This window comes from Opisthorchis viverrini, assembly GCF_000715545.1.
Source record: "Opisthorchis viverrini unplaced genomic scaffold opera_v5_227, whole genome shotgun sequence".
NCBI classification, from domain to species: Eukaryota; Metazoa; Platyhelminthes; class Trematoda; order Opisthorchiida; family Opisthorchiidae; genus Opisthorchis; species Opisthorchis viverrini.
Window position 1 is genome coordinate 1 of NW_008751884.1, and position 64,233 is coordinate 64,233.

Genomic DNA, 64,233 nt, shown 5'->3' on the forward strand with positions numbered 1-64,233 from the left:
ACAGTTTTTATGTTCCATATTGTTTCGCAAGAGAATTCTCATCTATAGACTTAATACACTACCCATAATGTTGCTGAAAACTCCTCGCTTTGCTGGAGTTATGGTCTATCAAGCAATAATCAAAGGATGAGAAGACATTATCGTCTCGAAATTCCTATAGAAACCGGATGCATTCCCCCTGCTTACTGTTGCTTGTTGCACGGTGTATCGTCCGTAGCTCAAACGACGCGCCAAGCCGTCATTCAGGCATATCTTCCGGCGCCAGCTCTGGGTTGCAGAACGTGTTTGTGAACTGTGAATAAAAGCCGAACCCACAATTGCAGCGTTTAATGTTTACTCTCTTAAGCTAAAGGTAGCATTTTAGCTTCGTCTCTCATGCAGTTTATTAGTATCCTTGCTTTTATCTACTTTTGGGTGTCCGTGAAAGATTATTCTGCCATTATTCATCCATGCTGCGTTCATTCCCTCGACATCCGTCGTTCGTCACTAAAGTCAGGTTCGTTCGGTCACAGACGACGTGATTTTGTGCACGTTTTCTGGACAGTAAGGGTATTGGATTTTCGTCTGTGCAGCAGAATTTAGTCTGCCGCCACCCGTTCACCTTCGTCATGGATTTACTCAAACCACTTGTGCGTCCGCGGAGCACTTGTAAACGAATCAGCGGATTATAGTTACTCAGTTTGTGCTTGCTGGAATGTGTACCTTGACCTCCAATGAATTTACTAGCGTGTGCATGTGGCATAGACGGAACGGACCGTCACACTATTGCCAATGTAAGAATGCTTTTGGATATGCGGTAGATCATCTGAGTTCACTGCCACTAGTCTTTACTTCACTTGACCCCCCTCGTGCCTCAAGTTTTTTTCACAGAAGGGTGAGGTGTAAGTAGAAATTGTTTATCTTCAACTGTTCTACGGCGATGCTAGCTACTCATTCAAATGCGCACTAAGAGGATGTTTTCTTTTGGATTAAATTCCTCACCTGTCCAGGATTTGCAGAGAATCGCGCATTTTCTCTGATATATGTGCAAAATCTCTAATGGAGCCTGCTGTTTTTCTCTGTTTTGCTTGAGGTTCAGATACTGGAATTGCTGGTATAGTAGTAATCCACTGAAAGTGTTATGGACCAGTGACGAGTTGATCCAATATGTGTATCTGCGTTCATCTTCCCTTAGCACTGCGTGTGTGAAAAACCTGGTGTCGGTGACTGCCTGGTCACCGGACGTTTTGTCACAGGCTGACGTAAAACGGTCATCCCTCCAGTTGGTGTATTTCTGCCCGACTCGTTGTATCGTTGAACATTGTGATTCGTTGCACTGCAACTGAACACGATGTCTGAATTTTTGGATCAAAGAAACTATGCCATTTCCGAAACTGAGCAAAACCAAATGCTGCCGTAAAATTGCTGACCTATGAGATGATGGCTGTGAATCGTAAATGCCGTATTCTATAGAAGACCATAAGGGGACCCTCATTTGTTTCTTTCGTCAAACGAAATCGGTCTTTGTCAGCGGTCGACATCACCGTGGTGCCACTATCGCATACTTTCATGCTTTTTCGAAAAATGGAGGAAGCCGTTATAACAAACGTAAATTGTACTCCAGTCAATCTATGACCACCATAAGATGACGTCTTGCATCGGAACTAAGGGTTGATTTTTCAAATCATTCACTTGCTTTGTGGATTTATTTGGGAAACGTCAATAATAAGTGAAAAGACTCGAATTCATCCGTCTGATCAAGGTACAGTATTGTAATTCTTTTCCGTGACTGTCCGAAATCGACTGATTTCCGAATGCGTGAAAATGAATTCAGAATGGTGCTGGCAACCACCTGTCAGCTTTACTCGAGCCATCAAATTCACACTTGCTGAAAAGCCCTGACCTGCTACGCTGATTACTGATTTTGGCTAGTTAGACTTTAACTCACTTTTGTTCGTCCTGTGTGCATTTGAGCTAGACAAAGAGATATAGAAAGGGTTGTCTTCTCTCAGAGGATGTTGTTCTGAGCTCAGACAACACCAGAAACTAGTGGACTACCAGCACAGATTTATGGTCCATTCATGCACCTAGTCGACAAACTTCCTAAAAGGACTGAGTTGACTTCTTAGAACTTTGACGGCCTTGGTGGATTGGGGAAAGCAGATCCCTCGATAAGAAATGACCATCGTTTTGTGGGTGAAAAAGTCGGCTTCACAAGCAATTGTAAGTATGGATGAGAAGATGGTAAGGGAACATTTATCAACACCGTACTTCTGTTTTTTTTTCTCATTTCACGCAGTCACTCCGCTCCGACCCGAGACTATGCTTACGTCTATCACAGTTGCTGGGCGCTCCCGAGCAGCGATTATGTCAGGCTTGATGGAAGACGTTGATGTAGATGATCCGAACTCCTTGAAGATGGTGCATCCTAGGGAACCGAGATGTTTTGTGCGTTCCCTTGCAGCCCGATTATGACGAGCACATCTAGCATCATACATGATCCGGCAGGATGCACCAACTTCTCTGGTTGTCCGCAGTTTCCATGACAGAGGATCGTCTGGTCACCATGACAACCCCGAGCGCTTCTAACTCTCCACTAAACTCTCTCCTAAACGGAACTGGATATCGCGGATAAATACCCGAGGAAATACTCATTCTGGAAAAATAAGCCATCGATTCAACAGAGGCGAAAAGGTTAACTCTCGTAAACTGTGACCGCCTACACTGTTGTGCAGACAGTCGCCGAAAGCAGCCACCAGCTCTTACTTGGTGTTTACGCATGCACTATGGACTCGGATGGGAAATCTGAGATCCCGAACAATCTTGTCAAATACGGAATACTTGCCTACATTGCGTAGTACTCGACACTGGGTAGACAGAAGCTTTTGTATACGTACTCTCTGCTGCATCGGGATGGTTGCACTCAGACTTGGGGTAGCAAGTCCTCCATGTTGCTTACCGGTGTGGACGTAACTGATCGGGGTGTGCTTCGGTAGGCGTAGCCAGCCACAAACAGATTGCCTAATGTAAGTGTCCAAGCTTGTGAGCCTGTTTCGATAGACTTGACCGAGCACAAGCGAAAATGTCAGCCTTGGTATCAGGTAGTTCCTCGTGATATCCATTCTTTGATGCGGCCCCAACGGGGCACGCATCAACTCATCGAGCAGTTTGAGCAGCTGCCGTCGGTTGTTGAAGACTTCCTTTTCCGTGAAAGTGAAGGGGGCGCTCAACTATAGCATGGTGTCTGTCGTACCCAGCGAAGTAATGAGTTCCTCGGCGAAGCGCAATGGTTTGACTGATACTGCTGTTGCTCGATATTTCTTGTGCCCACAAATCATCATTGCTTTCGTCCTCTGGGCGTTGATCTTCATATCATCCCTTCCAACTCGATTGAAGCAGCTTCAAGAATTTCTTTAAGGCAAGCATGACTTTCTGCACACCCGACCCAGTCGTCAGCGAAGGCAGAACCACCCACTAAGATGTCATGGAACTGGTACCCTATTTGCGGCATCATCCACTGCCACGATGAACAACAATGGACCCTCCTCACTCTCTGTTGTAGTGAACCTCAGAACTGGGATAACCTTTACAGGATTCTCATAGGACTACGGGATATGTCGAATTAGAATCGGCGGTTCACCGAACGCCTCGTCAGATCTGACAGTTGTGTCATGCGAAACCGGCTGAAGCGCTTTCGATATATCAACAAAAGCCAACATGAGATTCGAAGCTGTCGCTGAAGATGAATGAAGCAGAGCATGTAACAGGTTTCAGAGAACCGTCTCAATGTAAAAATACAAACTGGAGTGTGAGAAGTGTCAATCTAAGGCTCCAGCAATCAATAATTACCTTATGAAAGCATCGGACAAAGGTGGTGGACATGGATGTCGGTCTCCGTCGGTCCGGTGAAGTCAGATTTGGGAGCTTCGGAGAGCACCTGTTTACAACACTGCTCAGCGTCCAGAGGTAGGCCACAGTTAACTTTGCATAGATCCTTCCGCGACCTCTCGAGCATAGAAGACGCTACATCTTTTCGTTTTTGGTGGTCTGGACGGTGGCGTAGTTGGCTGTGCGGATCTGCTTTCGGTTGACCGGCACCCGATGGGCTAGCTGACAAGGACGTCGCGAGAGAGGATTCCTCATGTATGGAAATGACTTGGAGGCATGGAGGTCCAGAGGCGATAGGACCTTCTCTGGCCTCATCATTCCAAACTACAAACTGAAATGTCAGAAGGTCAAAACTAGCTAACGAACTGTCAGCATGGGATTCCAAGAGTGACACAGCGTAATAAATGGTTTGTTTAAACCAGACGCTATAGTCCTCAGCTTCTGATGACTGTGCCATAGGTTGACCGATGGCTTAGTCAGGGCGACCAGCTAATGATTCGTCATGTTGTAGTTGCCAGTTAAGCACCCGTACATTTTGTTTTGATACGGGTAGTCGGTCGATCAGGAAAATACTGCTTCCATCTCGTGAACAATGCGTTTTTCGTGTCACAAGATGGATATAAATTATTGGTCAGTCGCACGAATAATTGTGACCCTTGTTGGGACCAGCGGTCACCGGAATTTTTCACTCGACCAAGCTAAGGCTGAGGTGTGCGTGTCGACGATGTTGACTCAGGCCAACTGGGCCACCGCGTTCGTTGCAACATCTTCATGGACGTGAACTCGACAATGGGATACTAAGCCAGCTTTCGATTGCAACACTCGCCACATTCCTCACAAATGAGCTCCACGAGCCTCCCCTGTGGACTGGTTAGAACTGGTGCGGAGGCGCCAGGTGATTCGTATTGCACACTGTCAAAAGTAACCAGCACACTGAATCCAAACAGTGTGGTTAGCTTTCTCTGGAGTTGTCTATCCAGACTGTCGTCCGGGCTACCCAGGTGGCACTACGGGCAGATGATTCAGTGGGCCAACTATATACACGAGACTGTAGTACAGCTTCTGCTGGTATGCAGCCCGTAACGGCCAGGTACGTTCAAGAACTTGTGGAGGGAAACGAACAGCTTGACGGAGGAAACAACGCGAAAAAGATTAACGAGGCCATGAACTCCCAACGACGATTTTTTCGTGTACGAATTCCTTCAGTGATCGGAATGGGCTTCCAAAAAAGCATACAAAGAATCACTGATACGTGTGACACCTTGAAGCACATAGTATGCAAGCCAAAGTTTCTGGCATGGTAGAATGCATGTTCATTAATCGCAGTGGCATACCTGAGAGAAGCGATGCATTTAGTGTTCAAACCGGAGAGGCGTTTCTTTCCCAGTTAATGAAGAGGTTGATTTTAACATGAATGGCGACCTCGGCAAAATGTTGTGTTAGGACATATACAGCCCACCCATTTGTTGGCCAAGGTCCTTCTACCCACGAACTGCTAACTCAGATAATCTATCTTCTCATTTTTGATGCCCTCATTTCGCAATCAACCGCATTCACTCGTGAATTCTTGAGAATGTGCACGAATTGAATCATTATCGAAGCAGCTTGCAATGTTGATGAAATGCGGGCTGTCGTTCCTCGTAATACGCACACGATTCAGTCTTCTGATTGTACACAACAGGTTTCCTCGCGATAGATACACCGTAAAATTCCAAGCTAGTAGTGAATTTCCAATGCATTTCTGATGCTGTATTATAGAGCATTATACACGGTGGTGATCGGATGATTTGCCGCGCAAGTCCTTTCTTTCAGTTTATTGTAAAACCTACATCGTGTCCAAGATAAACCTTATCGGAATGCAGGTCCTGTTTTCTGGTATAATTCAGTTGGCTTGAAGGCAGAGCAAAATAGCATGCTTTCAAATTGGATCGATATAATCGTAGAACTTTCTCCTACTAATGAGACTGCTAAATCAGTGCTTTCTTCTAGCTGCTTTTCACACAGATTATAAGCCATGGGTGATGCCTTATTGTGCCACCCTGAATAATTAGGTGAAGGACCAATTAATCAGGGTGCAACGCTTTAGACTATTGAATTTGTCAGTACTTTTTATTACATCTTACTAGTACGAGTCGGTGCAGGTCAACATGTCCACGCGTTGCTGGTCGTTTCATATTGATTGCATCACCTACGACTCCGTATCTTGTGAAGAACAGTCACAGTAGAATAGACTATCATCGGCGCGTTCAGTTCGTATGGCGTATTTAAAGGATATATTTTGAACACATCAGTTAAGACGTTTTTTCCAACTGTGGAGAAAAATATTTACGTAAGTTGTCCTATTACCATGAGGAGTCTACTGAAAGGCCTCCCAAAACTTTAAGTCGTGATATTGGTCTCTTAAAACGTTTGACTGTTGATAATAGTGCATTTGAACGAACTGACCTGATTGGTTTGCTGCTGACTGGTCTGTGGTTACAAGCCAGTCGTAAAACTTGATTTCATCCTAAAAACTTAGGTTATATCATACTTATTGAGGTTTGTCAGCAGTGCAAACCTCGCAAGTCGCACCCGTCTGGTTGGTTCTCAATATATATCAGGTTTGCTTTCAGTCCGGAACTAAAATCTGAAGTTATAAGTTACGTAACTTCTGGTAAACAGGTATTCCAGCTTAGAAAGTACTGTGTTGTGTTCTATCTTGAAAACGTTCCACTTGAAGTGGTTAAATCATCTTTTAGGGTCTCTAACTTTTGTCGTTAACAAGTTTATTGAAATCGTGGAACAGCATGAGGATTGAATACATGCAACATCAAGCATCTACGGATTCAGGATAAGCTTAAGAAAAAATACTGGTCAATAAATTTCACAAACGCCACTCAAGACTCACAGTCCAACAGGCTAGCAACTCAACGTCTACCTCCCAATGCGCTTTCTACACAGATACCCAGAGGTTTCTCAGGAGAACGCAAAAAAGTTAACATTCATTTCAGCTGTATTCAACAACCTTATAAACTTGTTACCGTGGGCAGAATACATCAGGTGACAGATTAATCCAAACGACGTTTTGAGGACTGCCCAAAAGTTTGAATTTGTAGCGAAAGGAATTCTTCTTTCGGCCCTCTACCCAATACATGCATGCAACCAAGCGATCCAGCATTTCGCACATATAGGCTTGTATTCCACAGCGTAAAATCACCACTCAACAACACAACACAGAAAACTAAACCGCTGGTGCTGCCAGGACGTAAATCGCAAGTTCGACATTACTGATCTACTGACCGAATGACCTATCAAGTAGACGAAGCTGTCTCGACAGCTTAGCTGCTTGAAAAAGTAGCTGCTTTGTTTGCTGTTTGCGAGTTCATAAACCTTATGGGTGGTGCTCCTTCAAGGAAGAGCAATGCCATCATCCTCATAAAACCTCCGAAAGAGTTCACCACAGATCGTTATGTGTAGACGTTATGCGTCATAGTTCGTGGCTTTCGGCTGGTAGCAACTTGAAATATAAAGCATTGTTGTTCCGCGTAAACGCAAACTTCCAAAAGGCCGGTCATCTATAAGTGCGAAAGTTCACAGATTCCCCTTTGAGAAACACTTGGCATTTTTCCACGGGGGGAGGTTTCCAAGAGAGCGAGGGTTCCACAGATATTTGGATCTCATTCCCCAAAGTCATTGGTTTACATCGTTAGGATAAAACGAAGTGATAAGCAACCGTAACGGCAACAATCGAAAACAACAGTAACATTAGTAGACACGGAAACCAGCTTCAGGTTTTTCATCTATTTCACGGGAAAGAAGTATGGATACATAACTGAAAATTCAGACAAACAACTGCGGATAGAAATAGTTCATTTACACTGAAACAAGTAGAATGCTGGTTCATTTCCCAGTTTGATGTACGCGCTCAGCGACTCAAGTTGCTTATCCTCCTCTAGCTCATCGTTTGGGTACGCTATGTGAAGCCATACTTTTTCACACACCCAGGAAAAATCGATCACTATGCCTGTCCTAGTTTCAGTTGGGTCCAACGCGGGATTGTAAAATACTCCAAAGACTGGCTGAAATCCTTCTGCTTTTCGTTGTACAATTTCAATCCTGTTGGTATGTGCCTGAAATGAAAAGAATATCTTTTGTTAAAAGAAAATTAATCAGCGCTTTTGATGATGCTTAGGGTCATGTGTTTTTCCAAATAATATGAGTAGAACTGGGGATTCTGTTTGCTTATTTGATTCCGTGAACGCAGTCACGGGACTCAGACTATTTTTTTAGTCACACCTCTATTCTGGAGATATGCACCGAAGTGTAATGTGTAATGTAAAGTGTAATGCAGTATGCTGTTGGCTTAAGTTTGATCAGGGGATTCTGAACTACCTCCATTATTTTGAGGAACACGCAATTTGAGACTGCCTAGGGTACACGTCTGTGCTAGTGAATATTGGTCTGTTCGTACCCTGAATTCCGACAAAATGATGGGATAATTGTCAAAAAATTCTAAAATCAGTGGATGCTTTATTGTCCTCGCTTGTGTAGTCTTGCTTAGTGGTTATTAAGGAGATAAGGCAACGCTCTGAGTCCAGAATATGCATGAACAGACCTTTACGTCCGTATCCTTATAGAAAATTATACTTGAGAATTTCGGATGTGGGGATTCCAGAGGAAACTAAAAGTACGTCTTCCTGTACTGACTGAGAGACCAGTCGATTGTTAGATTAGTGGTCTCATTTATCGAGTCGTCAGAATAGCTAAGAAGCCTTTATCGGCTGTGGGTCAGGTGGTCATTGATCCGTTCACCGATCTTGGAAACTGGTCTGCACATTCTTCGTCACAAATTGAGAAGACACTAGTACGTAGCCAGGTGACTTACTGTCTGCTAAGCTTTCGCTGACTTGTCGTTCACTGACTGAAAACCTCTGAGTCCAGAAAGAAAACCCTAATCTTCTAAAAAATACACTGACCAAAAGATTTATCCCTAAGTATTCAGTGGAGTGACACTGTTGATCAACAAGAACACATCGTCAGGAAAGCTGTCGACAGCCTATCCCAAGCAGTAAAACAGCCAACAAAGTTATCTCATAATGAAATATTGGGAGGCATTAGACAGCGTTTATATGACCCTGCCTTTCATACTTACTTCTGTATCCTTCTCATGCAAAATGAACGATCCCCATTTCAGTGACTCGATTTCCGAACGCAGATGAACCAGTTTTTGTATCAATGTCCAAAGAGTTCGACCTCGGCCGTCGGCATTTAGTGACTGCGAAATTCGAGAACAGGAAACAGCTAGTCATAATTGATGAAACGACAGCATTCTACATCATGCAATAGAATAAAAGTGTTTTTGTAAGGTCAGACTGAAATGAGTCCCATGAAGGTCCGGGTGTGCTTGTCGCGCTACAAACAACAGACTCTCCTATAATGGCCACCCCGAGGAAAGTGCTAATGTCTTTATGACAGAAGAGTTTGATTTTCCTGGTGGTTTGTTTCAGCGATTGATTTCCTCTACCAAACACCAATACGCCATGCCGAAAATGATCTCCATAACATGAGTTATGTTGTTGCAAAAACTCGAACATTATGGTATTACGGGAAAGCTGCTGGCTTGGCTTGAAAACTATTTGGCTGACCAAGACGCGCGTGTATGTGTTGAAAGCGCTCTGTCCAAGCCAATTGCAGCTACAAGTGGAGTACCCCAAGGCTCCGTTCTTGGGCCTACTTTATTTTTATTATACGTAAACGATATACCTGAGCTCGTGAGCAGTAAAATCACTTTATTCGCGGACGATATCAAGATATGGTCAAGCGTACGCACCGTTGAAGACAGTCACCGATTACAAAAAGATCTCGATACACTTTATGATTGGTCACTGAAAAACAGACTACCGTTTAACCTCCAAAAATGTAAAATGCTCCATGTATGGAAGCCCTTTGCATATAACTATACGTTGGGTCCACAACCACTTTCTTGGACTAGTGAAGAAAAAGATCTTGGCGTGTGGGTCAGCAGCTGTTTAAAAAACTCCTTGCAATGCACAGCCGTCTACAAGAGGACCTCACAAGTCCTGTCGCTCCTAAAACGGATTTTTGGTCGTTTCACTCGACTGGCACTGCCCCGAGTAATCAATACCTACATCCGACCAACCATGGAGTACGCTATACAAGCTTGGTCACCATGACTTCAAAAAGACATAATTCTTCGACAGCGAATATATCATCGAGCCACGAAGCTGGTAATTGGACTGCAAAATAAACCATACGAAGACAGGATTGCCAGTCTCAACCTATTTGACTTCTACTATCGGCGCATCAGGCGAGACCTAATTCTAACATATAATATACTGAAGACACCTAATCATACGCTGAAAAATCTATTGGTCCGACGTCCACCACGAACGGGCAGGAGGCGTGACTTTTCGCTCGCGGTACCTCACTCGAGGGTGAACTGTCGACGGAACTTTTTTGCGGTCCGAGTATGTTTCATTTGGAACTCCCTACCTCCCAATGTTGTACATTCGCCGATTTTAACCATTTTCAAGAACAATTTAGATGCATATCTTATGTCCAAACCGAATCTGGAACTGTTTAACTCCATGTGATACTCAGCAAACATTACGTATATTTTTGTGTCCCTTTGTATATATACGTTCACCCTATGGTCGCTGTAAAGTTAACTGCTTTTTAGACCATTAAACCTTGAATTACCTTGAAAAAATTACCTTTCGTATAGTGGAGGGATGAATCACAATGCCTTTGTCTAGTAGGTAAGCTGAAATGAGGCTTCAGGATGGACTGATTAACTGACGTGGATCAGATTTATAAATCACAATCCGAAAAGAGTCGAGATTTTACTCATGCTTTCAAATTTTGTGTACTAACTAATTGTGACCACCGATTAGATCTCGAAATTTATTTTGAAAGTCTGTTGAATCAAAATCAAGGACTAATATTTGATTCTCATTACAACAACAACAGCGTCAGCATTAACACTATACCCTCAATCCATTAACTAAACAAGAAGTCGTCAGGTCGAATAATATTCGATAGAAAAAGGAAAACGATTATCTTATCTTGATAATATTGATGTGACTAGGAACTAACGGAACTGTGTGGGAAATATGTGTGCACTCTTGGTAAGTGAAGGAAAGTCTATTACTGAAGCCAATGGGTAGGGCAAAACAGTATTCAGAGAGCAGCAAAGCTCTTTCCATTCACGCTGCTTACACGATAATAAAATTATAAATCCAACCGTATTAACTGCCGGTTATACTATTACTTGTCCATTTGTCTCTCAAAAGTGAGGAATGACGGTTTGCGTATTCATATATACTATTTAAAATACGCTGCACCAACAGGTAGCTTTAATCCAGCGGTGATCTTTACGAGAGGGCTGTATCAATGGGTAATATTTAAGGAAATAGGAAACTGATTGATATAAAACTGGGACAGAATCCCAAAGTGAGTTTCTTTGGGTAAACTCCATGAAAAAAATGAATAGCAATAAAACTCAACCAAAGTTTGCTTCTTTCTGAGACAACTTTTAATGAGGTTGACCGAGCATAAACCATTTTCTAATTTTTTTCTATCTTTACGTTTGAACGGAGTAGGCTTTTCTGTTACCAAGCCTTCCTTATGTTTCGTCCAAGTACACGAACCCACGTCTTATAATCCTTTCCGTGTTGCTCAGGATTCGTTAATCGCATGAGTGCCATTCAAATGTGAAACACATGCAGGAACAACGCCTTTCATGGCAGACAAGGATTCATGTAACTGTAGTACATCTGTGTAAAATTCGCACGCTTTCGTGGACTCTTCTCTGTTTTAACTAAAATTGTAGTGCTGCTATTCTGCGTGAAACGTTATCCCTGAATTTTTTATGCCATTTTAGAAACGCATGTGTTCACCGAAATCAGAAGCGAGTTTCTTTGTAATCGTGTCCTAGAAACTGTTCTCCTTCTCCTCCAAAACGGTCACCATAGATGCCCGTACATCTAGGAAACTTCCACATAGCCCATCATTTTAAGTAGCCCCAAGATGTGTCAGAGGTTCTGAATTGCCGTCATATGCCGGAACTGAAGTTTCTTCTTGAGTAAATTTTGGTGAACTTTGGTGGATCGAGGTGCACATACTGGGGAACGACATCTATGAGGATTCAGGTACATGGGTTCAATAAGTTTGCATTCTTTTAAATGCGACAGCGTTCAACTTTGAGTAGGTTTTACTGAACTCGGTCAATGCATGTGAGAACTTTGCCCGCGCTAAAGTGGTTCAATCATGGATTCACACATATCGGTACAGTTAACAGTAAGACGAACTAAATCTTCGTGAGGCCTTGCCTGTCATAAAAAATTTGTTTGACACCTTAAGCCACCTAAATAAAGGAAGTAACCTTCCGGGCAAATAATCAAGATCGGGTCCTGCCTAAGCAGAACTGAGACTTACCTCAACCGTATCACTTATCTGAAATTGATCAAGGTACGGACCGAAATACTGCGAAACATTACTGTTAGCCGAAAAATCTTTGCCAGCTCGATCCCAAGGCATCGGCAAATGACAACTAAGCACGTTTGATATGCCATCATCGTACACGGTAGGTAGTTTCCCAGCAGGGTAGAGATTTTTCGGTGGGTCGTTTGATTTATACCATTCCACACCCAGTTCCGAACCGTAGTAGATCACCGGTGTACCTTTAGTAAAAAAAAAAACGACGGGCATGTTTGGGGCTGAAGTGTATCGCAAAGTCGTTTCAACGTATTATTAGAAAACGTTTGCCAGAGCTTTGAAGTTCTGCTGTTTTGGCGAATGAGAACAGTGAGTATTTTTTAAATGAGCAAAAGATAAAATAATAGTTACTTGGTTTCAATAACCTTTCGGTGTTTAGCTAAAATGCTGCCCGAAGGCAGCACAAGGGTTGAACCACTGCCAGATTGCCCAAGCCCAGAGAGAATCGGGCCTGATGCTGAGGTTAGTTTCGAACCACGGACCTTTCGGCCAGTAAGTTCGGGCCTTCATTACTAAGCCTCCTCGAGGTCTTTTTGAGTAAATATAGATCAGAAGCAACTTACCAGGAAATAGGATCGAGGCTACTGTGGGTAACAGCGCTGAATGTCTTCGGTACACATCAGAAGCAGTAAACAATGCCAACGACTCTTTATCAGTCCCCGCACTTCCATTATATGCACTCACAGAAAACTCAGTTGTAGGTGAACTCGAGGGAAACTTCCTACAACGAAATACATATACTTTTAAAATTAGTCCATACCATCCACGTTTCTCAGTGAATTCCGGATGCATTACTAGGTGTGCAGCGGGTTCGCTTGCTGAACCTAGAAACATTAGGCCTGGAGCTTTCTTCAGTGGAAGTCCGTAACCCGTGTCGCCTGGGTCTGCGATCAGAACGCTAGGTAACGTTAATGGATGGTGGATGACTGAATTCGATTTACTTACTACTTCTTTCCGCGCGCTGCGCTAAAGTCGTCAATATGCTTTCTGACTCGTCTAACGACGTCCACGCTTTGATCTTGAAACACTTGTTGAGCTGGATAATTTGTAGACCATTTTCCAGACGACTGCTATGAATACACAGTAAAATAATATGATATTGCTGTAGACTTACTGATGTCCTACTAGGTTCGTCGTTCTCTACGTAGAAAGCACAGTTTTTCAACAATATCCCATCAACATCTTCATCCAACCAGTACTGGACCACCCGCTGAAACATTGATATTTAGAAGGCAGCTAAAAGCTACTCACTAAAATTTCTTGCACAACAGCTTCGTTAGTTAGGTCAAGGTCAATAAGTTTATTGTCCACTGAATAATATTCTTGGCGATTATTTGTTATGCTTGGCTGCACGTCGTATCTGGAAGACTTTGAATATGCCAATTTTCATCCGCTACGTGACACTTACCCATCCTTTCTGGCTGTCGAAGAGTTTCAGGAAAGAAACATCTTTCATCCAGACGTGGTTATCAGCAATGCCATTGAAATCCAAGGAGATGACCAAATGCATTCCAGTTTTGTGCAGCCTCTTAAGAAGCTGTCGAAAATCAGATACTGTTCCAAGCGCTGGGTCAATTTGTGTATGATCATTCACAAGCCCCAGCAAAGACTTGCTATTAGTGAAGTAACCCAAACCGATGGGCGCTAGAATGATAAACTTTGCACCAACGGTTTCTTTGATATACGGTATAGCTTCCAGAAGACCTAAAGAGTGGATAAGTTACCGGTCGTAAGGAACTTACCTCCAATGTCTCCAACACCATCTCCTCCAGAATCCTTGAAGGCAAATAGGTCAACATAATAGGCAACACCAGATTGCCAAAATGCTAACTCAGGACGGGGCGGACACTTCGTGGACAAAACTACTATCAATATGACCGCAATGACCAGCGCAAGCCATACTACGCCAAAGACTATTAGTAGAGCAATTCTAAATCGGCGCCACTTTGGCTCGTCCTGGTCTAGTGCCTCAAGGTCTTCTTTCGATAAATACTGCGGTTCTGATTCGTATTTCGTCTGCCTTGGGGAAGCATCGTCTCCCGAACTGGATAAGCTTGGCGCTGGTTGGTCGCCTTTATTCCGAGAGCAGATAACACCGTCTGTCGCACCTTCATGCTCCATCCCGTTCTGTCGCTCGTGCCGTCAATGCAGAGGTAATTTATACACTATGCTGTAATGACCACCGCACATCCATTAGTCACTGTGCGTTTTGAGTCCCATTAGGTCTGAAAAGTGACAGACACAACGCTCAGAGCAAGCCTCCACAGCGGTGCGACCAATCAACGAACAGATTGCTCTCAACCAACCGGACTGTTGGATGCAGGTTAGCGCATACTATACTTGTGCGAGCATGAAACGAGAACACCGTAGGGAATAATGGTAAGATATTTGAGATGAGTTCGTAACAAATTTTGAAGTGGCGGGTCGCCCAAAATATTTTCAGCTGAGCTGATGTCTCAAAATAAATGTATCTCTATCACTTTTATGCCATATCAGAATTCATGGGTGTCATTCAATAAAAAGCCTCACAATTGAATAAGATACACACTGGAAAATCCACTTATTGAAAGGTCGTGATTGCCAGTGTGATGTAAGTGTTCACGAGTTAGCGGAGTCTGTCGACAGGCATCTACATGCTTCGAAACAAGCCTAAGAAAAACAGTTCTGGGGAATCATTTTCCTCTGAAAACACTACTGCTGCTTGTAGAGACAGGAAGCTACCAGCTACAAGTACATTTCTCAGCACAACCACTACTCGGTTTTTCAAATACAACTTCCACCATTTGGAAACCCAGAAGAATTGAGCTCCGTGGAAAACTGAACAATAAAGCTGGCAGCTACGTTCCGAAGTTCGACTGTTACAAACCTTTTCGGAGCCACACAATCAGCGGGTCTACATTAGTATCTTTGACCACAGATTACTTTTAAATACCAAAGTAATATCAGTTCGATTTGGACTGCCAAAGACTATCAACCTTGGCAGAAACCTTGTTTTCCTTCCTTGGTATAGAAATCAATCTGTACCGTAATATTAGGTCAACGCTTTAGCTTTCTACAGAGTAAATTTCAGCACACGCTAACTTGAAACCTGGTTTAGAACTTCAACGGTGATCTTAGGAAGATGCCAAATCGTTCTAATCTGAAGGTGAATACTTTGAAGAAACCTCAAGTCCTTTATGCTGGAAAACTTTTCTATTTCTCTCTGACTGAACATTTTCTAAAAGGAAACTTTTCGACAAAACTAAAGGGGTAATATCGCGGTATCCAGAGCCTTTACAACAGTAGTCTCCTGAATATCGGGTATATTGATAAGAGGCAACATGATTCACTGGTTCAAAATTTCAACGTATGTCAATCATCTTTTTGCTGCCTTCTATTTCCCCTTAAAGATTTACACCCGTGTACAATGATCGATCACGCGCGGTCCGACTGATGGCAGATACACGCAATTTCAATAACTCGAGTAAATGTAACACTAATGTTCATGTCAGCTTATATACTTAGATGGTTTCAGGAGGCTCATTTTTCAGGGATATTTGGATGTAGTCGAACTATGATCCAATAGGCTCCATACCCCAGGAAGTGACACTTTCAGTTTCATGCAATTTATTCACGCACTACCGTACTATTCCTCTGCATCCACCTGTCACATTATCATCCCATATCAGGATTGTGACCTATTGGTGCATGTATCAGATTTGCGCTGGATAGAGCATCATGTACTAGAAACGGTAATCCAACTTAGTGTGACGTGTTACACTAATTTCACGATGGTGTCAACAGTATTGGTCCTTAGGCAATAGAGGACCATAAGTACGTGAAAGGACGGAGACCAAAAACCTGAAAACGTTATACTCTTATCGTGGTACTTGTTGCTTTTCATCGTCAGAGTGTGTTGGCAGGATTATCAACACAAATGCATACAGAATGGTGGATTACTTAATGCACAACAATAACAATTTGTGAATTCAGTGCCTGCTTTTTCACATTCTATTTCTGGGTATGAATATGCTACCATACAGACATTCTTCATTCAGTTTACCGACTTTTGCTTTCGGACGCATTTGTTTCTTCTTGAAAGAATTCATCGGCAGATCAATTCGTCACGCCCCAACTCTCTCAGACCTCCCGCTTTTCCAATAAAGGAAAGAACGTCGAATTTTGAGGTGTTATGATATAACAACAACTACTGCTCTCCCCAAACATCCTCAACAGTAGCCTTTTAGCGCGTGATCCCACGGGAGACGAACTTCTGAAGATGCAATCAGATGGGTCTTGCAGTTGATGCACTCCAGGTCACGCAATGAGAACGTTCGTGCTGAAAGTTCTCACTGACCAGAAACAGTTCACGATCAGCTGGAAGAGTTGCTCTCATTTGTCTGTGTGACGAGAATCGATTGTCAAAATATGATTCCAAGGACCTCAACCAGCCAACTTCGGCATTTATATCGCTTGCAAGGATCACAGTGTCAATGCCTCTTGCTCGAGGAATGAGATCGAATAACCTTCGACAGAGGCATCCTTCTCATTATCAGAACAGTAGTCTGTTGGGCTAAAAGTCGACACTACAAACATGCACTTTCTATGTCGGTAGGCAGTGTGCTTGATTGAGATGGATATCCGAACGGTGTTCACTAAGATCCGATCCAGCAAACAGCGTTCAGCTCTAGGGTCGAGTGCAACTCCCACGCCATATATTCGACAAGTCATCGCCTAAGGATGACCGGACTAAGAGGAAAATATGGGAAAGATCTGAGTTCGTTAAAGACGTTCTGAGATGCACATCCACCCTTGGGCTTTGCATGAGTGTTACGAAGACACAGTACCCATCGATTTCAACGGAATATAAGAGCTTTCAGGGAGCATTTTCTCTAAGCCACTGTGATATAGAATACGGACGTTAAAAGATCCTATATAGGAAGGATCTCGTGGATTAAGCAAGGTATTTTTTTGTTTATAATTGATAAGCAGCGGAGTGCATAAGGCCAATCGGTCAGATAACTGACAGCCAGACAACCTAGCAACGTTTGCTTGGATGGTGGGAAGGCATCTCCGTGGAAGGAAGAAAAGTGCGAGCAAATGATACTTCCCGTTGCCCAAGCTGAAGAAGGGGGTTTGGTTGATGTACTTCACCTTGACCCTTTAACTTAAAAGTCTGACCCACAAGGCGTAGGAGGATATAGGATTTTGTTTGGGCACATCCAATAACTTCTGCATTTGTTTAGGTCGTTTAAATAGGTTCTTAAAAACCCTCAAATGAATCCTTGATGTTAAAGGGTCTTTTTAAGTCCAGCTGACACTCAGCGACCTTCCAGCGTCCAAACTCTCTTGGTTTTGCTACTACTAGGAAGGGGCAATTATCTGCAGGCCATTTTCAAGACAGTGGCAGCGGGAACCTACCCCAGTAAAACTGGTTGACAGAAAACAGGTTTCGATATGCTAACATTTGTTTCGCCTTCTACAATTGCAGATGTTAGAATGCATTTAGAAGAAGTAAGAAAAAACATTGTTGGACCGACATCAGTTTATCCGCTCTGGTCGTTTGGTCAGCAAGAGAAGCAACTTATTCCGAGTCGACATCTTTAGGGTACGCGGGATTGGTAAATCTTGACCAATTGCTGAAGCTTTATTGCTTGTAGTACACGAGGTTCAAAAAGAGTTCATAAGTTCAACCTCGTGGCCTGTTTGCATCAGTTTCTGACTACTGACAATGCAGAATCGCCGCTTAAAAACCAAGTTCTAGACTACTGTCCTGACTGCATTCGGAGAGTATACACTGAGCAGTCAGCCATCACGTCTTGCTAGAGGTCTCCTTACTACCAAAATAAGTGTAGTCGCAGTTACAAAACCTGTAAAAATGAGACAGTGAGGATCGTCCATTTTTTGCGTTCATGTGAGCAAGTCCTCTGGTGATCAGTGACGTTTCTAGCGACACAGGGACCGTTGACTTAATTTAATAGCGATCGGTTTGGCCGTTACGTGGAACTGAGTGGAATTCGATAAATTTAGTTGTACGATTCGGCTGGTTGATCCCGTTTGTCACGCCCTTGATTTTTAGAGACTCATCGCATAATGACAAATGCTCAGGAATTCTCCGAGACAGTTGCCGGGTCTTGCGACCAACATAGCTTATGCCATATTGGCAAAAGAATACATAAAAAAGTCATGGAACGCTAGCATTTTTGGTTCTTCGTTTTCAGAAAAAACGGTTCCTATTAAATTGAATCCTAGGCTGTGAGACACGTCCTATTTACAGAGAGCTTCGGTTTTCGTTTGACGATCTATCCCCTTGTTATGGGATGCTCTCTGCGTTTTCGTCCACGTCTTTTTCGGTTACTATGCCTTTGTAACACATGTTTACTCCCCCTCGGCTTAATAAAAAACTGTTTCCTGTTCTGATAATACCGATAACCTGTGCACCACTGAATCTGGTCACCCAGCTTTTGTTACGCTACGGTGACACTGTGGAGTAGGCTGTACATGGCTGGAAGATTTGATCAAGTGTTTGAAATGGGGAATACAAAGAGCCTCTCAGTTCAAGTTACATTACACATGTGTCACTTTTATACCATCGTATGGCCAGTCTATTCAGAATACAGAGTCCTAGGAGGGGTGACTAAAACGTGATGGAAATAATGACAAAGGGTTATTACTTTAGGAAGGCAATATCGTAAGTGAAATTTCGAAGCCTCATTTGTGGATTAAATCCCATGTTGAAACCTCGATAAACCCTAAATAGCTGTTTCAAGCCCTCTTGGAATATATGTATCACTTCAAGCAGTTACTAGCCCGTGACCTCCAGGATGGGACTTCAGCGCTTGACGGTTGGGTGATTGATTGACCGTGATTAACTCACACTTAGAGGAAATTAAGTGAAACTCATCTCTCAGCAAAAGAGATGGAATTGTGCAGTTTGGAAGTGACTGCAAACACTGACTCGTTCATCTGCAATATTTAGTTTCCCTCAGCACACACGAAACAGACCTGATGGTGAGCAATAAATGGAACAAAAATGAGCTCTCGAACATGCTAGTTTGGATTCTTAGCAAGGTAGGCAATTGGGTTTGCTGTACTAAACCGATTAAAATTAACCTCTACCACATCATTCCGCTCCGTCTCTAGGTCCTCAAATCCAGTCTCTTTCGTGTGGTTTGTAGCTACAGCTACTATAAATTGCCACAACATGCGAGGCGCAATTCCCAGGATTTTCACCTTCAACATATTAAGTTCCGACGTTGTAAGTGATGAGGCAACACTCACAACACGGAACTTTTCTCAAAACGAAAGAACTAGTAGATGCACGGAGGCATGTGCTGTTGAGGCAAACTCGATGGATTCAACAAAATCTCAACTTATATTTGCGGTGAAACAGCAGAAGACAGCGGATGAATTCTTTTCCTCCGCACAACCATGCGCGACAGACACGGTAGCAAAATGAGTCGCAATCCTCATAATACACAGCTGTTATCCTGAGCGTTAAATACAAAAGTCGATATCATTCTTCTAAACTGCTGGGGTTCTTGGCATGTTGCCTTCGAATCTCAAGAAACTCCATGATCCTCATATGGTATTAGTTAAACCCCGTGGCCTGGCGAAATGTGAAGCTGTTCCGTAAGGTTATCAAATCCTACGGCAACCTGTTCATTTCTCCTTTGTTCATAGTCATCAAGGTAGTGTGTGTCAGAGCCGGAAGAGTGGTTCTGAATGAGACCCACATCATGGTCTGCGGTCCGGAGAGGCTCATTAGGCATGGCTTGACTACCAGAGATCTCAACTGCGCTAGCTGCAGATACTGATGCAGCAGTTTGACTACGTAATTATCTCGGTAGCTAAGCGCACATAACGAAGGCGCAATAGCCTACTGTTGCGATATGGTAGTACATATTCTGGTAAAGTTTAAGTACATGGCTGACTTGAAAGCAGAAAACAGAACCGAACTTCACTGGAAAGTCGTTGGGTTAATCAGTTCGACGGTGGAATCACTGTACCCTCATACATCCTAATCCTAACGGCGACAGCTGTTATGAAAGAGTGATCGAGAACAGACGACGCACGAGGATGCTGGATTGTCTTTGAAAGGTGGAACAGGACAATGGACAAAAGTTCATTTTTAAAGAAAGAATATTCACAACAAGACAAGTGTCGCAGTACTAAACGAATGACGAAGTTGTGAATCTGTTTACAAAAATAAGGTCTTCCGAGTGAGAATGAATTCATCAGTGAAGGGCTGAGAATACGCTCACCGATCGTGGTCGCTTTAACTTTGGAGGGTTGTGTGAGCCCACAGAAGTCCTTTTCTCGACTTCGGCTGGGCGCGAGGACTGCAAAATGAACACGGTAAAGCAAACATGAATAGATGACACCATATCGTATCATATCATATCATACCATATACTGTCATAACAAACCATGCTGTACAACGGGCACGAGAACGAAATTCAGAATAATCGTTGACAGTATAGAAAAATCCAGGGAGTGAATGACAAGGGGATTGATTAAACCACGAGGGCATCGTGTTTTGGCTAAATAACAACTTTAAAACCATGCAACTCAGCACAACTCTGAGGAAAAATGAGACACACGAGGTTCAATCACTTACAAAAAAACAGGCGTAACAACGTTCCACGGGATTGTTAAAAGGAGTACTCTATGACTGATGGTTTGTTGCAACAGACTTTTTTAAAACTAAGTATTACGTGAAATTTTCATCAATATGATGGAAAGTATAGATGGGTGGAAAAGAACATTAACCATTAGTTCCCTATCTTCAAGATCGAAACAACGATAGTAAGAAAGTTCATACATCAGGAAGCTTCACTCATTTAGTGTCATTAACAAGTTAAAGAAGAAATTTTTGAAACTCGAACTAGTCTACTCATCAGCCGGGGACTATTTTTACTACTATTTTTGCTACTAAAAATTACATAAATGAGAATGGAAAACAGTCAGAATCCAAGCAAAACAAACAAGATGAAAAGTTGATTATGATGACAATAGGGCTTCATTACAAGATTGTGCACTACGTTGTTTTCTTCACTTTTTGTACAAAGACCGAAACCGAACCCGGGATTTTATGGAGGTGAACCAAAAAAAGCGCTACATGTCGACCGTGGTTCCTCTCCCCCACACGGCAGAGCACGATCTGTCTATAAATTAAACTATTGATGAACGGGATAAGCCGTCGCGCAGTCCAAGGGAGAATACCGTATCAAGATCAAACATCATGCAGACAGCATCTAAAGAATCAAAACAATTATCGGGGTGATAATGATCCGCTAAGCAATCAGCTGTTTGGATCAGATCTGATCGGTTGAGTACATTAGGATATTCGGCCTCTGAATGGCATTTCAATGATAAGCATACATTAGTTAGTTACAATAAGGCTGTTCATCGAAGGGATCCATGAATGGCAATATTAATCGCTGTCGTTATCAATGGCCAACGAGTTGAACCCGGTCACCCACTTAGACTTACCGACAAATAATACACAAAACCTTGGATAAGTCATATTTTGTGATTATGCATGCATGAATCCACAAGTGATGGAGCGACCCGTAAAATGCGAAGGCCTACAAACTAGATGATGTAGGGAGAACTTACAGATGTCGCTTGTGACCTCTTTAGTCCGCTCTCTTGCGAAGACGAATCGGTTGCATTTGTCCCGGTTTGGCTGAGCACGTTGAAGCAAGAAAGACCAATCTTATTTCGGAGTCCAAGAAAATGGGCCTGACTACGATGGAGATTTGGTTGGCTGGAGAAATTGGCCGAACAGGATGAGGAATTGTCGTTGAGTTTTACGATCAATTCTGATTGTGAATCTTCCGATACAAAGCGTCCGATATCCGAACGAGGAACGGTGAAAACACGACTCAACAGAGAGCCCCGCTGTAGAACCGAGAAAAAACAAAGATGCTGTAAACTGAGGGTGTGGTTGAAAACGGTGCACATCAGAGAGGAGACCAGAGTCTTAGGCGATTTTGAGTACCCTGTCCAAAGAATTCAACTATGATAAGAGTTATATCCCGTATATCCGAATATCTGAATGTTGTGCTCATCGAAACGTTAAAACATACGCAAAACCCGAGTCAAAAGAAAATTACCATTAAGATCTACCTACTCCACCTTCTTTCTGTTCAATCCGTTAAGTTAATGGAAGGAATGACGTGATATTCTGCAAAAACCATAGTACTTGTTATGTTAGTGCATCAATCACGTGTGACGAAGAGAATGTCGGTTATCACAGACCGCAACAAACTGCTCACAAAAAGCAACAGTGTGGAAGGTTAGGTGTTCCGAAAATACAGAACAAGGACCCGGAACCCATCGTATCAGTGAATTCCGGTAAAAGAGAGCACTCACCTTTCGAAGCTTGCTGCTACTCCCAGAATACAATTCTCCGTTCACAGGGTCAGAAGTAGTGTTCGAACGGGGCGCGATAGCAGAAGGCGAGTTGTGATACTGAGGTGCACGGGATTCGGGTGGTTTCTTTACTTGAAAAGCATTGATGAGGGTAGACTGGGAGTTTACAACGCACTTAGACTTGACTGAAACACCTGAGGAAATAAGCGGAAATGTCACGTGAACAGTACCCGCTTTCACAGGACAAAACAAACAGTAAACTACTACTGTTAAGGTTAACTCACCGGTTGTAGAAAAAACAGGAGGTCTCGTGTTGGTTGGGGCAAGAAGAGTTTGTTTACGTGATTTCGCTTTTATTAAAGCCTGGCGTCCAAGAGACTGAAGCTGGAGATGAGAAAATAGTACAATCATAAATAATAGCGGCGTAACGGATAAAGGCAGGTGCATCTAGTAAGACCAGGTTTAGTACGGTCAGTCGAACGGAAACATAGCTATGCCATTTACACACAAAATGCAAAATGTGTGCACATGTACGATGAAATAAATACCAGTCATAGTGTTCTGCGCATATTGAAAAAAGTATACAGAATGAAATCCGGATTTGCGACAAAGATGTTCAGCGTGGCCACTTGATTTTCGGAACTCACTGGTAACCTGAATCTTAGTAGTTAGCTTAAGTAAATCCAATGGCTCCAAAAAGTTCATAATCCCATCATACATTCGTGGGAACTTCAGCACAAAACATTCCGATTATTCACCAGTAGTCAGACCGCTGTCTGAATGAGCAAACGGCTGGTTAAACAGAATCACACCTTGGGGAAAGCCCGCGTTCTCTTGAAGTATCATTCAGCATTACAACCTACACCAGCACCTTCATTGTGTCAAAACGGGCTAAATGCGACACGAGTGCATGCTTAACTTCCAAATATGGCTGACGAATCCGTAGTCAGTGTGATAACAGACTTTACATGCTGTCTCGGGGCTTGCCTCTTCACAACTTGCACAAATCAGGGTAAAAAGTACCTTACATGCTCAACGCCAACAGACAAAGAATTCAAATGACTCAAAAGTTGATTGATCGGAGACGTAGAGTTCACCGTAGTAAACACAGACTATGCGTTAACAGTGTGGTATTCTCACCAAATTCTGCGCAAAAGTTTAGTAAAAACCACGGTTTCTTTTGGGAAAGTGTAAAATGGGAGTACTCAACGAGATGTCGAACATGAACCTATTCCAAACTCTGCTGCCGTACTTCCAGCGAATACTAAATCGTGTGATGGGGGAGCATGTCCGCCGAAATTTGTGCAGCGAAGCGTTCTACGCAACATCAAAACGACGCACTGCTGCGACTTCTATCCCAGTTTTCACATTGATAAGAACAACCACCAGCAAGAGAAAAATAAGAGCACAGATTCAGGTTACCGGGAATGCCGGCTCACCTGGGATTCGGACCGCGTCGGTGTTATCGATGGATCGTCGTTCTCATCATGAGAAGCCGCATCATCAGCATCACTTGAACGTTGTTCAGCTTGCTGCTTGGTCGGAGAAATGGAATCCAGATCCACTTTATCCGTGCTGACGGGTTTACGGTGCAATCCTCCTGCAAGCCAACGATCCATTGGCCCAAAAGGAGGTCTGTCTTGGTCTTCGTCTTCATCAGAGTAATCAGCAGCCTCGGTATCGAGCTGGTCTATCAATGGGTCCTGAGCATCTAGATCGATGGAGAAAAAATATATAAGTAGAAATATGAACCGTCGATTGGTGTCTTAGTACACGCGATTACCCGATATTGGTCCGGGTTTACCAAAAGAGAATATAGAACTGAGATCAATCACTTGGTAGAGTACGGAACTTCAGGTGCGGAGAACCATAGAATGTCGAGAAGACCGAGAGGACAAACTAGGTCGGGCAAGAATACTAAGATCAAAAAGGCCTCTGAAACACAACAGAATGTTCTGCCAACCAGTAGCTTACCGTGTCAACGCAGCGGTACTAGCTTCAGTGACAAACGCCACGGTGACGCTTATTATGGGAAAGAACACATTACAATGCTTTTTCGTCACTTAGAAACGATCACCAAAACAACACTGCGTACAATGGTTCAGGAATTTTCGACCTCTACGGCTGCATGAAAGACATTTGACTGAGTGCCATGTCAGAGGTGGTGATGCCAAATCCGGGAACCATGAAGCGATTCTGCATCCACACGGCATATAAGACTCGGAGTCGCCTGTGTGGGTTGCGATTTCAAGGTAATCCAAAAGCAGTGTTAATTTTCTATTTTCTACTTGGGCTATTGATTTAGAGAGCGGCGGAACGGTATGCCATGTCCATTCGTACCGTTTACATATATACCAAGTGAGTGTAGTTCACACGGCCTCCAGAATGAATTATCGTCGCTTACGCAACTTACTTCGTAAGATTCCCAGGTCAGACGCTATCGTTCCATCCCGGAGATCTTGCCAACGTTGATTAACTAATAACAACATAAGGCGAAAGTGAGCGATTCAACTGACCTGGGAAGTTCCGGTTAAGACAACACTGGTGTTCCTCACAAACACAAGCTCTAGGTAACCCAGGAGTCACTCAGTCTCTGTTATTGGGACGTCAGTCTCCTTAACCATCACGCCACGGACGAAACCAAAAGTTGTTCGTTCAACGGAAAAATTTCTTGCTGAAGAGAACAGAAACTCGTCTGATGATTGGATTTCAGTTCAACCAATCTACTATTCACCTCGTCCTACTGGAAGAAATCTGGGGCTTACGGACGGAAGGTTTAAAATAATTTGACGAGTTTGGCCAATTCTACTAAGAAATCAAGCTTGAGACAACATGGCGCGATTGGCTTCACAACGCTATTCCGGAATAACGCAACTACCTATGTACTTCCAACAATACGGACCCGAGTGATTCGGGCATTCCTTTTCCGGAAAACATAAGACAAGTTATTGAAGAAGGTTCTTCTTTTATCCCCCCACACGGGTTGGAGCTGCCACCGGAGGGTCTGCTGACAAGGGGCCTTGCCACTATCAAGTGTTGAGGGTTTCGGACTTCACATAATTTGTAGTGTTCGTTGCTGGAAATGACACTGAACCGAAGTATGAGCATAACTTGTCGTCGATCGCCATGTGTAGGGAGCTCTAGCCGGCGACGTACATAGAGTCGACTCATCCTATCACATAAACTAGGCGTAATAAAACGAAATATTGAGCGAGCTTAAAAACACTAAATAAGATGTTAAGAATAGATGCGGCTAAATCAAAGCCACCGGCGAGTTCACGGTGAAAAATAGCTCATCAGCGGTAAGAGATAAAACCTCAAGTAGAGAGTAAACCGTATTGTCCGGTAAATCCACCCATACGGGATCTTACGCGTCACCGCCAATGGACAGTGATTTTTATCGCATCTGTGAAGGACGATCGATTGCTCCTTACAGTAGATATGCATCTTTCTCGCCCTGTTGTCTATGTAGTGGATCGGCCTGAAGAGCTGCGACAAGACAAGGAGTATATATGTGAATATCTCGAGCAAACGCTCGACAAGCGCATTGGGCAAAGTGAAGATTAGTCACGACCGACAGTGAAGGCAACAAATGAACAGTCTGCTGCACACAAGATACGACCGTAAACTGTGGGCTTCCAGTCGGCCGTGATAGCTCAGCAGGGAGAGCGTTAGACTGAAGATCTAAATGTCCCCGGTTCGATCCCGGGTCGCGGCAGTCATTTTCATACTTGACATTAGCGTAGACTGTTCTCGCCATACATAACATCCTTTTAGCTTAAACACTAGAATTTTGCTAATCACACGAATATTGGAGAGCGGCTACTGTGCTGTTACGTTCCAGAAATAAGCAGAGGGCGCTCATTACCATTCCATTACCGTTTGGTCGATCGGTCATTCTCAAGGGGGAACCCCTTATTGCCTTGCAACACTTTCGATTGTCTGGAATAGCTAGGCCGATAAAAAGGATTCGGAAAGAGGGCGTAGTGCCTAAAGTCCAGGCGATCACTATCACATTTGGCAACACTGGTGACTCCACAGACTATCATCGTGGAAAGCAACGCCAGGTGCTTCACTGCCCAACAAACATATCAGTTTATTTCAACACAGCCTTATAATGGAAAAAAAGAAATGAGGATCTAGGGCTGGCCTACTATATGCATCCGAGATGCTTGTACCTCCGACAGTCAGACAATCTCGATAGAAAATGACAGCATGAACGCCACTGGCAACGGTCTGTCGATACGTCGTTCAGTGTTCCCAGTCAAGCAAACGGAAGGTCATGTAATCCCATCCTGAAAGAAGAACAGAAACAACAGTACCCGAAAACTCCGTAACGTCCTACATTAAGTCCTGCCGTAACAAATTCTATCCATCTCTAAGTTTCCCCATACCGAATGAGGCTGAGAAAACAGCACTCATCTCGGTAGGCGGTAACTCGGTATGAGTAACACATGGTGCAGCTATTTTAGCTTGCATTCCTTGGATGACGTACGGTCTGCTTCACCCAAAACCCGTCTCCTGATCACCTCATTGCAAATTTGTTGGTTTCAGCCGATATTCCAACTACAGTTATGAGAAATCCGTGGTCGAAAACCTGGAGACGTCTCACATCCCCCCGCACAGGGGAGATGCAGCCGTACAACAGTAAAACCTACCCTGTGGTCTGATATACGCTATATGCCTTTCTGGTGCGATAAATGGCGCAAATTAGCAAGCACAGCTACGGTTACGGTTGTAGAGAAACTCAAATATTCGTCTGATCACCTTAGCAATTAAGTAATTTAACAAAAGTGCAGAGAGTGGACATTCTTGCCGGCCACCACTATTTGTAGGAAAGCGGTCGAGCAGCTCCCATACACTCTCACGTCACCACAAGTATGTGAATACAAACAGCGCATGATATTCAGCAACTCCCGAGGCGTATCCTGTTACCTCAAGCTCCTTTCCCGCGGGAATCCTCATTGCTCATCTCGGGTCTCGTCTACACATGCTCTCGCACAAAGACGCAAGATGAGCGACGCAAAGAATATGTTTACAACGGGGGAACGTGACGCTGTGGTTGCCACACGCATTGTGAGTATTCTTTTCGAAAATGGGCACCACTATCGTATAGCGGTGGTTGGTTTGCACGGTATTTCTCCCAGACAGAGGCAGATAACTTAGACAAGAACCAAGTTTCATCTCTATCTATAAAAACAGGATGTGGGAGTGCATCGGGACTAGTAAGTCGATTGCCTTTGAGGAATAAAATTGGTCTGCTCATTCGGCCTGGAGTTCCAAGTTCACTGTCAGGGCTGCGTACCAGGTCGAAAATCTGGCTGAGCAACTGCAGGTGATCAGTTGAATTGTACTTGGAGGTGTTTACGACAATGATTCACACGCTCTTGCTTTCTACAGATAGGCAGGCCGTTTCTGTCGATTGGTGGTTCGCACATCAATGGCCTTTTGGGGCCTGTTGCGAGACAGTTTACACATTCCGAGTTTCTCGGATACTCTGTCTCTTTAGCTTTCTCGCTGTAACTGTAGGCCAGCAGAGTCGTTTAAGAAAGCCACATCAACGACAACCGTTAGACAGAGGCTGAGTTGAATGGGGTTCACAAGGAATCCTTGTTTCATGGTAGCGAGATAGTCAGCAGCCGAAGGCCTTCGTGAGTTATGTGAATTCTGTGGCGACTAGCGATATTCGCAGGATTTTGTTCGAAGCTGTCGTGAAGAAAATATCAGGTTCATCGTGTTGCGACGAGCACGGAACCTACACTGTTCTACGGGAGTGTGTGCTTCGATCAATTCAACTTTCAAACGGAGTTCCAGTCGCGCCAGCAGCTCGCTGGTGCAGCCCAGCACACCAATGCCTACGTGAAGTTTTGGCGTGATCACGGCATTGCTGCTTCTAGTGGGACCTCCTCTTCCTGCCAGACAACGTTGGCCAGAACATACTTGAACAGTTCTGCTGCCCGTCTTCTCCAGCTGTCTGGTCACTCCATAATTGCATGTTAGCTTGACACATCTCTTGGATAGCAGGAGGCAGACCCAGAAAGAGTTTTATCTCCAGTTGAGGCAGTCTACCTACTGCGGTCAAGTAGACGCTCATCGGCCGAATCAATAGTTTATTGAAGTGCCTGCGCAGGTAACGTCTACCTCAGTCTCATGACAGTATCCTGGACAGTTTGATGTTCAGTCCATAGATAGCATCCAAATGATCGCAAAACTCCGCGTCGCTATCGTGCAGCGAATTCATATGTGAGCACAGCTTTCTGTACTATTTATCCTTGACGCGGCTGAGTTGCCGAGGCAGGTCACATCAAGAATCATTAAGCTCGTTTCTTGACCTCGCTGTCCGCGTGGGTAAGACATTGGGCGAGTGCTTCTTTCTTTGCAATCATTGGATGTTTTATATGGTGGCTGCCATCAAACTTAGAAATCAAAGCCTAAGAACGCACTACAACTCTCAAAATCCAAAGAGTCACGGTGAATTGCAATCCTGCATTGGGATAAATGGTAAAATGGCGGGTATGAACTATTTAACTCTTCCAAAAATTATTAAAGTTACGTACACACAAAGTGTACCAAAGTATACAGAACGTATAGACTTTTCAGTAGGTCTGTGATTACGCATTCATCGGGTTTCATCTAATAACGCGCAGCCGTTCAATAACAATTACTTTTCGAACATTTAGGATTAAAGGCTGGTATATTTCTTACCACCAAATTACTCATCGACTCGTCAGTTCACTGGATCCCATAAGACTAACTAGTCAATCAAAAGGTTAGCCGGTCATAAAACCTTAGCACTATTTCACCGACAGATTAACTAAGACGTTTTTCGGTCATTGAGAGAGCACTTCAGACGCTAATCACACTCACCCAATCCACGCCACCGGAAGCGTCGCTGCCTGACCTGGCCGGTTTCAGCATACAGATCGCCATCTTCGAAGTACAATTCCTAAGTAGAAAGAACCAATTGCAGGACAGAGTGAAGCAAACAATTAAGCGGATAGGAACTAAAGTTGTAGTCGGAATTGAAAAAGCGCGGTTGTTGTTCAGTTGTTCAGTTGTTCAGTCCGATTTTAGCATGCTCATCAGTGCCCCGGAGAGTCCAATCCATAGTGCGTGAACAGCAATCTCTGGATATGAGAGCAGTAGACCCACGGTATACCCGACTTTCAGTCACACAGAACACAGGTCTGTTCCTTTGCAAAAACTATTCAATGAAGGACTCTGGAAGACGGTTTTGGCTAGCTGTACCAGTAGGAAGACATCACAGACAGTCTGATGAAGCTTCACTGAATCGCCCATCCTTGCTAAACAGATAACTAACAGTCTTCTTGAATAGGAAGGTATTTAAATCTTACAAATGAGAGATGGTCATGCAAACCCGCCTTTGTGGTGAAAGGACGGAAAGATATATAATAATTATTGGATAGATGTTCACAAGTGAACCGCGGAAATCGAGGGCAGGTTATCGGCGTTTGAATTATAACAGTGAAGTAGCTGTGCAGTACTGTAATACGAGGTACAAGATGATTTGCACCGCATAAGGAAGCAGGACTTCGAAATCTCTGGGCCTTCTATTATTCCAAAACATTTTCGTAAACGTTAGGCCTGTGCCTTCTTACCATGTTTATATTTCAAAACATATACATGGTATTTCTGCTATCGATTACCTTATCAAAGGTTAACTACAAAATTTTGTGGATACGGTGGCACATCAGGGAAGTCTGAGAACAATCGTACTTAACTCTCTAGTTAACTCATTACGAATTCGTTGATGCCATCCGACACGAACAACTTACAGATGATTGACAGTAGCTGTCCGAAGAGAACATGCTTTGCAACCATACAGCAACACGGTCCTTACTGTAGCATGGTACGTTCGACCCTTGAGATCAAGTGATATGCCGTTTTGAACCCACAAGTGACGCAAAGTAGCAAACGTGATTTGTAGCCTCTGAGATTCGCGCACCGACTTCATCAGATACACAGTCATCAGATCTAATAAAACTACTGAGATACGTAAAATCCTTCTTGAATTGTAAGGATAATATTCAGGAATTGGACGTTCTGAAGCACGAATTTCAACTATGAAGGTAAAAATCGGATGCGGAAAGATGGAATGACGGTGGTCAGTCTATTCAAAAGGGTTTATGCTTCACCTTGGTTTTTAAAGACGAGGGCGATGTCGTCTGCGAACTCCAGATCGACAAGATTCTCACCAGCATTAACTAAAGCACCGCGGTTCTGAAAACCTTCAAGAATTCATCCCATTGTTCATCAGTTGCGAGGTTGAATGAGAATGAAGAGAATGGACATCATGCCGGACACTACTTTTTGTGTGGAAACGCATTGACACCTCTGTGACAACCACATTCATTGTGAGTACTCCTTTTGGACACGATGATCGACTTAATTAAGTTGTCTGGGATGGCCTCACTCTCCCAGATAGATAAGTACTGGCTAAGGAACACAGGCAGTAGAAAGTCGTCAGCATCAAGAGCGAGATGGCTCTTGAATAGAGAATTGCAGTTGGACAGTTCTGAGGTAGCTTGCTGACGTTCCCAGCATTTTCCGCATCTTCAATTTCTTTGGCCCTTTAAGCTCACCAAGCTCATCGGTTTGTACGGACATTCAGTTTTACCGCGGATGGTTGCAGGCAGCAGAAATCTGTCGCCGGGTCTCTAGCAAAGACACGGTCATATAAGAGATTCAGTGTTTGGATTTTACCGCAAACGCAATTTCCAGGATCGAGTGGCGTCTTGGATATCTGTCCCCAGTGGCAAATAACATCCGATATCAGGCCATCCGGCAGGTGTTCGAGGAGGCGGTTACGATAGTTTTGTTTGACTTCTGGGTCCAATAACTTCTCAACGGATGAGCGAGGTGTGCGTTTTGCGTAGACCTCAGAAGCGTAATGAAAAGTAGCGGCGCACAAATTCATGATCGAAGTCAACGCTTGTATATCACAAGGAGCAGGAGGTGAATGACACTCGCACTCCTAACTGATGGTTTGTGGTCTGTTTGGACTCGGGGCTGGTTCATTGTTAGTTACCTCGTAGTGAAGTGATCCGTAAATTAGCACTGCAAAAGAACAGTCTGCAGTCGTCACACATCTGGAGCAGGTGCCCTCCATCGTCCGTGCGTCTCCTATCCTATCCAACATGACCACCCAATTGGGCCTCAGCAGCGTTCAGTTTACATACCTGATTGTCCATGTCACCAGCAACCACAGCGATGTCTGTCTTTGGCGACAGTGTGAGGGGATCAGTGTTAACACTTTTACGTTTACTCGTCTTGGATTATGAAGTAAATGAAGCGACCCTGTTGATGGTGCCACGCAACGACGGGTGTAGTGTTAATGGGAATTTCATAATAGTACTCATACCTTGACAATAATATAAGAGATAGTCATTCAGCGGTGCCCAGCTACCATGCCACCCGGAAGAAGCATCAGGATTGCGATACTGCCAGGTTGCTCAAGCCTAGACAAAAGTCGAGATGCAGAGGTCGAGTTCGAACCACGGGCCTTCCGGTCAGTGAACCTGCGCTCTAACCACTGAGGCCTCTCGACCCCCTTTTTAAAAGAACAAATTGCCACCTACGTTCCAAACCCCAACCTGGAAGGCCAGGGGACCGTGTTGGTCATAGCTCTAACCAGTGACCAACCTGATATGAGAACGTTCACGGATACCCTACTAGTATAGCTCAATGGATCATGGAGGCACACAAATCGTCACACCACGATAAATGTCAGTCTCTTGGTGACGTTACTGATGGAACAATCAGATGAGGAAAGTCAGTATCGCAAATTCATCATAAGCTACTTGATGAATTCGATAATCTCGATCTCTCCTGAGAATCAGATGTTTATGAACATTAGAACTTTACTTCTTCAATCAGGTGCACTTTATTAACTCATGACTTCGCTCACTGTACGGTATCGAATGAATCTAGATTGCTTTTCTTCTGTTTGCGATCATGGGCAATGTACGCGAATGCTATAGTTTGGTACGCTGTAGGACCTGGATACTAACAGTACGAGAGGTGGGTGGAATAGAGGATAAGATCAATAAGGAGACGAGGATATGTATCAATGGATGCATGCTATCCTCAAATACGCGAGTAACTCAAAACGCTGATAAGGTGAGACTCCGATATCTAGTCTCGCGCCCAGCGGGGAAAGCACAGGTAGTTATTAAGGCTCCATTGTCCGTTCTCTCGAACAGAGAGACTACCTGGCACGAGCAATAGACGAAATTCAGGGAGTGTACTACAGAGAAACGGAAAATAAACATCCAAGCATTAATTGGCGTTCCACACTACTCGCAGTTAAAAATGTCACTTATCAGTACTATTACTAGGCCAACCGAATGTAAGTTACAGTTACCCGTGAAACTTATTTGGATAGTTGTGCTCTTGCTGGACCCCAAGATAGCTCAGTAGTTAAAGCGCGAACTTACTGACCGAAAGGCCAGGGGTTCGGACCCAGCCTGTGTCTCAGTTGCTTCTGTCAAGGCTTGAGCAACCCAGCAGTATCTAAGCCCTCATGCTTCCTTCGGGTAGCATGGCAGCTAGGCACCAAGAGTAGCAGTATTATTATTATTACTTATACTGAACGGATCGTTTGGCAGCAAGAAGAGGCTTACTTTGGCGATTTCATGGGGACGCACGCAACTTACCTTAAGAAAGCGCAATTCTCGCTGGTCCTGGTCGGCCTGTAGTCGCTGATGAACTCGTTCTACCTGTCGGCGTAGACGACCGGCAGATGGCAAATTCGCATCATCTTCAAACTCCATCTCATCCGAACCGCCTTCAACATCATCGTCATCTTCATCATCCATGTAATATGCACGTTCATTTTCATCTCCGGACAACTCAGCTTCTTCGTCAAGAAAAGTATCCACTCGGAACCTGGGAAGAATGTAAGCTGAAAGTAAGCCTGAACACGTCGTGTAACCACTTCCCACCTCAGAACACTGACAGGCTTGATACACCTTGGGACATTTTAAAGATTCAACTGAATTGTTATAGAACGCAATGGAACAAAATTAACCACCCATGTTTATGACATGTGTAGACAGAGAATGTCAAGAGACTGGATTACCAAGGAAACTGTAAACAGTGAAGCACAAGGAGTTATCGTACCTTTTCTTTCTCTGTGGAAGTGGAGAGCCACTTTTCAGCTGTTTGACTAGGGCCTCTTCCTCGTCCGAAACATATTCATTCCCATCATCTGAGAGTTCCTTCGCTTCCTCACTGTCGATTGACTCGGTTTCGTCATCCAAGGTCCCCTTCTCATCCGAATCACTGTCCGATTCACCTCTATCTATTTTCTTGTCCTCTTGGTTCATCGCTCGTGATGTTGATTTCGGCCCTGGGGAAGCATCTTCAGAGCTTTTATTCGATTTTATGGAACACACAGAGCTATACTCCTCTTCCTCATCATCTTGGATGAATAGTCTATGTCTGCGTACTGGTTTTGTATCTTCTTTCTGTTAATAATGAGACAAAAATAAACGAAACAAGACAACACACTCACGTGTTCACGTGATTACCAACCACATCTAGTGTAGTGAGCACTGAATTCACAAAACAGGGAGGACTGAGAAGAAAACAGAGGATAGACGAACTTGCTTGCCAGGGTCATCAGCTTATCTTACGAGTGCTTCTTCGTCGCTCGGAGTCACAGTGATGGCAGAATTTGTCACGGCAACCAAATACTACAAACGTTGCATTTGAAGCACGTCTAAAGCACACCTAGAGCAAGGTAAAACTTGGGGCGAGATCCAGATTGTGAAGCCAAATGCGAGAGTCGGGACATGATTGCCCGTTTGCATGCTGAACCAAGCTCAATAACACGGCTGTCTTTCAACGCCATATTGTAAAACGTCACCTGCAAGCAGCGTGGTTAAGAGTTCGAAGCACACAGTGTCCTCTAGGTATGCTATTCACCATCCGGGTTGCTAAACAGTCACAAGAAAACCCAGGTAACTACGACATAGTAGAAGATGAAGCACAAACGAGTGGGACAACGAACCTCGGCTAATTTCTTCTTAAATGGTGAATCTTCCGTATTACCCGCGATAACCTCAGGTGGGCCCGTAGAGAGGTCTGGGAAGAACAAGAACAACAAAGGTAAGGTATTAGACTTTTCAGTGTGATTCACAAAGAAAATGGATGAAAAATGTATACATGAAGCCTCCGTGATGGAAACATCTACTCCAGACTAAGCAACAGACTGGTTGGCTTTAGGAGCATGAAATAAACTGGTGGGTTTTATCAACGAGTATTGTACTCGTAACTTTTTTCTAGCTATTGGGTTTACTTTGCATTCCGGGGCTTAGACGATTGGTAGTAAGTAAGCTGAATAAAATGGTCAGAAGACCAGTGTTAAAGGAGATTAACTGCCTGAAACTGAACTAAAAGGTGATTTGCCCGACCCTTTTACGTCCAGCTGATGAGTGCCCATAAGCATAAAGGCACAAATTTGGTCCAGTTTTCAGTGATCTGACCATCACAGTACTGGAAACACAATTTCCCTTTTAAAGAGCAAGTCAGTGTTGCCATCCGAAAGATACAACGTTCACCCGAAGCAACGAGGTATTGTGTAACGGACGATCTGAAAGACACTTTAGTACCTTACCACACAACCGAAGAACTTAAGTGGCAATGGTATTTGAAAAATTTAATAAACAGTAAATCGAGAACAGTTGAAATGGAACAAAATCAACGAGTCTACAAACTGACCATCTTCGGCAAATTCTTGAGATCCGACCACCTGCTCGGTATCGTCAACAGCAGCTGAGTGATCAACCACAAATGAGCCTGCGAATAGCTTAAATCGGGCATCGTGGTCCCGCTGGGAATCTGGAGATCAAACAGGTAAACACAGGTAAACTCTGGCGGAAAAAAAGATGTGACATACTCCATGTCCTTTATATTACGATTATGGAGGTTATATTAAATGCAGGAAGAAAAAACTAGGATTATCGTATTGGGAAACCGAAAGCTTATCCACTGGATCACTGAAGCCACATCACGATGTAATCCCTCCAGCTCATCTCACTGTTGTTTGCCCAAAAATATCACAGACTAAAAGAGAACACAAAGGCACAAAAGCCGCTCCGCAAAAAGGTTCATTCCAAAAATACTGAAATTTTTAACACACTTGCATGTGAATCCTGGGCGAGCGGCCAGTCAAAATTCCTCCGCTGTCATCGATTATGAGCACGGTTTAGTCACTCCTGCTGGCAACTCAATAATAAAAAGAAGGCGGGTGCAGTGCCTGAGTCGATTCACATACTGTGGAACTCAGTATTAACATGCTTCAAAGAATGAACAAACCCATTTACTGCTTGTGCGGGTAGATAAACCCAATTGTGGTGAAAGGTAACCTATGTGCGAATCACTTCAACTTAGATACACGTGGTCGAATTTTCTGTTGGTTTTGGCAATTTGACTACAAACGTTTTATCGGTGATCGATTTGTGTATGCAGTAAACCTCAGCAAAAAATTCGACCACCAACTGATGGAAATGAGCAATCAACGTTCAGTTCTTTGCCGGACTACGAACAGGCAGTACCATGTGGACCAATAGTGTGGTCACTTCAAGTAACGAGCAGTAAATGTCACGCATTGGGACACAGAGTAATCTATCGCGGAGAACACTGAGCGACAGTTGACCAACTGAAAAAGTGTGGCTGGTGGCCACGTGTCTTACAGATTAAGCCGAAATGTCATGGAGCCGATCCTTTTGGACCCATAGGACCAATGCCAACAAGAGCACGGTCTGTTTGGTTAGTCTTTTCATCAATCTATCACAACTTTAATATAAATGCTGAAACGAACACAATAGTAGTTTCCTTCTTCTGTTATCTGTCGTGTTAGGCACAAAAAATTCACTTGGGGAGGGCTCTCGTTCAAATGCATGGTCGTGTGGAGGACATCGTGTACAATGAGAATAGTGCAACCTATATCACACTAGTTTTTTCTCAAAACCTCTGTAAGATAGTGAAGTTGGCCTCACTAATGATCTACAACTATACAAGTTCAAACAGATGACACAGTACTTCGTTATAAAAGGTGCAAAAGAGAAACGGCCTGAGCACCAGTCCAACAAGAGGCTCCTTCATGTTATCTACTCATTGAGGTTTCCTACATGATATCCGACGTTCACCAACTAAGTCCCATAACCTATAAAACACACGCACATCTCACCGTCAATATTCGTAACTCTGATGGGTTAACAAGCAACCTACAAGACGTCAAAAGCCGACTGAAGGGTACAACGACAATCACAGTCTTCTGCGGACATAATCAAAAGGCTTGGAAAACAATCCCACTAGTGACTGAACACATGCTGAGCTTCAAAATTAAGACGATGTGGAAGTCTCAGGTATGAATTCCAATGGGTGACTGCATGACAATCAGCAGACTAATAACTAAGAAAGATTGCAACGGAACAAAGTGAAACTGACTGATTGACGAGCTTATGGAAACTGACCAGTCTTAGGGATCTCCAGAGATATAGCCTCTTCGATGCCTTCAACGGGAGCTGAGCCATCCACGGCAAAAGAACCTGCAAATAACTCAAAGCGGGCATCATGTTCCTTTTGGGACTCTAGAGAGACAAAAACAGAGGTGAAATCATGATAGGATCAAACAAAGGTGAGCTTACACGAGTAAGAAACAGAAACATAGAATGGGGAACGGGTGCAAGTTCGTGGTAGCCAGGTCTTAAGCGGAAACACAAAAGTATCGGAGTTGCTTACCTTGCTCAGGAGCGCAGGAAAGGATCACAGTGACAGCCTCGCACGGCTCAACGCCATCTGCATCTGAACGGGACCTTTGGACAAAACTCTCCGGAGTCATTTGGTTTTCCGAATGATGTTCTTGTGGATCTGTCAGAAAAGAAATACGGTGCTACACATGAAAAGGGGACGGATTCGAATTGGGGAAAACACACACTCATCAAACTGGTTACCCCCAGGATGTTGGTCTACCGCTGGTAAAGCGTTCAGCTGTAGCACCCTTCCGGTGCCTAGCTCTCATGCCACCCAAAGGAAGCACGAGGGCTGGGATACTGCCAGGTTGCCCAAGCCTAGACAGGGGAAGTCGAGTGGCGGAGGTCGGATTCGAACCACGGACCTTCCGGTCAGTAAATTCGCGCTCTAACCACTTGGGCCCTCTCGCCCCCCGTTGGTGGATAGGGCAATAAGTCCTAAGAAGGGATCGCGTTCTTTTCAGACGGAGTGGTATAGATTGACCAGTAAGTAAACGAATGGATGACGGGAAGTACGTTTACATGAAGAACGGTATGGTATCAGAACAGACGCAATTCACGAATGTACTGAGATGCACGGACCTTCGGTCAGTAAATTCGCGCTCTAACCACTTGGGCCCTCTCGCCCCCCGTTGGTGGATAGGGCAATAAGTCCTAAGAAGGGATCGCGTTCTTTTCAGACGGAGTGGTATAGATTGACCAGTAAGTAAACGAATGGATGACGGGAAGTACGTTTACATGAAGAACGGTATGGTATCAGAACAGACGCAATTCACGAATGTACTGAGATGGCTGGTGGCATTACTAGTAGCTGCTTCTGTTCTGCTTCGAATCTAATCGTTTGTAACTGATAACAGATATGCCCTTATAGTTCAATGAATTAATCTTTATCTTTCAGCGACAATACTTAGAATGGTTAATTTGCATCCTAACGTGAAAACAGCTCAGTGTTTTTAGTGTGACCACTGGTGTATCGATCCAAAATCATAACAGCCTGTGAATCGTCTCTTCAGTTTCTTGGCTGAATGGACTAATAACTTGGTGTTATGAACGATACTGAAAAGTAGCAGTGGGAAGTAGTATCCTGGAGAAGTCTCATCACATCATGGTTGGTGGCGGACTAAAACCCAGAAAAGGTAACTCTCAAAGGATGAAAGTAGGGAACTTTGAACTGATCTGTAGGATCGGGGTAGCTAAGGATCTCACAGGACGCTGGGGCTACCGGACTACACGCACTTCGTATCTACCAGGCAATATGAACAGGCGGACGAGGGAAATAGATGATGTACTGAGAAATGTCAAGAAATGGTTCTGTGGGTAAACGGGTTAATGAACATCGCGAATTGAGCAGAACGTACAAACAATAATAGCACAATCGGTATGAGCAGCAAGGCGTCAGTTAGTGTAAATTAGCCGTATAGAGCGATAACGGTGCAGAAAACAATCAGTATGTTTGGAAGAACCGCACTTTAACCCACACCCCCCAAAGAACGAATGCCTAGAAAATGTTACCTCAGTAGTGTTTACTATTGAGCGGAAACACCAGCAAAATCACTATACAGGGGGAGACATGAGCCCCCGAAATGAGTGAAATGTGAGCGCAAAGTGGTAGGTTGCTACTTTGGTTAAGTGGAAGGTTCTCCTACAGTTGCCAGCCAAACGATTTGATACCTCAGATATGTACAACTGGCCCTGACTGTTTTCAAACGTGTCATCTCAGGCGAGGTGTGTGCACCGTCCAATATCGCATCACTATGTGAACGTACTGACACCACAGCATAAGACTACCAGCTGGTCAATAAATCCAAAAAATTGAAAATGTATAACAACACCTAACAAACAGCAAAACTAATGACAATTATTAGAAGTATAATTATACTCGTTCGGAAAGGAACAAACGCTTTCTTCCCCGGAACAAAATGGGGCATTGGATACAACTATTATAGGGGATTAACTGTACAAATGCAGACTCACGTGGGTCGGTAGACTGGGATTCAGACACAAGCGCCTTCCTTTGCGAGCTGCTACCATCTGTTGGGGCACAAAAGGAGTCTGCGGAAAGTCGCATGTGAATATCATGCTCGTTTTGAGATCCTGCATCGACAAAGTGGAAGTCAGCGCAGCCGAAAATTAACGGTTGGCAGTTAAAATGATGGTGACACGTTAAAATCTATACTTATAAGTTGGCGCCCTCATCACGAGAAAACCCAAGGTCATTGGTAGGTTTAGAATCGTTCTTTTTTCGCGAGAGCAATGTATGCATCAATCAGAAGCCATATACTAACCTTAGTCCATGTATTCATATCAAAAACCCCTACCACTAACCCACCGCTACGCATTATTACGCTTCCAAATAAGGCACTGATGTCACCTCGATTGGTGATGAAACGTTTGCAATCAAATTGCCCAGCTCGGCGAACAAACCAACGACCGCATCCAACACCATCACGTGTAAGACACGTGGATCGAGGTTCTCCAATCGATGACAAGTGATGGTACCCGGAAAGAACTTAGTTCTTAGGCAATACGATGAAATTATTTGGGAAATCGGACTAGTTGCGAGCATTCAAGTAGAATTTTAATCTTTCTCGACCCATATGGAGGATCTGATACATACTACACCCGCTATACAATGTCGGTTGCTTGTCCATTTAGCTAACCGTCTTCACTGCTTACTGCAACACTACGCGACTGCTAATATAACTGCGCTCACAGCGAATAAAGATAGGAGTGATATATTACTCATGGAATTGTTGAAAAATTTCGACAGCCCACAACCGGTTTCGCCCTTCTTGGGGCTAATTAGGTAGGTGCAGTCCGCGGATTTCCGTCAAACGTATGCTCCATTTGAACCAAGAGGCAGCTGGGTGAATCAAAACCAAATTGGCATTCAAATGAGTGCACTTCGCTAATTTCGTGCAATTTGAGTGCAAGTAGAGCATGGTTGACGGAAACTCGCGAAGTGCGCCTACCCAATGAACCCCAAGAAGGGCGAAACCGATCGACGACTGTGGGAGAGTTTTCGACAACTTTATTAGTTGTGTACCACGTCTATACACGCATCTGGGAATCACGAATGTCGTACCAACTGAAACTTGGGGCGGCCTGGAGCAGCATATTCAGCCGCTTAAAATATCATAAACGAGAGATTCAGTTGGGTTCCAGATGAGTCTCCGTCAAAACCAAATTGATGTGCAAGTTAGCGTAATTAGCTACCACTAGAGGTGATTCCAGGGTTTCAACCGTTCGTTTAACATTGTCAGGAAATTTGACTACTTGGGAGTAGTGAAGTAATATTCCCGCTGCATGATTCTCGAGGACGATTTGGTGAACATACAGTCGATTTGGATTTGAAGACGTCAGACATCACAAAGAGAAATGTTAAGCGAAATAGACTCAGATGCTCCCGCAGAAACTTGGGTTCCAATGAGTCTCCGTCAAAACCAAATTGATGTGCAAGTTAGCGTAATTAGCTACCACTAGAGGTGATTCCAGGGTTTCAACCGTTCGTTTAACATTGTCAGGAAATTTGACTACTTGGGAGTAGTGAAGTAATATTCCCGCTGCATGATTCTCGAGGACGATTTGGTGAACATACAGTCGATTTGGATTTGAAGACGTCAGACATCACAAAGAGAAATGTTAAGCGAAATAGACTCAGATGCTCCCGCAGAAACTCCGGAGAAAACGGAAAACAAGGTAGTCTACACCTTGTTATCTGAAGTCTCCCTAATCGCATTTCGTGGGTCTCACAAAAAATGCCGTAAATAGTAAGAACTCATATTCTCAGTTGAACGGATAGAGCAGAAACTTTGTTAGCGGTGTTTCAATGCCGGTACTCAGTTAGGAAACTAGCACAGTAAATTAGAATTATTATCGTATCAAATAGCTAACTTCGGTCAACACAACAACCGACGATATTTTTGATCAAATATATCCAGCAACACGGTTAGTTTCCAATAAGAAACGCAAAAATCAAAGTAATCACGGCGTTCCCTCTTGAGGTGTTTCTGTTTCGGCTACCGATATTTCCTGTTAGCTTTTATTTGCGAGCGCACTTAGTTTGGCAACCATAAGGATAAACCGATTTCTGGGTCCGATGATCCTGGCCCCACAGACCAGCAGTTAATTGATAGGCAATATTCCTGTTTGTTCTCCTTATTGGTGAAACTGGACACGCAAATCGCTAGTGTGTCCTTTTCGAGAAACAAATCACCAACGAATTCGCTAATTGTGGACTGTCCTTTTTACGCACTGAACAGTATAATAAGCTGTTATAGCGCACACTTATATCACCGAGAAAAAAAAACAGGTTTGCTCCTGGTGCTATGCTGTTTCTCTTTACTAGCTGCGCTAGCAATGGCCCGCTAACCCCCACTCAGTCGCGCATGTATCATCAATTCTGATATCTAACCCTGTGACCAAAGACCTCAGTGCTCCATATTCAATCAAGGCGCAATGACCCATTCACATTCCAGACTACCGCATTGATAGACAGAAATGGAACGCCCATAACTTCCTAATTCGAAGAATCATCTGGACGCACTGTCAAGATTTTTTGGCACGCTGTATCATTATCTAATACCCTGCAATCGACGGCACGTGATCCCTGATCAAAGCATCGATTACATGCCACCACGAACGACGCCCGCGTTGGTTCACCGCCTACAGCAAACGTTGAGAACCTACAATAGTCTGTGTCGCTCCCACTATTCCAACAACACTGACGTGCTCGCGATTAAACTATTATTGTAAGAGGTCCGTCCTATGTTGGAGTCGTGCTCTATCAAGGGGTGTGACACCGGAAAAACTAAGGAGTAAATAATATTTTGTTGTGAAAAGACGATATTTTTACGGAGCGTTAGGAGACCCACATTTAAACAAATTCGTTCAAAGGAGCATCAGGAAAAATACTAGATGCAACCGAAATCGTGAAGACAATCAACTAAAAACTCAAGGGCCTCATAGAATCCGAGTGCATAAGGGTGTAGTAACCATACAATTGGCATTTTCAGCGTGAAATGGTCGCCAGGCGTGTAGCACCAAGACAAGCGACGTGAAACTAACCATCAAAAACGTCAGGCTAACGATACCTCTCCTTTTAACTGAGGTACTCCAATTGGGAAAAATGCGTCGAGCGAGAAATACACTAACCATTCTGGAGCGAGGATCGAACCAGTGATTCCGTAGAAGACTGGTTTTCCAACTCGAACGATCCTGCAAAAAGCTGGAGGCGAGCGGCATGGTCCTTTTGGGACTCTAGTAAAACAAAATGGAATATTTTCGGCAGTTACCGGATTTCTGAAGGATCATTAACAGAAAAATTCTTCATCGAACCAAATGGTGGATAAAAAGCATGCTTGTGCGAAACGGTTAGCAATGTCTATCAAGCCATGAGGATTCAAACCTTTACGGGACTGTGTGCGACGCTCGTCCAGATATGCACTAAACTTTGGGGCACAGGCCGCCGTCAAAAATTAGCGGTAGGGAGAGTCAACACGTCTATTTGACCCAACCAACTGAACTGAAATGGTGAAGATTGAACGTAAGCATGATAATGAAGAAAAGAGAAATTAGGAAGGCAGTCACCAAAAAGACACTGAATTATATCAATCCTTGAAGGATGATGGGGGAATGGAGACCGTATTCACCACCGGATTCAGCGTGACTACTGTTTGTGCTGAGTTGAAGGTCACGTAGTCCAGGATTAACCTCTATATTTGAAGAGACCGGTTCGGAAAAGACCAAATGGCGTGCAGCGCAAGCTTCTTCCGATGCTGGTGAAACAAAATCGTATTGTAATATTGTAAACAAAACGGTCCCTTTTTCAAATGCAACCTAAATCCCATCTATAGACAATGTTGCTTAAGCAAGTGCTGGAAGGAACGGGAGCGGAGCCAGTTATGATGAAATAACACGAGACTTCAAACTAATGATGGTACCAGTGAGAGGATCGGCGCATTGACTTCATACCTTGGGAAGCTTCACAAGACCGCAAGCAAACCGGTTCAGGCGCAACCCATGGTTGAGACGGATCGCTGAACAGAGTACGTCGGTTCGCATGTTCAGTCTGAGAATCTGAAAGTATGAAGGATAGGCCGGGAACAAGGAAAGAAAAAACTCACGATGGAATTCATCCATATTGCTTAAGGTAAGGGTAATCAAGACGAAATAGCACAGACAGTGCCTTTTGAAAATAACAAGGAGAAAATGGTGAGTGTTGATGATGGCCAATGGTGGTCACTCTGATATATTCGAGTTACACGTAACAACAGAAACATAGAACGAATGTTGGAATTTACCAGTGAAGAAAAACACTAGTCTAAAATTTACGTTTTATTCATTGAAACCTAGATAAACCCTGAAAATAATAAATTGGGAGAGAGCACAGTTGTCCCAGTCTGGACGGACAACCTTAGGCGACCGATCTATCTTGTGGGATGGTGTTCTCATGGACGGAATGTACGGTCGAATCAGCATCATCATCGACAGCATGACATCAGTGTTCAACACCGATGCTTCACTGCCGTACAACCATGACTTATTTGAAAGCCTTATTGTAAAGAAAAGAATAAAGATGGACGGGGAAGGGACTTAGTGCTAGCTTAACACAATCATTCCGAGGTGCTTACACCTCCAGACATTCACTCAGGCAATCTGGATAGAAACTGACAACAAGAACGCCACTGACATCGGTTGGCAGCCATATCTTGTAGTGTCCCCAACCAGGCACAGTGAGGATCACGCGGTCCTCATCCTGGAAGGTGAGTAGCACCGACAGCACCCAAGCGTTTCGCGATCTTCTTCATACTCCTCTGCCAAGTCAAGGGTTGGTCACCTCTCTGTTTACGCCACTGCGAATTGGGCATGGAAAACAGTACTCTCTTCGGCAAACGATGGTTCGGCATACGTAACACATGTCCCAACCAACGCAGCTTCTGGTGCTGGACACATTCTTCTATGGAAGTACCCGTTACACAACCGAAAACACGCTTTCTAACTGCCTGATTACGGATTCGCCGACACCAACTCACACGAGCTATGGTTCTGAGACAACGATTGTCGAACACCTGAAGACGTCTCAGGTCCGTTGCTCGAATAGGCCAAGCCTCACAACCATACAACAAAACAGCCCGTACTGTAGCTTGGTACACAGGTCCCCTCAGATTCAGGAAAAACCATTCTGACGCCATAGGTGTCTCAAGTTAGCAAACGTGGCCCGAGCCTTGCAGATTCGTGCATTCACCTCATCTGTCACACTACAGGGGATAAATTTACTTGCATTCACCAGGTATCGCGTACCTTGTGTACTGTTGACTACATTAGATGACTCTTGCGTCCTCGGCTCAGCTTCGGCGTTCCATGACACTTGAGATAAAATGACGGTATCCTGAGAGGCCGGGTTTCTTGCGGATTCTGGGGGGAAATGCAGAGGAATATAAATTAGGATAAGGTTTCGAAGAAATGTTTTGCACCATGAGTTTTCACAACTGTGTGGTAATTTTATTACCGTTTTCATGAGCTGTACGCGATTCGCAAGCAAGAACACATTGTGATTTTTTTAGCTACTAACCCAAAGGCAGTAGTTAGGTCTGTGGCCCTCAAAACAACAAATGTACCGAAGAAACGCCGAAGCATCCAGGGTAGTTAGCTCCATTATTACATCATTTCTAGACTTTGTTGACCGATGTTCTGATATCCTGATGGTCTCCGAAATTCTTGTTCCACCAAAACAAAATCCATACGAACATTTGCACCTAATGAACGACATCAATTGCCACAGCGATCGTGAACTTCCGGTGGGTCTGGACAGCAATAAATTTGGACATTTCTAGTACAGTTTCAGATTAACATGAATCTAAGTCAGAAAAGGCGGCAACGCATCAGTTATGTGTTCGATGATAAAATAAAAGTGTATCGATGCAACGCTGAAAGTTATTCAGGATCAAAAAAAACTTATCTGTATGCTAAATTAAGCTAACTCAAAGTGTTCCAAGCCTCTGTAAGTGCAGTCCTGCGTGTTCCCTGTACGCCGTTTTCAAGTTTCAATCTGTGAAAACGGTTTGTAACCAATATGTATAATGGATGTACGAGAAATTCGCACAAGAAGCTCGTGATACGAGACTACAATAGTCAGTGAAAAATAATATGAGGACCGACGCCTTGGCCCGGTCGACCAGAGCAGGTCGCGTGAGTTCCCTGCAGAACTCACGACATCCTAACGTTAAGGAAAGCGAAATGAAAAACAACACAGTAAAAGAATGGGCATTTTAGCAACAAGGCGTACGAGACAAGACGGGAATATAAACAATGCACTGTAAGCGCCTGGAGTGGCTAACCTATCCTGTTCAGTAGGACCACGATGCAAGGTGTACACAACGCTGTCTCGTTGCACTTCGTGAAGTATGTAAGGAAGTTATCAGATATATCACCAGTACTTTGTTCGATTTCATCTCATAATGACCTAGAAAGCTGGCCAAAAATCAACGCAGTGTTTAGTCTCAGTGACTAACGAGGTGACTTTTGCTGCGGTTAAAGCTGAAGAGGACTCCCAGTTGTGTATTATTAAAAGAAGGTATAAAAGTAAGTGATATTTCGTTTACGTTCCAAGTCTTGTACCAGTTCCAGTAATCTAAGGCTTCACCGCAATCACATTTAACTTGGTAAGTGCAACATCTGGTAGATGGACCTGCTTTGAGAAATGTCAAAGTTTTGTAGGTATCTTCTGATATTTATTTCAAGCGATCTACAAATGATGGACCTGAGTGTACCTGAATGCTAATAGAATTCTTAAAACTGATGTAATTATGACTGGAAAAAGCCGGTTAGATGCTTTTTTATAACTAGAGACGAAGAAACTTGGATGTGTCATCGATTATTCAACAATAGTCATATTCATCTTTAGAGGTAAATGGGGGTACTTTACTATCCTATTTTATATTCGATTTGATATTTGAAAGGTCTTACGAATTTTATCTGGAGAATCCAACATGAGGAATGTACTAAAAGTTGCACCTTTTTGCTAGTTCACTACCGACTTACAGTCAATTTTCCCACAACATAATACATGTCACTAGGTTTTAGTTGCAACTCGTCCCTTATCTGGCTGTCACTGCCTCGTACTTAATGTGAATGTGAAAATCTAGCTTCTGCGAATAGTGATGTTGGACGCAAGGGATCGCATGCTGGATATTGTAACGGTGACTAGGTTTGCTACAATGCATACAACAACTGGTCCATCATGATTACATTCATTGCATAAATGATATTCATCCGAAGGACTTCGACAAAATGAAAAAAAACATATTACGCATTATTCACACTTGGCAATCCGTAGTGTGTATCCTCGTCGTACCGCTACCTAGGCGAGAAATGAGTTTGCGCTCGCAGGCGAACCACAGATGCATGTCATACATGAAAACTAAGATCCTGGGTTCAGTTGGTGTGGCGTCCGCATAGATTGGCATAGATTGTCTCACAACCCATATCAGTTTGTCAGAAATAATTAATGTTCCACTCATACTCCCGGTCGGATACAAAAAAAACAGAACCGGCAAACTGAACGAATTCAGATCAGAGACCGATTTGTCGGGCTCACTGAGAGAGGTAACTGTTCACTCCACAGTTCGGCTATCGTTGCGAGTTGTTACCTTGCCTACTGTGGGTTGTTCTCCATGAAAAATCAGACGTATGAAAAGCGCTAACCAGTCTTGTCCCGCTGTCTGCCTTACTATCCGTTTCGGTTGTTTACACCTGGAATAGGGTCTAAATGTACGGACAAGTTTCGCGGCTGCCCACTAAGTATGCACCACTTGTTTGGTCTAGCTAGGCAATGACCGACGTTTACTGACTGGTAAGCTGACCAGTGCAGTCACCTACCACGAACTATAGGTGCGAATTTCGCATACATCCATTTGATGCACCGATAACCCAAAGGTTGCGTAGATTGAGACTCGAAAAGTGCGTACAGTAAACTCGTGGGGTTGCGTGTAATGAGACTGTAGACACCTTGAACCAGCTTAATCTGACGTGCAGACGCATTTATTTTTGGTTCAGAGTCATTTTGGAGATAGCATCGAAACACCCTTTTTTATATCGAGCTGACGTCGATTCGCAGTCACCTTAACTTTAATACAAGTGTTCGAACCTATGAGCTACCGGCGGCCTGTTTGAATCCTCACGGAAATTAGTGATGAAGACTAACAGTTGTACAGTGATAATCGACCTCTCAGCATATAATTGCAGAAAGAAACAATGATCAAAACTTACCATCTAGGTTGTTTGTTGACCCTTGCAAGACAGACGCAGTCAGTTTGTCCGAAAAGGAGGCTGAAAACAAAACACGGCAACACCATTATGAGGTGATCGAAATTAATCCCGATAAACTTATCAAGTCATAGTGAAAAGCAAAACTAAGTCAAGCAAAAGTGACACCATTGGCGACTTTCTACACCGAAAATTTTGGTGCCCACAACAAAGGCAAGTTTTAACAGTCCTTGCAGTTTTCTGCAAGCCGTGTTAACTTGAAAGCTTATACTCGCTAATGCTGCTGGTTCGAATATAATCTCTGGTGTGAGCAGCCAAATGTAGATACTCATAGCGATTGACAGCGGCCATGAATAAATTTCTCACCAACGTGTTGGCACATCGTTCCCGTGTCCGAGGAAAACATCAGAAGCAAGTCTATCTAGGGGACAATCAGAGACGCCATACCCATTCGGGGAAACGAAAGGACCCCCTCCCAAAGCAACCAAAAATTCCACATTCTAGTTCCCCAAATGGTTGATTTACTATCCAACAGAAAACACTACGATGATGCTCTCCTGTCGTACGCTCAAATTTTTGGTGGACTATCACACCAAACAAATTACCATGAGCCAGGCGATACACCAATCCACCATGTCAGTGAATTCCTCGTGACCAGACTTGGTCAGACTGCCGACACAAATAATAACAAAGCATTATTCGCTGCAACAAATCCAGCTGAAATACCGACTAAAAACAAGTAAGCTAAATGACCTGATGAAATAGCGCATGGCAAATCAACAATGATTGAGTTCCAAATATTTTGTACTCCCATTTTCATCATTGGTATGTGAGAGTATCTTCGTGACAAACTTCCTCGTCTCAAGGATCGCATTCAGGTTTGGCGAGGAAACATTGGTTCTTAAGGGGCCTAGATGACAGGCTGATAAACATCATACAGGTTTGCCATGTTGCGCTAGCCTCATCAGGATAGGCCTCAGGGTATTGAACCATGAACCTATGAACCGTTTACTTCAAGCAAAGTGGAAATTCCCATTTCACCCTTCTGAAACCTACTTAGGAGGCCGGGACACATACGAAACCTTATCCTCCTGGCGCAAAAGGCATGCGGTACGGTTCCCATCGGCGAGCTTGCAACGAAGAAACATGCATTGTTTCGCATTGTGTAAGATGCGAAAAAATGCAGAAGACCTGACGCAAGATGCTGGGAGAAAATTGTAAAAGGATGCGGCATCCAAACCTACCATGTATGTATAAGAAATGACTTACGTTAAGACCATGGAAAAGTGAAGACTACAGCTTCAGAAGATAGTCTCAAATAGGGGGCAAAGGGTTAACAAAACGGGTTTTTGTTGTATTTCCCAAACAGGGTATTTTATAAGGTATGGCAGCAGCTTTCTCGAAGATAATGAAGTCTTACGCAAGGCCAATAAGCATACTCCATTAGGGATTACCGCTATAATACACACATTGTTTTGTCATTCTGTTGTCGCACTTTTCTGGAGGACAGATGCCGTGCAACTCGCTGAAAGCACCTAGGTCAAGGTATTGCTGGGTTGCACAAGCCTAGACATAAACAACTGAAAGGCCATGATCTGTGTCGAACCACGAAGCGTCCTATCAACAAGTTCGCGCCTTAACCACCGAGCTATCTCAAGCCGTTCTGAATAACAGTTTATTTCAGGTTTGGAGCATTCGTTCCGAAAGTTGAGGTCATGCAAAGTTTGACTATTTTCCCTACTACTAGAGGTCCCACAGTATTTCATGAATGGCCCTTGGGACGAAATAAATGTTTCGCTCCCTCGCCGAATCATTTGACACTGCCAAATACCATTTAGGTTAAATTTTGTATGCATGATCTTGGGACTTCACATTATTGATGAGCAAAATGAATGAGGTACCATGAAAGCAAATTTATGAAGCACCATGTGTTGTGCATTTAGTAGTAAACGACCAATTAACCTACACTTTTGACTCGGTGCTCTCTGAGAGTATAGCAATTCATACGGTGTGTCGTTCCATTGACTGTGGACCGAGGACTCCCGCGACGTTCTAGACGACGTCACTCCTTGAGGATCCTGAAGTGAGAATATTAAGAAGTGAAATTTATGCGATGAGCGAAAAGCGGAATTTTCCTAAAAAGATGGATAAGTGGTTGATCAAAGGAAGTCCAAAGTTTTGGCGAGATTGTGTGGAAAGCCCTTCAGTGCACACAGTGCAACGGAGGGAGGGGTCGAACTCAAGAGAATCAAGGCGGGCTTCACCCTGATCGACGATGCACAGACCATAGCTCTATCATGAGAAAGGTTCTGAAGCACAGCCGTTCTTTCAGACTTCCCACTTTCATCGTTCCTTATTCTAGACTGCTTGTGACTCCATCGATCGTCAAAACTTTGGTTGTGCCCGCAGATCAGAGGCTCCACTCTTAAATTTGCTTTCCTTATGAGGACATTGTACGCAAGCTACTGTGGAGGTGCACTGATATTCAACAAAACGGTCCTCTATCACCATTTCTTTTCAGCTGTTTTACCGGCATATTGCTTATGGTTTCCTTGCCCACGTCAAAGATCTCGAGGATTGAAAAGGTCCCGAGGCGTTCACTCACAGACATTGCGTATGCCAACAACAGTGCTCTCCTTGATTAAGATACCTAAGGGAGTCAAGTTATTTTAGATAACCCAAATAATCCTGCCGCATCGATTGGTATACGTTTCACGCCTGCGAAGTGTGACGTGCTACCAAAAGACAGGGTGGCAGGAGCAAACGCAAACGTCAGACTAACCAATCGACATGGTGAATAAATTTATTCTCCTGGTCTGATGTATAGGATCGAATAGACTAGATAAGCCTGTCGAATTAGGAAAGCCAGAGAAGCCTTTGCCGACCTCCGACATTTATGGCGTCAGTGTGACGCCAGTTCATCTACAAAGAACAGAAAATACGTCACAGTGGTGCATTCAGTACTGCTTTTTGAATCAGAAGTGCTTGTGAGCTTTTCTTCATAGGCGGGCTACATTAACAGAACGAAATACCATTGCCCCCCCCCAAATACCCTCACACTGCCCATGATAGCGTAGATGTTGGCAACGTATAAGCCCTGGATATTATGTATACTTACGTGGATGGTCGATTTCTCCAATCGCGTAGAAGCAAGCATCGACGGTATGTGAGTGGTCCCTGTGGAATTGAAAGAAAACGTTTTTCCTGTAAAAGCCAGAAGATGGTACCATGAGGGGCGACCTCATTTTCAACAGAAAAAACATTAATCCGAATAACCTCTGCAGGAATTTCAGCTGACAGAATGCAGCGTGCGGATACTAACCCCGTATCAAATACACCACAATTAGTCCGATAGAGCATGCTTACAGAATTTTCGGGCGACGAATGCAAATCACGCTGGCTGCAGTATATATCAAAGCTATACGTTGGTGTTGTTGTCATGCGGCTTGTATACGAAGTCTCGACAAACTTTACAGTTCATTTTCAACACTCTAAAGCGGTCTTTCACACTGAGTGTGTTTTCTATCTTTAATAATTCGTAGTAGTCTGGTGAATGCCAGTCATTCTGAAAATGGTACCGGACTACAGTTGCGCTCACTAAGTCTCTTAAACAAGCCACATACACTTCCGTTAGGCAGCATCTAGTGAAAATCCATATGAATTACTTTAAGCCAAGAGCCTCGTGCACTCAGAAGATGAATCCTTCGATCATAAGGCTTCATTACTTAGGACTTTGTTCCGTATTAGGTGCAGGTTGCATAAATACTACGGTAGCCATCAGGTAGGGCTCAAACGATACTTCACGTGCCCTATCGCCTATAAAAAAGGGTTTCGGTTGTAATGTCGAAATCTCTCACCTCGAACTGGGGTCCCTATCCGTTACTGTGTGAATGCCGAATAGTACTCTGGTTTTGTTACTGTCCTATCGTTAGCAATAAGTTGGCAATGCACTAAGCTTATCTATGTTTACTTTCTCTTTCCTTCAACTCAGTCGCTTCTCTTACATAAACCTGGTCAACGTGGAATGCCCCTGAAGTTTGTGAATGAACTTCGTGCCATTTTTTCCGTACTTTTAGTCGCGTGAGGATTCACAGAAAGCTGCCAAGAGGTTTCACCACAATTGGTGGAATTCGCAAAATCTCTCGCACGTGCTTGTTTTTTCAATTTTTTTTCCATTGGAATTCAGTCTCTAAATCTGTGTAGAAATCACTTGGAGAAATTCATCATTACCATCATCAAAAGCACATCAAAATTCAACAATGATGCTTCGCCGCCAAACCCTAATTTATTTGAGGGCCTAACGGTGAAAAAGAGAATAAAAGTGGATGGGGAGGTGGTTCAGTGCTAACCCACCAGAATCGCTCTCGGGTGCCCACACCTCCAGACACTCCAGATAGAAACACCATGAAGTCAGTCAGCACCCTTATCTTGCAACGTCCCCAACTATGCACAGGGAGGATCACGCACACCCCATTTCGGGAGGCGAGTTGCCATGACCGTAGCCATACTTTTGATAATTTCTGCCATACCCTGTGCCAGATCGAAGGTTGGCCACCTCCGTGCTTGCGCCATTCTGAATTGGGGATTCGAGAAGATCAAAGGACTGGGACTACGAGAACAACACTGTCCTGTAATTCCATGACCATGAGTCCGAAGAAATATCAGCATGCTCTTCGTACATCCAAAATCTACTATATAACCATAAAATTTTCCACTTTCTTGTGTTTACCTGAGACTGCAGAATAAGAAGCACAAAATCATGGAGAGGTTTACCGATCTGGGAGGCTGTACAATGCGCGACTGTGACGTGATAGATTAGGTCAACTCACGCATAATCAGGGTGCGAGTAACTGTTGCTAACTTGAGTTAGGCTTGGTTTCACAAACGGAATTCACTGAGGCCGTGCCTACAAAACGGTTGTGATGGTTTTGATCGTCATCCCCATGGACGAAGAGTTTTTCCCAATGTATCTCCTCCCTTCCACGAAGTGAAAGCCCCGGCAACTAAGATGTTGATGTTCAAAGATTATGACTGATGATGACAGGAACTAGCTTCCGCAATCCGCCACTTGGAATATTTGGAAAATCTGAGCAGTGCCACTATAAATACAGGCTTTCCATCCTTTAATTTGGGGTTATGTTCTGTCTGAATAACTTATGGGTGTAAACTCGCGAAACCTTCGTCGACTAGCACTCCATTATCCCGAAATACACTATTATTATTCTTCTAAGTTTTTTTTACCGAATTCTGTGGCGCCTTACCTAGTTGTTCGTAGCGATAAGTATGAATAGTTATTTTGTTTGGCTGTCAAGCCACACTACCATACGGTGATTATGTCGGCGGTCTCTTGAACTCGACGAAACTAACGTAATAAACAGTAAAACGACAGAGAAACAGTCAAAAAGCGATATGAGCAGCGACTTACGATCTAGGATGGTTGAGTATTCAGATGTAAACAAATCGACATCCCCCGGTCCAAGACTACCTTGATTACGGAGAGCACTGTCCACGTAGAATCGATGGGCTGAAAAAGGTGAACGACAGAAGCACGGGGTCAGTCGAGACGGGAAGGAAAACTACTATACACGGACAATAATGGGCTCCACATTCTAATGAGAAACTACATAGGTATAACTAAACCAAGTTGAGCTTCGAAGACCAAAACATACACGAATCAAAAGAAGGCGCAATTTCTTCAGCTGGCAAGTCTGTGTAATCGTCCAACGCCAGAAATTTCTCAAAGCGAGATGTGTTCGAACGCTGAAGTTTAGAGAGAAACGGTGAAAAGCAAGATTCTGAGCAGTTAGTGTTGAAATCACTAGCCAATACTTATTTGTTACGTAAAGCATTTATCTTGGATCTACTAACATGGCTGAATGAAAGCTCAAGAGATAGGCAGCAGTCTATTTTTGCGAAATCAGGATAAGTACTAACATTAGGGCTGGTTGGACGTTTCGTAAGACTATCAGCAGGACGTTTGGAATGTGGTTCTTTCGAAAAGTCTTCATCAGCCGTATTATCCGATTCTGAATATGATTCATGTCCGTCAGCACCATCCTCGCTTTCTTCCGCTTCATCGTCAGCAAAAACACAAGGATGGCGGCGACTCGACGGACCAACAATGCTGTCTTCATCTTCAGCGTCCTCATCAGCTTCGTCTTCATCATCATCTACATCGGTGGCCTCACTAGAAGACGAAGATAAGGTTGAAGCCGACGAGCTTTCCGCGTCCTCGCTTTCCACCCATTCCTCATCGTCATCAGAAAGTTTCTGGAGATCGAAATGAAAAACAATGTAGTCTAGGGATAGTAGTAGTGTTAGAACGAGCCACAGTTGACAAAGAAGTGGTACTGTAGGTTGTGTGTATGAACAACTAGAGATGCAACCGGCCCGCTAAAAAGTCTATGTGGAACGACCACCTGCACTGGAAAGATTCCCAACGTAGAGAGATTCGCATGACCGAAAAAAGTAATCGATTTATATTGAGTCGGAAAACACAGTACTGCTACTTCCTTCGGGAAAGCCGGAATGCCAGTATCACCCAAACACACCGAAAACGAGAGTCGGTCACAGACGCTGAAATTGTGACCACGTTACGGGGAAAGATACAGGTCAGATGGGTAAGGTTCAGTGGTAATGCCTCAAGAGTGGGTGTTTCAACATCAACGATAGTGTATTGTTAAAAATGGTACAGAATTCGGTGAAAAGAAACGTTGACTGTGGAATGCAAAGTAAACACTGAAAACGGTGTTCCATCTGAATAGTGAGATCACCTAACTTACATACTTTGCATACTTACTTCTTCGTTTGCAGTGGTCAGCATGTTTTTGCCAGCCATGGCTCTAGCTTCCTGCATACGTTCTTCGTACAACTGGAGTCTTCGTTGGCGCATCTGCTCCCGCAGTTTCTCACGATGTTGCTTCCAATACTTTCGTCGCTGACTCACTGGTATAATGTCCGGTTGCTCCTGAGAAATGTGTGTAACCTTTTCCACATGAAGCTGATCGGTACCAGTTTCGGGGTCGACCGCCTTCGGAGAAAAGCAAGGGTGCAAACAGATGGAAACTAAGGAACTGATTAAACACGTACAACATCATTACAACCAGATGTAATCCAAGTACGTTATTTTACATCGTGACGGACGTCAACCGGGTTCCAGGAGAATAAAGTGACAGTAGACACAGATTCCTGCGCAGATGATAAATTGGTATGATAAATTGGTATGGTTGAGGATTGGCTATCGGCTATTGTTCATCCATTTAGACAAGGTCGGGAGTTTGCATCTTTCGTTAGCATCGTTTTTATAGGGAAATGACGCAAGCAAAATACGGAGTGATGTAATAGCGGTTTTCCCAAAGTATGATCTTAAGGAATTCCTTGACAATACGGGCGGGAGTAGGTGCCTCGTTCTTATTTGTGCAACCATCTAAAGCCTACGGCTGACAACATATTGAGAACCATGCAGGTGGTATCACTTTTCTGGTTCCAGCAGCCAGACAAGTTCTCCTATTCGAAACCTAAGTGCTCGGCCATTGACCGCAATGGTTTCGTGTGGCGTTTCATTCGGTGCCTGCTCTGTATGTGTACCACAGGGTATGAGGATGATGTAGAAAGACTTCGCGTTCGATTAGACTGCATTGGTTTAGTGTTCATAACCCGCAATTGACACCGCTGCGACGACTTGAGTTTCATTTTCAACTGAGGTTAGCCATCTCGACGAGCTCAAAAATAAACTAGAAAGTTCCCGGCGGATATATGGGTGAGAGACACCAGTAATCTAGAGACTTGTAACATATAGCAGACACAGCTGATTATCGAGGGAAAGAAGCGAGAATGTCGTGACTTGATACTGGAGGGGTTGTCGTCTTACTTTCTGTGTACAATCGAATCACAGTGCATATCGCTTGTCAGTGACTTGCACGCTATCCAGATTTATGTCATACCTGCCAAAAATGTATGCATGAAGCAGACTTCCAATAGTTCCTGTTGTATTCGTCAACTTGTTCATCCTCAACCGATTTGAATGCGCAGTATCTTTCCTCGCACAAGTAAAAACATCCTCACCGCGTAGGCTGATTTGGTGGCCCCGATTTTTTCGATGTAATTGCCTCCAGAGGAAACCAGTGAAACCCGTAGAAACGATAAAAAAACACGTCCTAATTCCTTGAATGCTGGTTTGCTCCCATAGCAATTCCGGGTTCATTCACATTTATAAGTTAACTTTCACGTTAAATGGCTAATATATTTTATGTACTGGCGAGATCATTTTGCTTCACATAAGCAACTTTTTTCTCGAATAAATCAAAAACTTAGCGTTGAATGCGTGCAGCAGATCGCCTGGAGGAACAAATCACAATTGAGTTTGGAAAATGGAATGATGCCATGCATAACTACTTTTGTCCCCCATTAAGGACCATCTCGATTATAAACATTTGGCATAGAAGTGATTTGGATGAGAAAAATTGGTGGCAATTATGCAGGTTAACCAGATTTCACTGGTATTTCACATTTGCTGCTGCGGATTATAAAATCACATACGTATAAAAGCGGCTGTCGACATTTGGACACGGGTGAATTCCCATCAAGTCGATAACGGGAGCACGAAATGCTCACTAGTGACCCCAACCTCCGACGAACGAACACCTTCGACGAGTCATTTCGATATCACCAGAAGGTCGTTCACCCATAACTAGACAGCTGCACAAGTTTCGGTAAACGGGCTGGACATCAGCTTATTTCTCAAATCGGGAAATCCAGGGTGGTTTTTGCCAAAATCCGACACCTATGGCGCCGATGTGACGTGAGTTTGTCTGTCAAGGGTGGAATTTACACAGCGGCCATGCCATCCATATTGCTTGGTGGACAGGAGGCGTGGCCTCTACGCGCATAGGACATGCAGAAGATGTCAGTGTTTGACCATCAGTGTCTCCGGAGCATTGATCGGGTCTAGTGTGAACATCGGATTAGTAACGCTAAGATAAGCCAGATGGTCCTGACTACAAGGAACTCTCTCGCGATAGATGGATTGCTCATGTTTCATAGGTTGAACTAGTTAGGACATGTACTCCGAATGCTAGAAGAGCTAGCACAGCTCTTTTCGCGCAGCCCTGCACTGAGTGGAAGCGACCGAGAAGTGGACAGTGTATGACCTGGCAACGAAGTATTAAAACACTAACCAGTAAATTTAATCGGGTCGACAACTGACGTCTACCTAGATGGGGACCCCGGGACTCAACTCACCAATGACACTGACAGAAATGGCCCGATCGCACAGTCAGTGGGGATCTGGCATCCAAGCTATCGCCTCCAATGCGTATCTATTTAGTTCTCGAACTAACGAAATACATCACATCCAGGGCTTGGCTGTATTTTCCACACTCTCCCATTTCCCGGTGATCGAAACTGTAGCAACTGGAACCGTTGTGCCTATGATACACGGTTTATAACTGATAAATTGACTGATTGATTGAACTTTTTACACACGTTTGTGTCAAAAGACTGACGAAACATTGCTGTTTTCCTCCGGTCCCATGCAAATAAAACCATTAATAATAGCACCATAATACATTTTAAGTATTTCTATATGAGGCGCATGACCTACCTATTGAATGATTAACTTCATTTCCGAAGACGCAAATGTCCACAGATGCATGAAGAAGGCCGTGAGGCGGATTACGACTAATCCAGCAAACGTAGACTATCGTACTTGCGAACATCTTGACCACAGCATGAAACAGCATATCACTAAGTAACGTGGACGAATACTGGATAACAGCCGAAATTCTGCCTAGGACACCATTAAAAACCAGTGGAATTTCAAAGTTGGGTAAATATCATTTAGTGAAAAGGGATTCCGGTAGTGATTTAGAGGCCTAAGGACTATGTCCACAGCCACAACGAACAGGATTTCTGCACTCCAGCGTCCTTCGTCATGAATTGGCTTCTTCCACCATCTGTCACACTTGTGACGCATCGCGTGGTATTTTGGGAATGTACGAGATAATTTGAGAACGCAGTCCTTGCGGCAAATCACACAGGATACTCATAAACCGCGAATACCCAAATGACCATATGAAGCGTGTTTCCGAGCTGCATACGGTCTTCTTCTAAAAGGTTATGCCAATCATTGCATGCTACACAGCACGAACCTAATATGGCCGGGTCGAGTACTAGCAAAACATTTTGTTGGTGGACCCAGTTACAAAAATTAGGGGCACATGCTCGTTTGAACTATTCACCTGAGTGATTCAGTCGCATGATCATTAAAGTGGATCGTTCTTTGTCTACTACAGCTTAATTTAAAGAATCACCAAAACAGAGCCACCTACCGCTTGCCAAGCTTCTTGTTGTTCGGACCTGGATTCAGTCGTTAGTCAATTATCCGAACCGTGTTACTCGATATTCTGAGGAGAGAAGTCTTGGAGGACATTGTGGATCAGCCTATTTCAGAGGAATTGAGACCACTGAGAAATAAAATCAAAACATCGTCTTTTGTTGACGCAAAGTAAGTTGCACCTGATAACAGCCCCTGTTGTACGACCATCACAGGCTTATTCTGTTCATCGGTTTGTTGAGATGTTCTGCTGATCACTACCCTAGTTATCTGTCAATGCTTTCCACTGTATCCCTATTTACTGCGACATGGTTCGGAAATCTCTCCAGTACGATGGAGTTCAGAGTCGGTCTCGTGGCTCCCGTTTTCTTTCTGCTTCATCTATCACCCTCCATGTGAGTGCAGCGTTTGACTTCGGATCTGTGTATAGTTTTAAAGCTAACTGGAATTGCCACGAGTAAAGCAGACCGTGTGTGATTTGAAATGTCTGTAAAGTTAAGTGGAACGGTACGACAATCTGAAAATGCTGTTGCATTACACGAGGCAAGCTAATGAACAGAAAGTTGTGAGGGCAATACAGTTATTTCAGTGAGCGCATACTTAAACAGGTGAGAAATGGAACTGTCCGCCCACCTTCGTAATTACTTCATACTCGACTGGACCACGTTCTTTTCTCCGGGGTGGAGGGCGAGTATGTTTCAGGAGACGCGCCATCAAATAATCGGCTGGAGTGACCACGGGTTTAGAGATCGGGAGAAGTGACTCACCTTTTGTGGATAAACAAATAACAAAGTAAAAATTACGTACAGAAAAGTGCTAATATTATGTGGTGGAGCAACCTAGTCTAACTATAGAGATAAGGTTCGCGACAGGGTGTAAAACTGCCAACAGACGGATAATAAAAAACTAGCAATACGGCACTTGACCCTCGGAAGGTTTAGAGCACCGTTCTCCCATTGGGGTGCAACACAGTTACATTGGCTACCGTCGCAGAGATATATGAACGAAATGAAGTTTGATAAAATCACCATGTTTTCAAGGTAAATCTGAACGGATGAACGGGAATCGAGGCCTAGTTATCGCACAACCATGAAAACGTCTAACCTGCGGTAAACCAACCGGTGGAAACGAGAGAGAAATAGGGTGAACAAATTCAAGTGGTCAGGAACGGACTTCATAAGTTCTGCACCGTGCGAATAAACGAACCTTCGGATAAGGGGATGGTGAGAATGAGGTTGTCTTTCATTCACGACACCCAACTTGATGTTAGTGTATCTAGTTGTGATGGCTAAAATCAGACAGGAAGCCGAGTTGGTGAGAGCCATGAGAATCTGTATCACCGCTCAGGTGTACATTGTACTACTATTCTGAGCCTTACCAGTCTGGGCATTGGCTACATGGTCACCTCATTTGGGGTATCAAGACATGCACTAGCTACTACACCTATCGATCGGCTTCCCGTCTGACTGTTAGTCTACTCGCTGATTACGGTCATGTGGCTCTAAAAGTTTTTACGCCTACCGATATGATATCATCGGTGTGTAATAAATTAACGGTGGGTCGCGCAGCTAAACCACTACGCATCGCCCCTCTATTACGTACGAATGGTATCATCGATTGGTGACGAAACGCCTGCAACCAGGGTCGGCATACACCACCGACAAACAGACAATTACATGACCCGGGCAACAAAAATCTGGACAACAGAAAACTTCTTTATCCGGCTTGATCAGAAAAATTATGTCAGAAAATCGAACATGATTTGAATATTAGCATTTATCCTATTCCAGTCATCTATGGCCATGGCAGTGAGATGCATCAAGATAGTAATTTGCCAGCAGATACCGTTTACCAGATTGTTAAGTACGGCCCATTCCGATCAGTAAAATCACTAGGGGATTGCAGAATCCCATGATCAAGTATGGTCACTTTGTGTCTTGTCTCTCCATGAACGCTGTCATTGATGTGCACTGGAGCTGTCCAATGCTCATCAAGTGGTTTAAGTCAAAGTGGTTAGAGTGCAAATTTACTGACCGGAAGGTCCGTGGTTCAAAAACGACCTCTGCCTCTCGACTTCCCCTGTCTAGGCTTGAGCAACGTGGCAGTACCCAAGCCCTCATGCTTCCTTCGGGTGGCATGGCAGTTAGGCGCCGGAAAGGTGCTACAGCTGAACGACTTTTATCAATCTCACACCCTCAAATCAATAGTCGTGAGCTTAGTTTTGGCAAGATGGCTCTACAGCTAGTGACAATGAACATTAAAACAATTTTAGCAATATGAAGTTCGTCTATGAATTAAAGCTTAAAAGCACTGTAAGGATGTTTCATTCTGTCCGCGAACAGATCAACAACCACCTGATCAATTAACAATTGGTGCACCCGCGCTATCAATATTCCAGCACATTACTAACCCAGATCAATTACATCATGCTCTCCTTCACCAAGCCTCTTCACTGGTGGTAGTACAGATGGAAGTTGTTTCAACAGACTGGTGCGTTGTAAGTCTGAAACAGGTTCTACTTCTGTTGACGCGATCGGCTGTACCCTCTCGATTACTTGGGATTCTGGTGCAGAGTCCGAAGCCGTTGTTCTGCTCGACTCTAACGTAGAGCCGACGTTGGAGCCTTTGTGTGCATCCTGTTCCACGACCAACTCAGAATTTCGGGGTATAGATGGTTCAGAGGCGCTGAAAAGAGACCAGGGTAAGACCAACACAACAGGGAATCACTGAACGGAGTAGCGAAATTGGGTAAAAAGATGCCTGTGTGAAAAAATGACAAGCCAGACCAACCCAGAAGCCTTGGTCAACGACTGACGAAACTCGCTAAAACGCTTGAACTGTTTTGGTTTATGTTCCAAAAGATGGATGTCAGTCTCTAAAACGAAATAATTGAGAACAGAAAGAGAAACCGCTTACCACGCATGAGCCTTTGTGATTCTCTGTAAATGTCTAGTTTGTTCGACTCGTGCACTGATAACGCAAAACCATCTACAGTGCGAGATTTGGTCGACGTTCGGGATTGTTTCCGAGCGGCACCCTAGAGATGAGTGGAATATATGCATATTGGAGCAAGGACCTGCCTTGCAATGTGTCCAGCGCCCAACCTTCCGATCTTCAGCCTCTTCAGAATCAGCATCCAGTAACGTTTCACCATTAAATTGCGAAGCATCTTGATCGGAGCGGCCTTCACTTTTTGCTTCAAACTGGCTTTCGTTTCCTGCATCAGGATACTCGTCGGAGGAAACCGATGGGGAATGGAAACACTCCTCCGATGGAGATAACTTCGGATGAACAAGGCTATCCTCTAATCCATCGGAACTCCCAGATTCCACTTGGGGATCTTGAGCTGTAGTCGCACATTCTGTTTCCACATCCATCTGAATCAGCGCAGCAGAGAGCTGAGAAGTGAATTAACCGAAACAGATGTTCGAATTTTCGAAGAAGGCACATAGGCTAAGTAGTCCGTGTGATTGCAGAAAATTAAGGGTAACAGAAATGGAAGTTTCAGAACAAGCGGAATCTGCCAGAGAGCGCTAAGACCATGAAGGGACAACAAAACAGCTCAAACTGTGGCTTCATATAGACGACGCCTTAGATTTAATGCTAATGAACTGCCAGACTCAGTGTTGTCCTTAAATTGACCGGTCACTACCATCACGCCCGAAGCAAATTCTGAAAAGTTCAGTTACAGAAACTCCAGTGTCTCTTTCGTAAACTGCACGTTCTGTATGTACAGTTCGTGGATGTGAGGCCAAAGGATCATCATGGTTGAAGGCACAATATTATTGTTCAAAACCTCGAGAAAAATCTTCATGCAACCACAAGCTCAAAATTCTGTTGATGCAAAGAGCGCAAGACATTCACGGAATTTCGAGTACACCCTAAAGCATACTGAGAAGAATTGATCGAGAAAATTGAACACGCTCTTGAAGTCAAGAAACATCAAGACTGTTAGCAGTCTATGCACATTTAACCAGTTAACACTTGACAAGGACATCATCATCAGAGACAACAATCTCAGTGCTGACACTGATGCTTCACTGCCATAAAGTTCGTCTAATTATATTCAAGTCCCTAGAGTGGAGAGAAAATTGAGGGAGCGACGGGACTAGTTCTGGCCTGTATCAAGCATTTTGAAGTGGCTACACCCTCCCCCCCCCCTAGAAGGTGGTGTTCGACAAGGTTGTCTACTCTCTTCATTCTTGTTCAAGTTCGTCATTGATAAAATTCATGCTTCAGAATATGCAACCCCTGAACATAACCTTTACGCTTCACAGAGAATCACTGGGGGTTGTGGGAAAGTTTCACCATCATGATCATCATCATCATCATCAGCAGCAGCATCGACAGCACGACGTCAGTGTTGGACACCGATGCTTCACTGCCGTACAACCACGATTTATTTGAAGGCCTTGTGAAGAAAACAATAAGTGTGGACGGTGAAGGGAATTAGTGCTAGCTTGCCACAATCATTCCGAGGTGCACACACCTCCAGACACTCATTCAGGCAACCTGGATAGAAACTGATCACAAGAACGCCACTAACATCGGTTGGCAGCCACATCTTGCAGCGTCTCCAAGCAGGCGCAGTAGGGATCACGCGGTCTTCATCCTGGAAGGCGAGTAGCACTGACAGCACCCAAACGTTTCGTAATCTCCTTCATACCCGAAACCTATTGAGACCCTAAAATACAGCAAAACCCCAATAGGGAAGTCGGCAAACATCCAGGCTAGTCAATTAATTAACCAATTCCCAAAGGCTCATGAGTGTTCAGCGGCGCCACAGAAGCACGGGTGACTATGATAAGTATTCAGGCATTTCACAGAAGCACGGTAAATAGTAGTAGTCGTAGTCATTCAGCTGTAACACCCTTTCAGTGCCTGGCCGCCATGCACCCAAAGTAAGCATGGGGGCTTACTTCAGATTGCCCAGGCCTATACACGGGAAGTCCAGAGAGAGGTTGGGTTCGAAACACACACTTCCTGAATTCGCGCTCTTACCAGGGGCTATTTCGCCCCCAAGCACGGTAGATGATGTGTGCCGATGGATCGATGTCAAAGTGCCCTTTAAATAGCACGAGACCCCTTGTGACTTTTACACTAGCTTGTTCGCAGTAAAACTGTTGTGTTCCTTGTTGGCAAGGCTTTTTCCGACACTAGGGCACTGGAGCGCGTCAGCAGCAGATACAGCAGACACTAACTTTTGAATCGGTGCAGAGCGACGTCTCTAGTTATACACCACTAATTGTTTCTTGCCGGTACGAACTCTTCGCTCAAGCGCTCACCTCATGTTTCCTGCAAGTGCAAACCAACTGCTAACCAGTTCTGGACTCAAGTGGATCATGTAACAATGAGAGATTGTTGTCCTTTGTTGAGGCATGAAAGTTCACACTGACGGTTTTCCCTCGGAAACATACCCTTCAGTGCAAGGTTATTCAGCTCACCAGCTGCAGCCTCTGTAGCTGAACAATGTCCGGTTGATTTGGCCGAAGAAATTCCAAAATCCGACGAGCACAACGTAGGTAATAAGAATTTTGATGACGACTGAAAGCTCCTGTTTGGTCTGCACACCCCAGTGAATACTGGATCTCGTTACGATTAGCATATTTCATTGATGCAAGGAGACCTATATCAGCAACTACCGAATGTGATGACACACAGTTCCATCAAATATCGAATCATAAAAGGTCTAAGGAAAGCGGTAGTAGATAAAAAAAGACCAAGGAAACAGGGCGGAACTGCAACGGAAAACAACCGCAACTTATTACAGTTAATCTGACCCACTGGTCCGAGGGCAGTTGTTGGTGGGACCTCAATTCATTCGTATCGAACGCGGGCTGAAGACTTTGAGGAACAATCCGGCTAGTTCTTATCAACTCACCATTTGGTGGGATCAAATGAGGTTGAGTGGAGCAACGACACAAACTTGCCATCGACAACTGAATTCCAGCGTGGGACTTTAGTGCCTTAACGTGACAAAGCATCCGATCTAAATGGCTTGCATCCTGTCCTCTTAAAGTGGTGAAACTTTCGAAATTAGCCTGACGAGACAATTAATTGTCTCGTGTTCGATTAATAATAATAATAATAATAATAATAATAATAATAATAATAATAATAATAATAATAATA

The 64,233-nt window shown here is 43.9% G+C and overlaps 2 protein-coding genes across 2 annotated transcripts; both read right to left on the reverse strand.

Annotated features, from left to right (window-relative positions):
* Positions 1 to 7,715: 7,715 nt before the first annotated feature.
* Positions 7,716 to 14,484, reverse strand: T265_08598 (hypothetical protein; the record flags this gene model as incomplete). The annotated part of the gene is made up of 7 exons (XM_009174453.1): positions 7,716 to 7,976; positions 12,304 to 12,548; positions 12,927 to 13,247; positions 13,309 to 13,573; positions 13,615 to 13,731; positions 13,772 to 14,067; positions 14,106 to 14,484. 7 exons carry the CDS (start codon positions 14,482 to 14,484, stop codon positions 7,716 to 7,718), a joined length of 1,884 nt encoding a protein of 627 aa, XP_009172717.1.
* A 6,031-nt stretch (positions 14,485 to 20,515) lies between these two features.
* Positions 20,516 to 58,868, reverse strand: T265_08599 (hypothetical protein; the record flags this gene model as incomplete). The annotated part of the gene is made up of 24 exons (XM_009174454.1): positions 20,516 to 20,684; positions 21,964 to 22,248; positions 22,723 to 22,916; positions 23,007 to 23,106; positions 24,162 to 24,433; positions 29,590 to 29,668; positions 33,399 to 33,630; positions 33,865 to 34,211; positions 34,757 to 34,830; positions 35,467 to 35,586; positions 37,224 to 37,340; positions 37,492 to 37,620; positions 39,477 to 39,596; positions 42,657 to 42,761; positions 43,476 to 43,580; positions 44,805 to 44,918; positions 47,772 to 47,831; positions 49,735 to 49,846; positions 50,887 to 50,945; positions 53,194 to 53,292; positions 53,438 to 53,528; positions 53,703 to 54,038; positions 54,568 to 54,798; positions 58,735 to 58,868. The coding sequence occupies 24 exons, from the start codon at positions 58,813 to 58,815 to the stop codon at positions 20,580 to 20,582; spliced, it is 3,567 nt and encodes a 1,188-aa protein (XP_009172718.1).
* Positions 58,869 to 64,233: the final 5,365 nt, after the last annotated feature.